General features: G+C 35.9%; 5 protein-coding genes across 7 annotated transcripts; 3 read left to right on the top strand and 2 right to left on the bottom strand.

The window, feature by feature from the left end:
- Positions 1 to 6510: 6510 nt before the first annotated feature.
- LOC132610142 (pantoate--beta-alanine ligase) lies at positions 6511 to 10390 on the top strand. The gene is made up of 4 exons (XM_060324424.1): positions 6511 to 7257; positions 9047 to 9160; positions 9384 to 9515; positions 9987 to 10390. The coding sequence occupies exons 1-4, from the start codon at positions 6688 to 6690 to the stop codon at positions 10104 to 10106; spliced, it is 936 nt and encodes a 311-aa protein (XP_060180407.1). The 5' UTR covers positions 6511 to 6687; the 3' UTR covers positions 10107 to 10390.
- A 1117-nt stretch (positions 10391 to 11507) lies between these two features.
- LOC132610143 (vesicle-associated membrane protein 722) lies at positions 11508 to 15936 on the bottom strand. Its single transcript, XM_060324425.1, has 5 exons — positions 15524 to 15936; positions 12883 to 13024; positions 12665 to 12785; positions 12482 to 12544; positions 11508 to 11859 (listed from the first exon to the last, which is right to left on the bottom strand). The coding sequence occupies exons 1-5, from the start codon at positions 15711 to 15713 to the stop codon at positions 11713 to 11715; spliced, it is 663 nt and encodes a 220-aa protein (XP_060180408.1). The 5' UTR covers positions 15714 to 15936; the 3' UTR covers positions 11508 to 11712.
- Positions 15937 to 22524: 6588 nt separating this feature from the next.
- Positions 22525 to 26608, top strand: LOC132610141 (uncharacterized protein At4g13200, chloroplastic). The gene is made up of 3 exons (XM_060324423.1): positions 22525 to 22815; positions 25614 to 25768; positions 26096 to 26608. Exons 1-3 carry the CDS (start codon positions 22641 to 22643, stop codon positions 26345 to 26347), a joined length of 582 nt encoding a protein of 193 aa, XP_060180406.1. The 5' UTR covers positions 22525 to 22640; the 3' UTR covers positions 26348 to 26608.
- A 145-nt stretch (positions 26609 to 26753) lies between these two features.
- On the bottom strand, positions 26754 to 31418 carry LOC132610140 (guanine nucleotide-binding protein-like NSN1). The gene is made up of 9 exons (XM_060324422.1): positions 31260 to 31418; positions 30430 to 30674; positions 29624 to 29753; positions 29330 to 29503; positions 28717 to 28946; positions 28287 to 28554; positions 28018 to 28197; positions 27679 to 27893; positions 26754 to 27279 (listed from the first exon to the last, which is right to left on the bottom strand). The coding sequence occupies exons 1-9, from the start codon at positions 31276 to 31278 to the stop codon at positions 26902 to 26904; spliced, it is 1839 nt and encodes a 612-aa protein (XP_060180405.1). The 5' UTR covers positions 31279 to 31418; the 3' UTR covers positions 26754 to 26901.
- Positions 31419 to 47621: 16203 nt separating this feature from the next.
- Positions 47622 to 65248, top strand: LOC132610137 (uncharacterized). Of its 3 annotated transcripts, none has more exons than XM_060324418.1 (9): positions 47622 to 47778; positions 48927 to 49122; positions 49359 to 49682; positions 49858 to 50077; positions 50757 to 50903; positions 50998 to 51119; positions 60067 to 60271; positions 63656 to 63909; positions 64858 to 65248. In XM_060324418.1, exons 2-9 carry the CDS (start codon positions 49016 to 49018, stop codon positions 65024 to 65026), a joined length of 1548 nt encoding a protein of 515 aa, XP_060180401.1. In that variant the 5' UTR covers positions 47622 to 47778; positions 48927 to 49015; the 3' UTR covers positions 65027 to 65248. The 3 variants fall into 3 exon arrangements, with proteins under 3 accessions (XP_060180401.1, XP_060180404.1, XP_060180402.1); XM_060324421.1 differs by having other exon boundaries at positions 64799 to 65248; XM_060324419.1 differs by lacking the exon at positions 47622 to 47778 and adding an exon at positions 47785 to 47994.
- Positions 65249 to 65800: the final 552 nt, after the last annotated feature.

Below are 65800 nucleotides of genomic sequence, written 5' to 3'. Positions count from 1 at the left end.
ACTCAATTATAAATCGACCCGTAATATATGGAGTAACATATGATAATGTGGAGCCCGGATCAATCAAAGCATATACATCATGAGAGAATACCGATAATATACTTGTGACCACGTCAGGAAAAGACTCAAGATCTTGGCGTCCATCCAAAGCATAAATACGGTGCTGAGAACCGCTAGTACTGGGAGCTCTCCCTCTGCCTCTACCATGGCCAGCTGGCGCATATGAACCTGGCCCCGTAGGGCGTACAGATGCCGAAGATCCGGCTACCGACCCTGATGGCTGGGTCCTACCTCTACCATGCACTCAGGGGCAATCACGCATAATATGGCCTGGCCGACCACATGAATAGCAATCATCTGAACCAAATTGGCATCGACCCCGATGCATCTTCCCACACTGGGAACACGGTGGTACAGGTGGCCTTGACTGGCCCAAATCACCTCTGATCTGAGGTCCTGTATAACTCGGACTCGGCCCTGAACGAGCAGATCTATCAAGGCCCTGGCCTGAAAACCGTGGAGGTGGACTGGTCATAGAATAGCCTGAATGGCTGGGAAGCTGCTGTCTGTGTCCACCCCTGGACTCGCTCCTCGAACCTAAAGGTCTAGCTCTCTTGCTATGTCCCCTATCTTGCTCACGTTCATTTCTCCGCTGCTGTAGGTGTTCCTCTAATTCCTGAGCATGTGCCTGAATGCATGCAATATCCATGCCATCTCGAAGGGACGCAGTTAAGCATTTATCCATCAAGTGTGGCCCTAGGCCTTTCACAAACCGGTGCACCCGATCGCCCATATCCGCTACCATGGCCGAAGCATACCTGGCCAAAGAGTAAAAGCGGAGACTATACTCTGTAGCACTCATGTTACCTTGCCTCAAATTCAAGAATTTATCGGCCCTAGCTCGCCGAACTTCTGGAGGCATGTAGTGACGGAGAAAAGCGTCGACAAACTCTTGCCATACCGGCGGAGGTGCATTGGCTCCCCGCGAAGCCATCCATACTGTATACCACTGGATTGAGACATCCCTCAATCTATATGACGCTAGCTCCACCGATTCGGTGTCTGAAGCATGTATCAACCGGAGCGTCCTTAGCATACCATCAATAAAGTCCTGGGGATCCTCCTCCAGTTTCGACCCAAAGAATTCCAGGGGTTTCAAAGCAATGAAGTCACGGGCCATTGCACTAACGGCCCTGTCGCCTTGCCCTGCGCTTGGCCTCTGAGTCTGGGCCGCGACCAACTGAGTCAACAAATTAATGGCCTCTCTCACGTCTTCGCCCGAAGCATTCGGTGGAGGAGCTGGAGCTGGGGCTGAGGCTCCCACGTGCTCCTCAGTAATAGGCACTGTCTGGGAGGACTTAGATTGAGCCGCACTCTGGGACTCATCTTCCTCTACTACCGGTGGCGGTGCTCTTTCAGCCCGCTTCTCTGCCACCGTCTTGCCCTTTTGGGCTGCTGTAGCCTTTTTCTTTTTAGGCATCTCTGAAATACACAACACACGATTTAGGAACAAGAATTTCTTACATCATAGCTCTATCGCACGATTCTTAAGAAGAAAAGAAGGTCATATATTCCTAAAATGTCCGCAGCTTCTTGTTTATAAGTGTGGCGCGCAACACACCCATAACCAAGACTATACTAGACACGGCTCGTAGACACATCCTAGGACTGAACTGCTCTGATACCACTTTTGTCACGACCCGGCTAGGGGCCGCGACGAGCACCCGGTGCTACACCACCCGAGCACCCCCTTATCGTACATAACATAACATCTAGGTGAACCATAAGTCAATTCGTGCTTTCCTTATTGTTAATCATGTTGATCCCATTAAACGACCGTCATCATTTAACATATCATAGGCATTTGTGCCACATCATAAGTACAAGGCCGACGTAGCTAACAAAAGATATACAAAACATGGGCCGACATGGCCGAACATCTCTACCCACATACACATGACTACGAGCCTCTAAGAGTATGACATATCGTATGAGCGGGACAGGACCCCGCTATGCCCATAATTATATACACAAAAGAATAAGTACCCAAAAGCTACGGCTCCGAAAGAAATGGAGCTTTGCTATGCAATCTCTGAATAAGCAGCTATGGATCAAGTCTGTCTTCCTGTGCACCTGCGGGCATGACGCAGCGTCCACAAACAAAAGGACGTCAGTACGAAGAATGTACTGAGTATGTAAAGCATGATCAACATCAATATAGAAGCATAATAGATATCATATGAAAATGGCATATGAGGGGAGACAGTAATATCATCATCATCATGTCGCTTACTTGCATACATCGTCGTTCGTATCCCATAATAATACTCGTACCATACTTGTGCTCATATTCGTATACATGTCCTTATTCGTATTTTTATACATAGTCTTATCACATTCATATTCATATTATATACATAGTCATTTCATATACATAGCATTTACATAGCATACCCGACCTTATAGGATCGGTGTTTTATATATATACTTGGCCAACCAAGGCTCAAGATCATGCATACCTGGCCCTACCAAGGCATCAGGGTTATCCGTACCATCTGTAGAGGTGTGCGCGCGTTTCGTAATCGTATACATACTCTATACATAGTCATATACATATAGTCTTGCCCGGCATCATAAGCTCAGAGTCTTATCATAGCCCTTCATAGGCATACATATACATATCTCATAGCTCGTAAGCATCTCTAATCTCATTTTACTCTCATCATCATTACTATCCTCATCATTATCGTTACATCTACATTATGGACTTACTCGTCATGCGAGGAACATAGTATAATCATAGTACATATCAAGGGTCGTGAGCTTATGAGGTCGGAATGCCAACCATGTGAAGACAACATACTCATATAGAGGAATTAGGAATTTGGCCAAGAACCATGCCTTATGAAAGAAGGGTTAGCCTTACATACCTTTCCGTCGAACTATTCTACACTTGCACGTTCCCTTCCAATGCTAGCGTTTATACCTTCATTAATATCATAACAATGGCCATTAGTCATTCACATTATCCGCATTATCTAGATTCCTCAATTTGCCTCTAATTCATCCACATTCATGGTCATAACACCCATCTTCGTCCATTCGTCTAAAGTGTTCAGTTCATGATCTTAATACCATTTATGACACATTCATATCACAACACAACAACATTCATAACTCAATTCAAATTATTTCTCAAAATGTCACTATTCATCTTTCATGACCTAGTTGACCACATTTTCTACAATCCATGTATTTTAATTCTCCAATACCTTAAACATCTTGTAAAAATCATGAATCTTACCTTAGAAGTTGTAGGAACAAGCTTTGGTTGATAATACTCTTCTTTGAGCAAAACCCTAGTTTTTCTCCATTTGGATTTCTTGACTTGGATGATCCTTGATGATTCCCTTACCCTTGATTCACTTGTCTTAATGTTATTGATGGCTTATAATCCTTGAAAACTCATATAATAAATGTAGAGAGAAGTTTTAGAGAGAAGTGGTGTAATGTTGTAATGAAATGAAATAAGTCTTGATCCTCATATTTAATGAATTGGAAAATCTGTGTTGGGTGAACAGTGGTCGTCCATGGAGGTTTACGGTCTGTATTCCACTTTACGGACCGTCCCTCGTGGTCGTCTTTAAGCTTAAGCAGGACCAGAGACTTTGGCCTGCATGCATGGTGATTTACAACCATGGTTTACGGGTCGTAAATCACTTTACGGTTCGTCCACCAGGTCGTATTATACCTTTTCCTCAGCTGGCAGAAAGTTGAAGTTTGGCATGCCAGTTTACGACCTGGCAGTTTACGGACCGTATACCAGTTTACGGTCCGTATTTGCACTTTACGACCACTGGCAGAAAGCTGAAGCCTTTGCATGGCAGTTTACGTCTGCCAGTTTACGGACCGTATTGCACTTTACAGTCCGTATTTTGCAATATACGACCACTGGGCAGTTTTGCCAACTTTCAATTTTTTCTCATTTCTCGACTTTTCATCCTAATCATCCGCATCCCTTTACATACATTTCCCATGAAACATTATACACTCGCACTCCTCGCACACATCATTAGTTCATTTACTTGCGTACCAACGGAAAATTTTCCGAGGTGTAACAATAACTTTTTTACTTGTCCGTAATAAATTTTATAGAAAGAAAAAATTGAAACAAATTTAATCATTTCCACATAAAAGAAAGACAATAAACTTTTGGATCAATTTTTAATTTGGTTGAATTAAGAATATTTTGTGTCGTCGCTATCACCCTTCCACATCATCCCTCCTAGAATTTAATTAGCCCACATAATTATTCAAATTTACCAAAATAGGTGAGAGCTTATAAGGTAATTAAACCTTCAATTAGGGGTAAAATGGATAAAAAAAATTATGTGAAGACTACAAAATTTTTAGATCCTCCCTTATATATAATAGTAATATTTGGACACAATTGTGTTGTGGTCCGTATGCCACAATTTTGAAAATATTAATCGATTTATTAGGAAAAGTAACATGGAAGGTACAATTATGTTACATGACAAGGTATTATAGTTCAAATAGGAAAGGAGTTATATATGTTAAAATCTTAATTGCTTTCGGACTCTCAAATATTTTGGACTTCTTATATAGTTGATGATTTTAAATTTTTAAATATTAGGAAAATAGTAAATGACAATTTTGTCTATTGCGAAGTCTTTTAATGAAGGGCAAAAAGTTCAATTAACATTTCTAAGGCTCTTCGTGCTTTTAATATAGTATTATTCTCTATAAACGTGCCTCGCACATTATTTCCTGCCAACCTCAATCACCGCAAAAAATATTAGATGATTATTTATAATTACATACATTGAATTATGAGCTACAAAAATGTTACTATGGTATAAGATTCGTATCCACTTAATATTTCGAAAAAGATGTTCCTGGTATTATTTTTTTTCTTTTTACATATTAGAAACGTGTTACGACTAAGATAATCCAATATTAGAAATTGAGTGATCATATATATATTTATCGTCATTTACAAATATAAAAGTGTTGAATATCATTACAGAACAAAATTAAAGTAAGAGAATATTATTCAATTTTAAGAATATTTAGTTATTTATTTCTACAAAAATTAAGTTGATCACAAAAGTAAGATACAATATTTAATAATAATTAAAAAAAAATCAAGTCCTCCCATCACCGACTTTTATGATGAACTGCTTATTCGTAGAAATAATTTCAAGTATTTTATTTTCTTTCAACATAAATTTTATATCTACTGACTTGCAAAAGATAATCAATCAATTTTAGGATAAACAATCTTTTTGTTTCTCCTTCTCTTATTTTATTTAAGCATACCCATATCAATTCCCACAATAATATCCTAACCAATTGTCTTTCACCTTCGAGTTTATCACACAAAAGTCTTTTATTTATTTTTGTTACATAAAAGTTGTCAAACTTAAAGTTTATACACAAAAAATGCTCTTTTTTATTTTTTGTTACATAAAAATTATCCAACTTGACTAAAGTTTATCACACATAAATTATTTTCTATTTATTGTCTCACGTAAAAGTCATTCAATTTTGGTCAAGTTAACTAAAATGTAATTCTCTTCCGAATTTTTAATACTTATACCAAGAATACGTCATGACACTCTAACATAGCTAGTTAGCTTGACAAAATATATTAAATATAATGGATCAATTACAGAGACCTTTATCCATTTTCTATTTTTAACACAAATCTCCTTTGTGATTTATGAAATTACGTTTATCTCCTTATTTTGATTTCTTTGTAAGAATTTGAAGCCATGAAACATATCAATTTTGTAGTTTTTGTGTTTGTCATAGAACTTGTTTGAAGCTCTAACAACAAATATTGTGCTAATTAATGAAAAATATTTATAAAGTTCACTATGTAAATGAATATATTAGTAAGGATATTTATAAAAGTCACTGGACTGAATTCAAAGAAAGTTATTTATAAAATTCACTAATCAAAGAATTTTATTTCTAATTCTCCTTTTTACCTAAATTTTACTTCTAATTATGTAACTAACTAATTTGATCCCTGCTTTGCATTAATTAGTACCATTATTATGATCAAGTAATTCTATATGTACCAAACTAAACAACGATTTTTCAATTCGCTTAGTTAATATAAAGAAGTTATTCCTGCTTGATTTGATAGTCCAAAAAAAGTCTCCTTCTGTTGTAGTGTTGTTATGGTTGAATTCAAAGTCCTAATAAGTCCTTAATATGGCAATTATATCCAATTATTTATTTAAGGAAATTATTTTAAAGAATATAAAAGTCGATCAATATTTAAAAAATATTTTGATCAATTGATATTTATATTCATGTTTTTAAAATAGTATAGATAGATAGACAGATAGTCCAAATAAAATAGAAAGTGTAAACGCTTTTCAAAGTCTACCTTCATCAATCATGACGTAACTTTCATATCTTAATTATGATATCACTAGTCTCTATCAAATTTTCTTGGTCCAATCCGCTGGCCCATTTTTTCCAACATCCTATTTAGGAAAGTTTAATCTTCTTAAAAACAACACATTCTTGGAAACCTCGCTCACCATAGAACTGGGACAACCTATTGGCTTGCTGTCCAAGAAGCCATTCAACTGATCATTTCAATAGTCCTATTTGTGATCAAGTCAAATCTTGATTAACTGATCAAGAATGGCATCAAAAGAACCAATTATCATCACAGAAAAAGATGAGATGAGAAAATGGACAAGAACAATGAGAGCACAAGGCCATACAATTGGCTTTGTACCAACCATGGGTTATCTTCATGAAGGTCATCTTTCTTTAATTCAAGAAGCATACAAACATACTGACATTATAGTTGTGTCCATTTATGTTAATCCAGGTCAATTCTCACCAAATGAAGATCTTTCAACATACCCTAGTGATTTTCAAGGTGATTTTCAGAAACTTAAGTCTGTTGGTAATGGTGTTGATGTTGTATTCTGCCCCAATAATCTTTATGATTATGGGAATTCTCAAACTGGTAATGGGTCTGAGAGAAATCAAGAAAAAGTTTTATCTTGTGTTGAAGATAAGGGAATGGGACATGAAACTTGGGTTAGAGTTGAAAATTTGGAAAAGGGGTTGTGTGGGAAGAGTAGACCTGTTTTCTTTAGAGGGGTTGCTACTGTTGTAACCAAGTTGTTTAATATAGTTGAACCTGATGTTGCTGTTTTTGGCAAGAAGGATTATCAGCAATGGAAGATTATTCAGAGAATGGTAAGATTTGCTAAAAAGTTGCTCTTGGTTTTTCTGTTTAAATGTTGGATGAATTTATTTGTATCATGTGTTTGGATCAAACTGGTATTAGCTTCGTCTCATTTTAAATGTCGTTTTAGCTCTTTTCACGCCCATTAAGGAAAACAATAATATAAGGTATTAGTCGAAACCAAGAATGCTTCATTCGGCGTGGTTATTATGGAGGACATGCCGATGTCTATAAGCCCTATGGTGAAAATTTTAAACTATTACGATGTGGACTCTTTATATCCATTTATAATGGAAACTTATCTGATGCCAGGCGAATGGGGCTCCTAGGCCGGGACGTCTGGCATAATAATTTAGAACAGACGGAATTGTATAACTTCTTTGGCTTTATTGAGGCTTTTGTAGTGTGTCCTCTCTTGAGCAGTGTTAAAGAGAACTACGTCTTTCCTTATTAAAAAAAAAAAAAAAAAAAGAGAGAGAGAACTACTTCTTTAATGTTAAGGGTATAGTTGGAAACAGTTGCCAACTTTAATCTTGAATTTGTAAAGTAACAATTATTTTGGGACAAATTGTTACCAAGTTGTTCAATATAGTTGAGCCTGATGTTGCTGTCTTCGGCAAGAAGAATTATCAGCAATGGAGGATTATTCAGAGAATGATAAGATTTGCCAAAATATCCTCTTGGTTTTTCTGTTTAAATGTTGGATGAATTTATTTGTACCAGGTGTTTGCGTCGAACTTATACTATTTTCTCTCAATGGGGACTTTAACTCCATGAGGGTCACCTTTCTCTAACCCAAGAAGCACACAAACACGTTGACTGTATAGTTGTGTCCATCTATGTGGATCAAGGTCCATTCTCACCCAATGAAGATCTTTCAACATAACCTTCTGATTTTCAAGGCGATATTCAGAAACTCAATTGTGTACCTAGTGGTATTGACATTGTATTCAACCCCAAGAATCTGTATGACTGGGAATTCTCAAATCGGAAACGGGTCTGAGAGGATCAAAAAGAGAAAAAAGAGTGTGAAGGAAAAGTGGTATCTTGTGTTGAAGATAAAGGGATGGGGCATGAAACTTGGGTTAAAGTGAAAATTTGGAAAAGGCTTGTGTGGGCAGAGTAGGCCTTTTTTCTTTAGAGGGTTGCTACTGTTGTCACCAAGTTGTTCAATATAGTTGAGCCTGATGTTTCTGTCTTTGGCCAAAAGGGTTATCAGCAATGGAGGATTATTCAGAGAATGGCAACATTAATATAATGTTACTCTTGGTTTTTCTGTTGAAATGTTGGATGACTTTATTTTAACTGAAGCTTTAGTTTTTTAACACCTATTAAGAAAAACAATAAATACAAGGTATAGAGTACTTTTCTTATAGTTTTAAAACATCTAAATTTTAATTTCCCTTATTTATTAGGTGCTTTTTGAGAATTGAGCAGTATTAAAGAGAATTGCTTCTTTAATGTTATGGGTATAGTTGGAAACAATTGCCAACTTTAGTCTTGAATTCCTAAAGTGACAATTATTTTGGGACAAATTTACGGACGGTTAAAATGGATTCGAGGGGAGTAAAATTTTAACTCTCAGAAAATCTCTAGTCACAAATGGAGGTATTATTTAACCATATTTAACTCGTAGATTTTTATGTTAAAAGACACATCTTATGCATATTAAGTGCTAATTGGGAGATGTTGAAATGTTTTTTAGATTTTGCTACTTTGCTAGTCTTATTGAAGCAGTATATTTTAGAGCTGAAGTCTGATGTGATACTAATTATCAGTCTCAACGTAATTCTGTTTCAGGTCCGAGATCTTGAGTTTGGGATAAAGGTGATTGGTTCTGAAATAGTACGAGAGGTTGATGGCCTCGCAATGAGTTCCCGTAATGTGAAACTTTCACCTGAGAACAGACAAAGGGTACTTCTTCTGCTACCGTTATCTCTCAGTATGATGATAAACCTGTGTTAAATGTTCTGGTTAACGCAAGGAACCCGAGTTGTGGAAAACATTAACTTTTTCAGAATAAGAATGTCCGGGACAATGCATATGCAAAAACTGATTTCCTGCTAAGGCTCTTTTGTTATTATTTTCTGTAACTTTTTGTAAGTCGAAACTTTTTGCTCTTCCTACTATTCTTCAGGCTTTGTCGATTAGTCGTGCGCTGTCTATATCCAAATTTCAAGCAGAAAAAGGACAGGTCAACTGCAGAGAGCTGATAAATCCAGCCATTCAACTCATAAGTGAAGCCGGTGGAAGGGTTGATTATGCTGAGGTGAGAACTTAAAGAAATATAATGTCCTTCATTTAAGATATAAACAAGGCAATACCAACTGGGAACTCAATTACTTGAGGAAGTATGGTATAATCTTGTCAATTCTGCTTTCAAGGTCCTCTCCTGTAAGTATATTTACCAATTGAAATTCACGAGTACTATTGCTTTGTCGCGATATATGACAAAAGTGGCTTTTTAAGGAGTAACATGATAAATCCACCACTTTAATTCTAACGACAGAAAAGCCGCACAACTGTTTTCCTTTACTATCCTCTTGAACTACTAGACATATACGCAGTATGGTTAGCATCTCAGAAGCTTTAACCGGACTTAAAAGTGTGCAATTTTCCACAATATTTTTCCTTTGCAACATAGAGGTCATAAATACAAATAAATTCTTTTCCAATGGTACTTCATTTCTTTGTCTTGTTATCTTGTTTTACCTTATTGGTGACACCTTCCTTGCACCAGATTGTGGAGCAAGAAAGTTTAGAGCCGGTGGAAACAATCGAGAGACCTGTTGTATTTTGTGTAGCGGCATGGTTTGGAGAGGTCAGGCTCGTTGACAACATGGAAATACGTATAAATTGAGAGGCATGGAGCCACTGAACATACAATCACCCTGGTTTGCAAGAAGCTTTGCAGTATGTAGAAGCCATGCGAAAATGACTTCTCTCAAAGAAAGTCAACTGAAGAAGAAATGGCTCTAAGAAGAATCATCTTTCCAACTGCATGTAGACTAGTCTATCCATGCTGCTCTAGTATAGTCTGTCTTTCTTTTTGATGATGAGAACTAGAATCATCTTTTACTGGCTCTTTGAGAAGTTTGATCGTTTGATCATCCTCCGCTATTAAATAACGTTTTAGTTCTGATATTTAATTGTTTCATTTTTTTTATTTTTTATTTTTATTTTTTTGGTTATAATTGTGGTGTCCAGGCCAACTTGGCACCTCAAGTACCACGTAATTCTATCCACCAAGGCTAGGACGCTAGGACAGATGGGAAGAAATCACCTAATGTTTCGTCTCCGTTGTGATTTTAACACGAGACCTCATGGTGCTAGACCCCACCACTAGGCCACACCTTTGGGTGCTTGTTCATTTGTTTCCTGCTCTCTTTTTTTTTTTGAAGGACATGGTTCGCATTTGTTACCAGAAGAAATGTCAGTTGAAAAACTCCTTATTAAAGAACTTGATTACCATCACATTTTAGAAAATGACACCCTAAACAAGCAAAAAGAAAAAGAGAGATGAGACTTCATGGTCGTTGCTTTCTACAGAGGCAGATGTTGCATTAAGTTTCACTGGTTGAAGTTACAAAAGGAAAAAGGTTACAAGTTACAGCTTCTTTTGGGAAAGAGACAGCAACCTACTTTTTCAAGTTAAAACATTTTGTGTTTTTTACTTCTTGTTCCTTAATTAGCAGTCAGAGCACGTAAATGAGTATAGATCTACCTGTCAGATTAAAAGATTCTTCAAAAAGCCAAAAAAAAAAAAAAAAAAAATAATAATAATAATAATATTACATCCAGCCTGAGCTCTGGAATTTCGTTCGGGCACCTTCCCAGAAAATAAGATAGTTCATAGTTAATAGATGAATACGCCCATTAAATATGCTATCTCAATCAAAACAAGCCAGTTATACAAATTAAAGGCATCTTATTATTTTTTTGGCGGCCACCATAAAAAACAACAAATTATAAGAAACGTGACAAAATCACATCCCTCTTACACTGTATCATTTAAGTGCTATTAACTTTCCCTGCAATGCAGCTTTGAGAACCCAATTATAGCACAGTGAATACAGCAGTTCACATACGAAGGAGCGGCAAGAATAAATGGTAGCAGAAAAATGAAGCTCTTCAAAAATAGAGGCAGAAAAGAAAGATACAGTACACACTTTCTCCACTGACTCTAAATTCAGGGTCTTTTCTATCCAATTAGGAACCAATCAACCAACAAAATCAAGAATCGCTATGTGGCCTGGTGATCTAGGAGGGGAACTCTTCCGATAGTATACTAAAGAATTCAGCATTACAAGCTATACAAGCAGTGTCTCATGATACAGAGCATGGAGCAAAAGACATTAAAACAAAAAGAAAAAAAGAATTATAATGAACTGACAAGCCAATGCTACAAAGATTTAAGTGTCACAATTTTCAATCAAAATCCAGTCTACTAAGGATGTGGAACTGCACTAGTGACATTTGAAACCACCACATACTGACAAAACTATGATCAGAATCAAGGCAATAATAATCCCCAAGACTATAAGCTTGATCTTCATGTTCTGCAACCACATCTTCCTCCTCATGGTTGTTCCTTGCGTCCTGAAATCTTGTGCCTGCAGCAATAAGACAACAATTTCACTCCCATATTTCATGTTCAGATGGAACAAAAGCGGAAAAAAATCACACGAGTACAAGTTTAGAAAGAAGGTAAGGGGAGAAGGAAACAAGTAGGCGTAATGCTGTAATAACAGTTCACCAGGTCCAGCCCACTGGAGCAAATAAACCTTTACCTAAAGTTGCCAATAAAGTTAAAGGGGAGGCCACTAACCTTTGGCCTTATGGATGGTACAGAAAGTGTAGTTATCTAAGCAATTGGAAAATATAAAATGTAACAGAACATAGCCAAATGATTGCTCAACAGTAGTTTCCAGGCTACTCTATTTGCTACTAATGTCCTGAGATTAACCTCTAGAAATATCTTGCAACAGAAATATGCAGCAAAATCATTAATCCTGCAAGTTCTCTAGAGAAGTAAATTAATTCAAACCACTTTGAATTTGCTGAAACTAGTAGTCCATAGCACTCTTGTCATGTGCTATCAACCAACAGAGGCGGGAAAAAATAACTTACTGACTGTAGCTCCTATTCATTACAGCGAATGGAGATTCATCCATCTAGAGATCAAGACTCAAAAATCTATGAAACAGGACATTGAATGGTCATTGCGTTACATACCTGTGACCGAAGATTCTCAGTCTTATCCACCAAAAGTTCAATCTTCTCCCCACGATCAAGAACCTACAAGGACACAGTTCCAATCAACAAACAAAATCCACTTCGGGATTCTCAATCTATTTCCAAGACCACAACATAAATTTGTCCCCTAGAACAGTATATTCCAATAAATATGTTTTCTACCTTTTCAATGTTTTCCATCATCACACCCTTAACTTCTGAAACCTGAGCCTTCACCTTCACAAGCTTACTGATTTCCTCTGGATGATCTACACAGTACTGCATCTGCTCCTTCAGTTTGGGCCTGTAAATTATTATTTTGAATGAAGGAGATCACTTTCAATATTACCAACAATAATAAAGGAGAAGGGAAAAGAGAATGAAAAGAAAATGAAATTTACCCGAACTCCCTGTTTAAGCTGTGAGCAACAGCTGTAGCAGCCTTGCCTCCTCCATATTTCTTGGTAAATTCTTCCTTGGTTCTCTCTAAAAATGCAATTGGGAGCTGTCTTCCAACAGATTCCACAGCAACAACACAATATGCTGTTTATACAGAGGGTATACAATGTCAGCATGAAAAAAGACGTGGAAGTGATGAAGCATTACATATTATTTGTCAGGTAATCAATCATCATTGGACATAAGAGCATAAAAATCAGAATCTGAAGAAAACCGGGGGAAAAAACTATCATAGAAAGAAGGAAGTGCAATCCCCCCCCCCCCCCCCCCCAACCGGGAGGAGAGTGCAAAAACTTCTTCTAGATACAGGAGAAATGATTCAAAACAGATTTGTTGTTCACTTCAATTGAATAAAAATAAGCCACTGCCTGAATTTGTTAAGCCGAAATGAACAGTACTTCATTTAAGTCGCTAAGTGGGCAATCCTAAGTGCTTATTAACGCATATTCTATAAGAGTTATGTACTTCTCTTCAACGTGTGGAAGACTTAAGAAAGCAGCTTGACAAGAGCTAAGCCTGGAAACCTAGTCAGCATACTACAATAACTATGACTAAATCCAAAACCAATGTTCAGCTGCTTCACAATAAAAAAGAATTCCCTAAATGAGCAAAACAGATATTGTACCTTATTAAATTACATTTTATGAAGGTACAACAACAACAACAACCCAGTGTGATCCCACAAGTGGGGTCTGGGAAGGGTAGAGCGTACGCATACCTTACCCCTACCTCGTGGAGGTAGAGAGGCTGTTTCCGGAAGACCCTCGGCTTGAGTGCAGAAAAACACCATAGTTATGAAAGAGGAAAACACAGCAACTAATAAGGAAAGCAGTGCAAAGCATTCAAAAAAAAAAAAAAGAATAGCAACGACAACGAAATAGTGCGATAACTGAAACACAATAAACAACCTACGGTAACAGATACCAAAAAGCAAAATACTCAAGAAACTATTGTGCCCTATTGAAGACACTAGCATGATACATCCACAAACGACAGATGTACAAGAATTTTGCTCAAAAACGAGATCTTCCAAAATAATTCATATCTTCCCCTCTGCTAATTACATGAAAATTACCATATCATAATTAGGTAGGGTTGTTTTTTTCATGACGGTGGTGTCTCGGCCAGTTTAAGGCACCTTGATGACTATTCCACTAGGTACATGCTACCTCGTACAGTTACATCAGGTAACTCTATTCCCCAAGGCCTAGGCAGATGGAAACAGCGCTTTTTCTATATGTAAATGAAATCAAACTGATCTAAAGCAAACTTAAGCACTGACTAAACTAATTACCAAGATAATATTACTGATCAGTATTCTACTAAGATCTAGACTGCACTACTTAGAAATCAAACACAAACAACATAACAAGGAGGGAAAAAAAAAAAAAAAAGATGGAAAAACTAGGCAACGAAATGAAAGAGATCCAAAGCAAAATAGCTAAACTAATTACCACGAAAACTAATAGTAGCTCATTAAGCACTACTCCCTCTGTCCAAATTTATGTGATACAGCTGGAATTTCGAGAGTCAAACTTCTTTATTTTGAACGTGAGCTAAGACATACAATTTTAAGTTTTTTTTGAAAAGTAATTTACATATTTAGAAACTACATAAAAAGTACTATAAGTCACAATAATTAACAATTTAAAATTAAAATACTAAAAGGGCATACTAGTAAATCGCGGTCAAATATTACTCGAAATCCAAACTGTATCACATATAAATTGGGACGGAGGGAGTAGCATTTAACAAAGAAATGAAAATCGAAACTTAAAATAAGCAACGAAATGAATGAGATCCAATCCAACCGGAAATTCCGCATTAACTAAACTAATTAGCACGAAGTTTATTACTATTACGCGGTACTCTACTAAGATCTAGGCACTATTCCGAAATCAAACAATCAAACAGAACAGTCGCACAACAAAACAATAAAATCATAGATGCATAAATGATAGGATCGGGAAAATCAATAAACAAAATATGAGAAGCGAAATGAGGAAAATGGCTGACTTAAAATAATCCAATCCAACGGAAAATTCTGCATTAACTAAACTAATTAGCACAAAACTTATTACTATTACAATTTATTCTACTAAGATCTAGACTGCACTATTCCCAAATCAAACAATCAACACAAAAATCGTACATCAAAACAATAAAATCACATATTCATGGTCGATACGATCAGGAAAAATCAAAAAACAAAACTATCAGAAGTGAAACGACGAAATTCTGCATTAACTAAACTAATTAGCACAAAATTTATTACTATTACACTTTAATGTACTAAGATCTAAACTGCACTATACCAAAATCAAACAATCAACACATAAAGCCGCGCAACAAAGCAATAAAATCACATATTCATGGATGATACGAGGAAATTCTGTATTAACAAAACTAATTAGCACGAAATTTATTATTATTACACTTAACTCCACTAAGATCTAAACTGCACTATTCCAAAATCAAGCAATCAACAAAAACAATAAAAATCATAAATGCAATGATAGGATCAGGAGAATCAATTAAATTAACAAAAAAAAAAAAAAAAAAAAAAAGAGAAAAGTGACTTACTGAAGCCTTGTTCAACGAGATAGTTAAAAGTATGTCCATCACAGTTATAAGTGAACTTGTTATTTGAAGCAGGAAGTTTCTGGAGACACTGTGAAGCAATACTTGTAAAATTACCGGTGAATTCAGTGTATTCAGCCAGAATTACAGTACCACGTGCAACAAAACTGTAGATCAACGACTGTTGCCCCATTAAAGAAAACAAAACCCTAGCTAAGTATATTATAGTAGTAGAGTTTTTTTTTTTTTTTTTTTTTGAGAGAGAGAGAGAAATAGAAATGTGTGTGATGTGAAAATTGAAATATATGGAGGTAATGGAAAAGATAAGAAGGGAATTGGGACGATGAATTTTGATTTTTGAAACGCGGGGTGCGTGTGAGTGTTGGGAAGTTTCCTATTCTTCCTTGTGAAGGTACGTACAACGGTACAAGCTTGTTGCTTTATTGGGGAGAAAAATGGCTAAAATAGGGGCTTATGTTTGAGTTTAGATTTTTTAAAAAAAAAGTCCCTTAAGTATGCATTAATTAGTTTTAGTCTTTTAACTTAGTCTAATATTTTTTATTTTTGTTGAATTATTTATCCAACTTTATCTGTTAGATTTTACTTCACTTGTGGGATTACACAACATATGTTGTTGTTTATCTGTTAGATTTGATGGGAACTATGAAAAATGGAAAATTAGCGGGAACTCAAGTTTAGAGATATAATTTTTGTAGTTTCTTCTATTTTTGATTTATTTCTAGAGTCTGATGGGACTTTTTGAGGTGTAATTTCTGCTCCAATCAAACCTCTTTATAATGGCAACGTTTGTCAAAAAATTTCATGGCTGCTATAGTGAGGTCCTGCTATGTATGTATACTGGCATTTGATGTTTAGATCTCATTTAGCTATTATAAACAAAAGTACGCAAATAAAATATTTTTGTACTTTCTATGTTACATATAAGCGAAAATAATATACTTGTTAATTTTAAAATCTCAATTGATTTTCATCTCTCATTCATTAAAAATTGAAAAGAATAATAAATTACTAATAAATTTGTAACTAGTTGTACTATATCGATAAAGAATTAAAATCTAAGTAATATATGCATTTAAAATTAATTGAGATTTAACTATTTCAAGTTTGACTTAAGAATTCTATAATTGTAGGTTGTTTCGTAAATTCTAGTCTCTTAGTGATAATATAATGCTCGAATTGGCGAAGAATTTGTCCAAACTTTCAGCAAAAGGAAATTCAATAGCTTTCATTTGAAGGTTGTCTGAGAGCTTTACAGTTGACTCTTCTATCTCACCCCAAGTAGCAATTGATTCTTAACAATAGCTTTTTATTTTTATTATACATAATATACTTATTACAAAATATTACTATATAATATTTGAGTATGGTTGTTATAGAAAGGTAATTTTACAAATTATGTATCGCTATAATGAATGTCACTCCTGTTATAGGTAGAATATTGTTATAGAGAAGCAAAATATAACATAAAAATAGGTTCAGGAGAAAGTCAGGTGGTTATAGTAAAATGTTGTTAAAACGAATGACAATTATAGAGAGGTTTAACTGTACTTTTATATCTTTTTAGTATCAAGTGCAGTTTTTGTGTTGCATATTTTAGAATTGTATTGAAACTTTTTTGGTGTTTATGATTAAATCTTTTTTCCTCATTGTTCAAATCTATCAAACATAAATTGTTTACTATTTGAAGGAGACTAAAATGTTTAACTTTTGACAAAAATAAACGATAGGGGCTACTTTAACTCTATCTTAATACACAAGGGACCATTATTGTCATAGTATCTTGATTTGGGGGCTGAAATTGAATTGTTGTTTTAAACAACCCATGTGTGGCATGGGAAATAACGGATGTGCCCCGGCTAAATCGATAGTAATAAATTTTGTTGCAAAAGTTTGAAACGGATTTCTTAGATATTGATTACACGCAAGCTGTAATTAAATTATTAAAACAAGGAAATTAAATGCACTACTTTTTCTTCACATTATCATTTCTCCCCTTTTTCCTCCAGTGGGAAAAAAAGAAAAATAGAGGAACTACTAGAAGATTGGTCAAATTGGGATTGCTTTGTCAATGTTTGAAAGAGAAAAGTATTAACTATACTTTTATGTATTTTCTAGAAGCCTTGTTATTTTCTTCATTTTATGGTTCTTGGGTGCAAGAGTCAATGCCAAATATATATTATCTAAATCTACTTATATGACCAGTTTGGTGTATTTGTGCATATCTTGATCATATGTAATACTATTGTAATGTACTACGCGGAATATTTGGATTTTACAATACTTATATACCAAACAGACTAAATGTCAAACCAGGCCTAATACCAAAGTACCAAACCAGAGTTAATATGAAAGTTAAATTTAAATTTTTAATTATATATATTGCAGTGTAAAATACAATTTAACTAGATATAGCATGTTAGTCTATTTTCTAGATTGTTATGTCAAATTTGCTATCAAAATTTATTTCATCGGATGACGTAAAAAATATTTATTGTAATGCATAGGTTTTAACTCGTGAAAATTTAGTCGTTAGTTACAAATTTTTGAGTCTGATACTTGCATATTTAAAATAAACATAAGACGATTCCTTAGCAACGATGGATGGAATACAATTTTGGACATAACATAATCAACATTCTTATATCTGACAACCCGATTACAACCTTCTTTTTGTCTGCTAAAATAGTCTTGGCATTCATCTTGACTTTAAATTTGTATGGTACTCTAACATAATATGATTCATTAATCACGAGCTATATATGGTGTTGAGTTTATTTTAGTTTATCAATTATTTTTGTCATCTATAAGATAACTTTAGTTACGTGTTGAGAAGGACGTAATAGGACCATTGTTGTTTTTCAAAAACAATTGTTCCATGGATATGCATATTTTAGGTACTTCATGACTTTGGCTAATTCAAATTTTGAATATCGTGGGCTCGAGTTGGGAATTTTATCACATTTCATTTGATTATTGGATCCTAGATCTTTTATTTGCTCATACTCAATAGATTTTTTAACACATTTACAAAGTCCAAGCATAACAAATCTATAACTCCTTTGCTAGATCTGCCCTGATTCATTACTGAAAATCTATGAAATTCATTATTCGTGTTTCTTTAAAGAAAAAATGTAATAGTGATGTTTGGATTAGTTTACACACACTTCAATTATTTCATAAAAAAAATGTATTTAATCATCATGTTCCGGTCCCACTTCCCCATATATCTTAAAGCTATTATATAATCATAAAATCAAAAAGCAATGGAATATTTACTCTCCTAAAATTGCAGTATAGGCAAGGGCGAATCCAGGTAGTGGCTAGGGGGTTCAGCCGAACCCCCTTCGGCGAAATATTATCTTGTATATACAAGGTTAAAATTATTTTTTATGTATATATAGTACATATTGAACCACCTTGACTTCTTTGTTTGTTTACAAATTTATATTTTTGAACCTCCTTAGTGTGGATTTTGGCTCCGCCACTGAGTATAGGACACCCCTGACCCAGTTTGCATCAGAGAAAGTGCGAAGTTTTATTTGATGAGAAGTATTATTTGGTGCAACCATAATGCATGTAACTGAAGTGACATCCTAATTTGAAACTCAAATAATTCCCCCACCCCAAGAAACTGACGTAATTTTTAAGCCAAGAGATATAGCAAATGAAATGTTTGATGAACGTTGATAATTATGAGTTAACTAACGAGTGCCCTGCCTGCAAAATTTGGTCCACAATGATCCTGTACTAATATTCTTGAAATCATGAACAAAAATATAGCCAAAGTCACATGTTGAATATAAAAGAATAAGTACGAAGAAAAGGGTATAAAATTGGCTGCTTCTAGTATTGCCATTACGATTGTTATTCGGTTGGAATTACTAGCCGACTTGCCTGACTAAACAATAATCAGCGATTTAATTATGGTCCCATTAATAAAATTTTAACAAATTTAGACTTTCGTCAGAAACCTCCTCCTTCCACTAAATTTAACTCGTTATTTATTTGTGGTTAGATTGATTTAACTGAAGCAAATTGCAGAATATCATTGTTGGGTTGAGTTGTGGGTACATTATTTTTTGAAGAATTGGGGCTTGCATCTGATCATAGAAAGTTATTGGGTTGAGCTTGACAGAATGGGTACATCAAATTTGGAGTTAATTTGAATGAATCAATTTTGATTATGGTTGTCGTCAAAATTTATCACAAATCGTGACATACCGCCAAGCCACATGTACTAAAAAGATCATGGTGATCCATCAAAATTAAGCCTGAAATTCTGACAATCACAATAACGAGGTGGAAATTTAAACTTTGGCACTGAAAGATCCTATTTGTACAAATCATCCAAGAATAATTAAGGGGGAAAATGGAGGTCTTCTCGTATGTGCCTACATACTTATACAAATTCTGGTAAAATTCACATATAGTTATTTTCAGCCCTGTGATTGAAAATTTAACACAGTCATGAAGTTTAAAATTTCACAAGTACTCCTCCTTCTTCTCAGTGAACGGGTGGGTATCAGTGGTTGTGCTTGGAATTAATTAGAAACACCTGAATGAGGTTGTATATAATTTTTTGGGAAGATTTGAAGTGAGTAAGACTTGTTTTAAGAAAACGCCACTAGTATGTATGTATATCACCTAGTGCATTGTGTGTATTGGTGAATATAATAAACAATTTTTATGGATATACACAGATAAACATGATATACTGAATATAAACTGTAAAGCCTCATAAAAAAATCCACCACAATGTCCTCACTCAGGTTCTAGACTGACAAGAGAGTCTTTGGAGAATTATAATGACGTGTAATAAAAATTTTATGTTACGATGATTGTTTGAATGTTTAAAGTAGGGGGAGTTAGTTTGGAACAAGCTGAAAATATGGAAGGTTATTTGGATGTGTTTAAAGTTGGAAAGAGGTAGTTTGGAACAGCTGAAAATATTTAAGAAAAGAAAATGATCATGGTCGTAAATAACCTAACTTCAAACGATCATATCTCCGTGTTTATTAAGTTGAGCTTTGGGCTATATATCAAATTAAAGTCCTTTGAGTTCACTTTACAATACTTCAAATCGTTCATCTTTCCAATAATCCTACAAAGAATTATATCCATTTTACTGAAGGGTGTCAAAGCAGGTGTTGAGCGCGCGAGGGAGCGTGAGGCACCAAAAGATAGCACTCGGGCAGAACATTTAGTAGAGTGCGCTAAGCTAACATCAAAAGCTGAGAGCTAGCCAAAATTATCACCCCCCACCACCAACTTCTACCATCAACTACCACTATTAACTACTATTTAATTTCATCCATCATCACTACTGGTTAATATGTATCACAACTACTTCTATTTGCCACCAATATATATCGTCAACCACTGTTATTAGTCATCACTGCCATCATTAGTTATCACAATCATCCACCACAATTATCACCCACCACCACCAACTGCTACTATCAACAACCATTGTTGACTACTATTGTCCTCCACCATCACTAGTAGTTAGTATGTATCCACAGCCAACGCCATCAGCCATAAACCATCATCCTAGTTAGCACCGGCAACTACCGTTAATCAACACTAGTACCAACCACCATATATTATTTAAAAATATATTTATTAATATAGTATTAGATTAATTAATATTTTATATTAATATCATAATTATTATTTTAAATAAAGACATTTTTATATATTCAAATATTGAGAAAACAAACAATAATTCAAATATTGAGAAAACAAACAATCTTACTTACACCATTTAGCATTCATATCTTAATATTCAAAATGTGTATTCACATCCATACGTCTTAATCTTAATTAAGAAGAAGATCCTAAGCTCATTTCTGAATACCTAAATTGTAGTCTAGAAACTAACTCGTTTGGCCATGAGGAAATTTAACTTTTTTTCACATTTTTTAAAAATTAGTGTTTGGCCATGAAAATTTCAAATACAACTTGAAGTTGTATTTAAAATTTGAAAAACAAAACCTTGTTTTCACTATTCTCACTTTTTGTTTTTGACCTTGCTTTTGTTTTTTCTTTTTCAAATTTTACTTGATTTTTTCTTTTATATATATATATATATATATATATATATATAAACTTGACCCCATTTATTTGTTCGAAAATTTTCCTAATATTGGTAGTGTTTACAGCTACTTATTTTAGTTCTTGTTGGGTTTTGTATGAAGTACAGTGTCACTCTTTTTGGCTTCACATATGCAACAATTGTACTTAAACCCTATGAATGACGATACATTAGTGGAAATTTATCGCATAAGCTGATTAAAGTTTGTTTTCTTCCCTCTTCCTCAAAGAGGTTCTAGTTCTTTTTTTTTTTTCGGAGGATGGGGGTAAGGGAGAGATTGTGGTATGTGAATTTAAAGTTTCATTATACTGAAAGTTGTTTTCATTGATGTATTAGTTGCTTATATGTAATTGTATAATCGTTGGTTCTGATTCAATCAATTGATTATGTTTATTAAATGTTTTGGATGGTTTGCTATTTTAAGAAACTAGGGGTATAAATCATACGGTATTTCATTTTTTTTTTTTAAAGTACATTCAAATCATCAAATTTATTTGCAAAATTATAACCAAACACAACTCCAACTCCAACCTCCAAAATTTCAAATAAAGTAATTTTTTTTTTTTTTTTTGGGTTTCTATGGCCAAACACCTACTAAAATAATCTCACCTAATCCTTCTTACCAAAAAATATCTTGTTTCCAGGATAGATAAAAAGAGTGGAAAGGAAGAAAAGAAATACTCCCTCTGTTTCAATTTATTTGAACCTATTTTCTTTTTAGTTCGTGCTAAAATGAATGATCTTTTTCCTAATTTGGAAATAAATTCACTTTATGAATGATTTATAACCACACAAATTTTTAAGGCTTATTTTGAATCACAAATTTAAAAAAACTTTTTTTTTTAAATATCATACCCAATTCATATAAATTGAAACGGATGGACTACCGTAAATTAGTACAAGTTATAAGAAATTTGAAGAATATCAGCAGAGCACCACAAGTAAGAGATCAATCAATTAGATCTAAAAGTGAAGCCAACTTGCAAGTACAAAGATAGGGAGAATATGAGTAGTGGGGTATTATTCACATCTTCCTCATCACTGTATAATTCTCCTCGTACTACTCAATCCAAACCTCGGATTCAACGTTGTTGCATCATTCCCACATCGAGTAGAAGTGTTCTACACCCACTTACTATCACTTGTAATTTCAGCTCTGGTCCAGGTGGCCCTCCTCCTGGTATGTCCCATCTCTGTTGAACAATTTTATGATTACAACATAATTTTACTCCCTCTGTTTCAATTTGCTTGTCTGATTTTGACTTGACAGCTGGCACGAAGTTTAAAAAAGTAAAAATAATTTTGATCTTTAGAATGTATCAAAATGTCCCTTAATTAAACATGTCATATGGAAAGTTGGAGTTAGAGTTGCTAAAAAGGATAGAGAATGGACTAAAGAGAAAAAGTAAGACAAATAAATTGAAATGGAGGGAGTATTTATAATCAAAAAGTTCAGATTTTGGTTAAACAAATATAGTACTCATGGCAATCTAAGATGGGGTTTCAGAAATTATCAAAAGTTATACATGTCAAAATTATCAAGTAATTTGTGCCTGGAAACCAAGTGACATTAAATTGGAATCTTTCAGTTTAGAATAACTACAAGCAGAACAAGATGTTAGGAAGATAAATTGTAAGTAGAAAACAGCTTACTAAAACATAATATTTGATAGACAGACACTTTAAGCAATCTTGTCAAATTACCTGAAGTGAGGAAAAAAATTGACAATGAGCAGTGCTTAGTAGAAGAGTTTTGAGTGCCAAATAGAAGTGTCAAAAGTAAAGGAAAAGAAATAAAGAAAGAGTTGCAATGCGCAGCACAGGAATTTAAGTTGTGATTGATGTGCAATTAAAGAACAAAGGACCAGCTTCTTGCCAGGTGCATACATGAGGATGGACCTTCCTTTCCAGTATCACCCTTTTTTTTCACAATTTTATATACATATTTAGGTGTTGAAAATACACACACACATATCTAGGTGTTCTTGAGCCACAGATCAGGGGTGCATGTGCACCCGGTAGTTGTAACATAGGTCCACTGCTGTCTTGTGGTATTGCACCTTTATTTACTTAAAACATTTTTGGTGATGTGGCATCAGTGACTCAAGACGTACCACTTAGATATTTGAACCGGTATTTCGTTTTTGTGGTGTCCGTGATAATAATTTATGGTTTCCCTTTTGTAAACTGTTTAACTGGTCAGTTGGGGCTTGAGTCACAACTCGCGAGGAGTAAGATACCAGGTATTCTTGGTAGTCAGGTATCTATTTCAGAGGAAACTTGTCTAAACTAGGAATCAGTATTGATCCCGGAGAGTTAAGCAAAACGAAAAAAGAGAAATCTTCATGTGTCCATATCGATAAGTTTAAGTTTATGGTTTTCGCAAGATGGTCAACCTTCTGCTTTGAGCCCGACCTAGAAGCTTCCCAATAGTGTCTTCCTTCCTGGAGATGGAACTCTAACTATCAAATGTGTCCTGTCTCCTTATTCGAGATATCTGTGATAGCTCAATAACTAATGCTCCCTCCATTGCATGTTTCATGAAGGTGTTTGACTGGCTATGATGTTTAAGAAATTAAAGAAGATTTTTGACATGTAAGCCAGATATATGCAGAGTACCCGACTTATTCTTTTAAATGAGTAGCGGTAAGAGTTTTACATGTCTTTCTTTTCCACAAGTTATGTCATTAAGGTTAAAATGGTAATGCTAAAATTAAACAATTTCGAAAAAAGAAAAAAAAAAAAGGTGTCATTCTTTTGGGATAGACTAAAAAGGAAAGTGTGTCGCATAATATAAGTCAGAGGAGTAACTTATAATAGACGAACCCATAACCCTTATGTGCTGGACTTGCTTCTTGGTATAAACGGAGGGGCAACGATTTATTTCAGCTCGGTTTCTTTGAAAAGTGTATTGGCTAACTTGAATTGGTTAGCCATGATTATTTTCTGATCATTTCTTCACTGCTATTTCAATATATTTTTTTGTTATTCAGTAGGGAATATCACCCATTACTCATGTTTGATTCTATTCTTCGTCCTTGTAACTAATATGGTGTGGTGTGTGCTACGTGTTTGCTGAAAACTATTGTTTAGCAAAGGTGATATGAAAGAGTTACAGTATTTTATGCCCAGTCGTAGGGCATATTTAAGCTACGGATATATTGGATAATAGTCGAAGCCTTTGGACTGTATTATCCACCATGCCCTATCTTGTGTTAAAAGCAGTACCTATTTGGTAGTCACGTGGTTGGTCAGACTGATATGTATAAATAGAACTTAGACGCTAGGAGCGTGACTATAGCTGGGTGACCTAATAGTGACCACAGGAAGTAACCAAGTACGACGAATCATCAAGATGTTCAACAGAAAAAGAGAAGCACCTTTGAAGCCTGCGTCCTCCCTAACATAGAATTTCTACATAATGACATTTAGAATCACTAGGTCATTCTTTCATTTCTGAGTCTAGAATGCAAACTTGTGCTGACTGTAACTGGGTACTAATCTTCTGCCTGGGAGTTCTTGGCTATTGTGCAGATCTTCCATTTTCCAAATTCCACGTTGCACTATTAATTATGTTCACATACTTCTGACCTGGCATATTTGCCTTCATTTGGAGTCAATTCATTTTTATTCTGAGGAGGAGAGGGGGGGGGGGAGTGTGAGGGACGGATTGCTTAAGTATAATTTCTTCATATTTCCTCTTGGCTTCATTTGAAGAGCCCCCATTTTTTATGATTTGTAGTAGCGGTTCAAAGAAACCTTGCCTGTAGCTTGGAATTGAGAAGACACCTTTCTTTAGTTCTTCCTATTTCTTTTTGGCACTCGACTTTCTTTTTGCTCTTGGTTTGGTTGGGTGTACGGAGGGTGCGATGGAGTTATTCTTTTGGGTATGAAATTTGTCACCAATTTGTTGTTTCCTCTAGGTTTCTGCATATCTTTCAATCTTGAATCATTGAGCTAAAATCATCTCTTTTGCAGGTGAAAATGAGAGTAAGAATATCCTTGATGCATTCTTCTTGGGGAAAGCTCTGGCGGAAGCAGTTACTGAGCGCATAGAATCTACAGTGGGGGAGGTCCTAAGTACAGTTGGCAGATTGCAAGCGGAGCAACAAAAGCAAGTTCAGGACTTTCAGGTATTTAGTTCAAGTAGGAAAACTAGAAGCTATAAGTTTATTTTACTTTGGGAGGTCCTCATTCAATGATACTTAATAGTTTCGTATTGGCATTTACCAACAATTACGAGAAAACTTGTAAAAATTTGAAAAAAGCTGAAATTTTGCATAACCAGAAAAATGAGCACAATTAGCCGGTGTATCTTAAACTATGTTACACACAGGCTAAGCATTGTAACTATGAAATTCTTGTTTATAATTCCTGGATGTCTAGAGTTGTTTCCACCCACAAAAAATATATACAACTTCGCCAGAAATGTTTAACCTCAAAGGTCTCTGCAAAAACAGGAGGAGGTTCTTGAAAGAGCCAAACAAGCCAAAGAGAAAGCAGCACGTGAAACGAAGGAAACACAGGGACTTATTCGCAGCTCGTATGCAGCAGATACATCGGCAGCTGGTGCTCGTAGTACTTCAGAAAATGTAGCCTCAGCTTCTGGTGGTGTAGCTAGTCCTCGAACAAACATAAATTCCCAGCCTTCTAACACTGATTCAGAAGATGGAAGCAAGGACTCTGAGCTAGGTGTATCAAATGGAGACTGATATTCCTGTAGGCTGTAATTGTACGTATATTCATCCTTGTGATGAAATCTTGTTATACCTAGTTTAGATCTGGTCAATGGAACAGTATGATACTTGTAGAAGAGGAAAGAAAATATTCTTGAGCGCGAATATCTTTTCGCCATTGATATTGTATCATTTCTCTTTGGATTGTTGATAAAGTACGAAGTTGTCAGCTGTGTAATGATTTACTACTGCAAAAAATTGTATTAGAGATAATAAAGCTATCACCATATCAACAAATTCTTTAACCTACAGATCAAAGAGACTAAACTTGTGATTTTCAAGTTAGTCATGCAAAATTATGTGTCCGTGGACTTGTTTACATATTCCATCGAAACTTATGTGATACCGTAGCTCGGGAAAAAAAAAAAAAAACAAGATGCAATAGACAAAGGCCTTCGTGATATATAATTGCCTCAATTTAGCATAGCAAGAAAGAAGATGGTCTCTGTAATCAAAATTTTACAGCGCAAATAAAACTTAGCAACCACAAAACTGATTTTTTAGGATAGTTCCTAGCTGGGAGTTTCTCTTCATTCATTATCCAACTCAACCCCAGATGGCAGATCAAATCTGTTGTTCTTACTTCCATCAGTTGCTACAGCTTCATCATCGGCATCATCCATGGCAGAATCCTTCTTGATATAATCTACCTTAAAGTCATAATCGTCGTCCATCATATCACTGGCAGATGAGGGCTTGTCTTTCTTCCTCCTTTTCTTCTCAGCTTTTCTCTGTTTAGTGTTCAACATGCCTTCCTCAGCGTATAACTTCTCATTTTGTCTACTACTGGCACTTTTTCCCTTCGTCTGGCCTGCATCACCGTCTACTGAATCCATTGGCTCGTCTCCGTTCTCACTAACAATGTTTCCTGCTGTACTATCATTTTCAGCCAATGGCTGCTGTTTGTCCTGAAATGCAAATAGGCAACATAAGTCTGTCTCTTCATGTTTTGAAAAAATAAAGTTGACTATAGATGTGACAAGCATGATCTTAAATGCAGTAAACAACATTGAAAAGAAAAAATGGCATCTGACAGGCTTTATATGTTAATTGCACTCAAAGCTCTTATCCTGCAATTTTGCGGGAAAAAAAATCAAAGATGAACTTGTAACCATGTTCTTGGGAAAAATATTGAAACAAAATCTCCACTTATAGTTAGTGCAGCCTTTAAATCACAAAACTAGATGCATTCATCTATAGATTTATAACATTTGAGGTTCAGAAATGATCAAGGGAACAGCAATTACAGAATACACAGGAATTAAATACAAATAGTATTCTTAGAAGTATAACGAGAAATCGCTTACCTCTAGCATATTCTCATCAAAGTTAACGGGCCGATTTGATGGAACTTCAACTGGGTTAAAATCGTTGACAGATTTCAAGCTTCCAATAATTGAGGATTCACTTCCATAAACTTCATCGATATTGAATTCTTTCCCAAGTTCTGAAACTATCTTGACCTCTGAATGCTCCTCCCCCTCGTTCCTGGTTGGGGGCAAGGTGTAGTATGGAATTTTCCCTGGAATGTGTAAACGGGACATCAGATTCTAATAATACGGTGCTATCATAAATGAGCATGAAATTCTCTCATATTAAGGAAGTTCAAAATTCTTCGAATGAAATTAAATGGTATTCACACATACCCTCATTCCAGTCATGCAGAACGATCCTTGCAGCAGCATCAACATCAACAATTCCTCCCTTTTTGAGCTTACCCCTAACCATAGCAACTTTCTGAAGAAAGTCATCTACTGAATCAAAGGTAGGAACCTTGTATATGGTAACCAACATTCTTTCTGGACAAAGTTTGAGAATCTCCTTCACTGTAAACCCACAGTACTAGCAGTCAGATACATCAATACTATTAAAAGAATAGAATGAGAAGCAAAAACGGGAGACGAAATCCAATTACCAGGACCAACTGGGTCTTCTAACTTCTCTATTCTCTTGCAATTTCGAAGAGCAATAGATGCATCATCCTCAGATGCAGACCTAAGCATCACAACACCAGGGCAATCCAGCAATTTAACATTCTTATCTAACTGGACTTCTTGCAAGGATCTCGTTAATCCTGGAGTAGCACCGACATTGACTACGTGAGATCTCTTCAAGCTATTAATCAGACTACTTTTACCAACATTTGGTAGACCAATGACTCCTACAGTGATTGATTTCTTGATCTGCAAGGAATTATCATTAGTGCGAAACCAACAATAATTCAAGCAAACTGCAAACTTAAATAACATGATTGACTAAACAAGAAACTAAAAGATGATCCCCCAGAGAGAACCCCAGGTTAATTTACTCCAGAGAGGACCCCGTAAAGATGATCGCGGATGTACCTCGTGGCTTCGTGAGTAATTCTTAAGCAATTTTATCAGTGTCTCGGCTCCAAGGCAATCACTGGTCTGCAGAAGATTGCTAGTCTTACTCTTACTCTTACCAGCCTTTGAGGAAGACTTCCAACCCAAGTTTGACTTCTGTTCTTGGGTGCTACACTTGAAAGCAACCGTTGGTAATTCCTCCCTTAGATACTTTAGCCACTTTTCTGCAGCTTCCCGAGGAATGAGATCTGGAGAAAGTAGTTAAAAAGTAAAAAATCTAATCCAAGTAAGCATGTAAAAGTACCCTTTCAAAGTTCCTCTACAGCACATTGCATGAACCATCATTAATATAGGACTCTGACGCAACATTTACAGGACCAAAAAAAAAAAAACCAGAGTGTAGGTTGGTGACCTATATCAAAAGGCTGAAGCCGAGACACATACATATTATATTTAGACATGGATTTATACAGATATCACCCATCATCACTAATATCCACTTCTTTGTTATGATTAAATTCAAACCGACAACCTTTTACTTTCTGAAACCTATCTGGGATCAGTATAACGAAAGAGAAATGAAAACCAAGCAGATAGAGGATAATGCTAACAATAATAGAACGAAAAATACCAATCTTATTGAGGAGTAACACAAGATGTTTCTCTGGCCCTGCTTTCATCACCATCTTTTCCATGTCAAGACAGCGGGTACCAAGAGGATCTCGAGCATCAAGTACTTCCAAAATGACATCTGATGCATCAATTACTTTGACCAACTCCTTGTAGAAAGCCCTTTCAGAGTTATCTACATCAAACAATCAACCATCAAGATCAAAGAAAGAAAAAGGAGCAAAACCTCTAATTTCACTCCCACTTCCTTTGCCAACCGACCAATAATGAATATACAGAGAAAGCTTCCGCATACCACGTTGTTTAACAAAAGAAGCTGAGCCATCATTTACCCTTCCTCCAATTTCATTTTCTCTCGTTGAAGTTAGATCTTCCCGTTTGGACTCATCGTCGTCCTCAAGCAGTCCAAGCTTTCTCTTCTTAGCCTGGAAAACAATGTTAGTGGTAAACATGCGGACTAAATATCGCCAGGAGAAAACATAGGAAACTGCAACCCCAATCGCAAGAAACCTATATCGAACATGACACACGAGTTTTTTCCACCATTGAGGTGTGAGTTGGTCTGCCCACTTCAAGGCTGAGATATCCAAGAAGCCACCTATACCTTTGTGAAGGCCCTTAACAGAGAGGCTTAAGTCACTCGATTCCAGTCTGTTAATGCTTTTCTTTTTGTCTGTGAGATATCTTCTTTTTCTTTCGTAGTTCTTTTTTCCTTTTTTGGGGGGGTGGGGATTCTCTTTTGATCCCATGAATTGAGATAACTCATATCATTAGATGTTTATCTCAATTTTTTTGAAATGTCTAAACAAGTCCTATTCCCTTCTATTTCTTTGTATCAAGTACAAAAATATTAGTAAAACCAAGATATTTCATACCACAATATCATTTTTCATAAATTCCACTGAACATCTCAGTACACAAGTAGATAGTAACAAGCATCAACAATCAAAAATTGTAACTTAGCAAAAATACATCCTTTTTTCATTAAATCAACCCGACACAGAGCCTTCAATGCCTCTAAGTCACAATATAAAGCTCAAGTAACACAAAAATCTAGCAAGGCATAGCATGGAAACAACTAAACAAAAGAAAAGTGATTACCCTCTCTTTACGGGCAGCTTTCTTCTGCTCCAATTCATCGATAGCGCGAGCACGACGAGCCTCAAGAGCTTTAAGTTCCTGCTCCTTAAAAGGCCAGTCATTGGGAATTCCTGGATCCTTCTCTACCTTAGGTTTCTTATTGAGACCCAACTTCTTCGCCTCTTTGGCCTTCTTCTTATGGTGCTCCTTTACTTTCCTTATAATCTTGTGCTTCTGCTTCAAACTCACCCTCTTGCTCTTACTCTCTGCAAACATTTACATATTATCAAAACTAACAGAAATTTGGCTGCCCGTTTGTCCATGAGAATTATTCACTTTTTTCCGGAAATTTGAAAATCAGCATTTGACCATGAAAATATCAAAATCAGTTGTACTTGGAATTTGGAAAACTCAAAATTTAAACTCAGGTTTTCCAAATTTTTTTTTTTTGGGGGGGGGGGGGGGGGGGGGGGGGGGGGAATCTATGGCCAAACGCTAGCTAAAACCTTGTTTTCGCTTTTGGTACATTCAAACAACCAAATATTCTTTGCAAAAACTACAACCAAACACAAGTCCAACTTCAAAAATTCCAACAAAGGTGGGGAAAAAAATGGTTTTTATGGCCAAATGACTACTGAATAAGCAACAACAATAACATACCCAGTGGGGCTGTTTCCAATAGACCCTAAGAAGTGTAATTAAAGCAGGATATAAAGAAAATAACGACAGCACAATAGCAAAATAGAAAAAGTAACAGGTAGTAGTAAAAATTGAAGAATAAGATACTATGTAGAATACTAAGACAGAAAATTGAATAAGCAATTAAAAGAATAAAGCTTGCAATTACTTACTCTTGCTTTTCTTCACCATTTTTGTTTTCTTGTGTGAAAAGCTGTGTCTCTGTTCTATCAGAGGTTTAGCGGAGAAGGTTTAGGGTTTTCGAGGGAGCTGCGCAAATACAAGTAAGGACGGGTCAAATATATCGGGTCGGATTTCGGGTTGGTCTGGTGAACCCGAATCGCTCTCTTTCAAAATAAGGGCTAGTTTTGCGCCCTCCATGTGGGATAAAAAAACACTATAATTTCAGGATTAATTATCCCCAGTTTTTATTCCAACCAAACGTGGGATAAGGCGGCACTAAATTTTTATCCCAGAACTATTTTTGCTTATCCATCATATCAAACGAGCCCTAAGTGTTGTTTTAGATGCGGGTAAGACTGAGACGTGAGATGTACACTTAGCTATTTACATATCTCTTAAGAAAATATTAACTCTTAGGCAAAAGTAGGTAATTTGACTAAAATAACCCTAATTAAATAAGTATGAATTTGGTCACTTAACACTTAATAAGGACAAATCTGGAAAAGTAAGGGTAATTATTTATCGATTTGGTAAGTGAACACTTAATTTGAACAAAAAATTAAAGGCTAAGTAGACACTCTTTTTTTAATTGGAGGGAGTATCATTTACTAAGTTTGGGTTATTTATTACTCCCTCTTATGCAAAATAAATTGAGGTTTTAGACTTTGGCACATGGATTAAGGATTTCACTTACTCCTAAAATTATGAGGTGTATTGACAAAAATACTCTTAACTAAGAGGGGCTTTGAAACTAAAACGAGCTTTAAATTTGTTCATTATATTAAAATGTGTCAAAGCTAAATTTGGAAAAGGAATAAAGTACTCCCTCCATTCACTTTTACTTGTCTATTATACTAAAAATAAATTTTCACTTTTACTTATCCACTTTACCATATCAAGAAAAGACAAAGAGCCCGTTTGGATTGGCTTATAAGTTGCTTATAAGCTGTTTTCAGCTTTTTTGAGTGTTTGACTGGCCAGCTTAAAGTCATTTTGTGCTTAAAATAAACTCAAAAAAATAATTAGGCCCATTTGACTTAGCTTATCTAAAGCAGCTTATAAGCTAAAAACAGCTTATAAGCCAAAAAAAATAAGTTAGACTATCCCAACTTATTATTTTTAGCTTATAAGTTGTTTGCAGCTTATAGGCAGGCATAAGCCCATCCAAACAGCAACTCTTTTTTCTTATTTTACCCTTAACACTAATTACTCATTTCCTAATCATTTTCCAGGTTCAATAAGGCTATACACCAATTAATATGGGCATTAAAGTAAAATAAATACTTTATTTATTAATTCTTAAAGGGCGTGCAAAGTCAAAAATGGACAAGTAAAAGTGAACGGAGGGACTACCTTCTTGATTGACTAAAACCTCAATTATTTTGGACTAATTTTTAGAGGTTAGATCCTCAATTATTTTGAACCGGAGAGAGTAGATGTTTGTTGAGAATTGAGAACAGTTAAGATGAAGTAATTCTTTAATATAAGAGTATAGTTGGAAACAATTACTAATAATTATTGTCTTGAATTCCTTATACGGAAATTATTTGGTCAATTTTTTTTTTTTTTTTTTGCTAATTGAGATGGAAAGAGTATCAAAAAAGCACTGGTTTGCTAAAACGTCACTTATTTTGAGATGGAAAGAGTATCAAAAAGGCCCTGGTTTGCTAAAACGACACTTATTTTGAGATGGAAAGAGTATCAAAAGAGCCCTGTCACACCCCATTTTAACCGGGTTTGATTTAGGGAGTATGACGTATTGGTGATTCCTATTTTTGTTTGTTTTAAAGGAGTCGCCACCTAATTAATTTAACGGTGAATTAGGACACCTAGATGTTAATTAAGGCAAAGTTAAAACTAAACCTCAATTAATAGTCTGCTTAACCAGTGTGATTCTAGGTAAGGGCTCTATATTATCCTAAAGGGAAGAGGTTAGGCATCCTTTAGAATCCGTTAACTTACGGTTATCCGACTAAACTTAGGTTAATTAATCAATGTTAGATATAATATTTAAATTCTATAAGAAAAGCTTGTGCAAATAAGACTTGTAAAAAATGTGACAATTTACGCAAAAGAAGATTTTAAAAATGTCATTTTTATATAAAGAAGAAAAGATTTCAAATGATGTCGTAAAAAATGGGATTAATAATTCGCATAAGAGGGGATTTTAGAATACTATTTGAAATAGAAGTTTATGAATGTTGCTAAAATTTTAAATAAGATACTAATAAAATTTTAAAAAGAAGATAATAATTTGTATAAAAGGAGACTTCAAATGCCATAAAATTTGTAAATATTATTAAGGTTGGAATATAGGAAAAAGTGTTGTTTAAAATGAAATTTGTAGAAAATGTAATAATTTGCGTAAAAGAAATCATACGAAAATAACTTATAAATGTCGCAAAGATTTTAATTAATGACGCTAATAGAACTTGCATGAAATGTATAAGTAAAAAGAAAACGCGAGTTTGCGTAATGCTTTAACAAATATTTGAAACAAACTAAACGATGATGTACTGATTGACTTTTGCATTTTTGGAAGTTCAAAATGTTCTTTAATTTCTATTTACGTGTTAGTGATGTTTCGAAATTCTCAAGATAATAATATGTGAATCCTTTAATTTAGAACATATATATGGCCATGTCATTTATTTTGCAAATTGATCATTTTAAATAAAAAGCGTGAAGAGAAGGAAATAGTTTGTGAAATTAATTGTTAGTTCTTTCCTAAGTTGACTACCCATAACTAAGACTAGTCCACTACTTCATCTAAATTAAGAAAATAACACACAAAAAAAAGAGTTAGTCATACAATACAAATTAAATACACAAATATAAACAGATGAATATGTAATTTAAATGGGCTCGGCCCATTTTGAGATTACTATTTGCTGTTGGGCTTCAGCACAGCAGTCCCTTTGAATTTGGGCCACTGCTGGGCTTCGGCCCAGCAAATTTTGTGATTGGATGGCTGCTGCTGCTGTTTGGAATTGGGCTTGGCCCAGGATTTATTCCTTTTAAAACTAGGTTGCGGACAGAGCTGGACAGGGGAAATTTCATTGGGCTTCTAGCCCAACAACGAACGTGAAAAAAAAACGAGTCCCTCGGACTCATCCGCGATGGCCATGCATAAAACGAAAAAAAAATAGAAATTAGTACATGATTCACAGCAAAGCCAAAATATATAATGCGAGTTCAACATACCAGTGGGTTATGCATATATCATGAATATTCGAATATATTTCATATATATATAGTCATAAGGATGCTTAGAAGATTAATATCGAAGGATTCAGTATTGAAATCAATGTAGTAAATAGGATAGTCTAGTCAAGTGTGCACAGAATTGAACAAATCAGGACACTTTATAGGCACAAATCAGTTTAAACAAAGAGAAGAAAGAAGAGAAAGAGGCATACATCCACAGGAACAGTTACGGAGAATAACAAACACCCTATGTTTAATTCTGAATGAAGTATCAAGTTCCTACAGATTCAGTATTTCATGGAAAAAAACCGCACTAGTTCATGAAAAAAAACTAAATCCCTACTTCCCTGGATCAACCCATGAGAACCAAACAAGCACAACTGATAAAATATTAGATGTTATTCTAAAAAAAATGTGTTGACCAGTTCCTGTTAACAAATTTTGGTCAATAAAGACAATCAGACACTTAGCAAACCCCAAAACCTTTTTTTTTTTTTATAAGTAAAGTGATAACAGGCAAACAAGTAAGACATCCAGGCAATCAACTTGTGTCAAATAGTATGCAAATCAGAAGAGAATCTAGAATTTAGCTTTTACCCTTTCTCCTAATCTCATTCTTATTTTTTGAAGTTCATTCTTTCCAGAGAACAATTGGATGTAATGCAAATAAGTTGACTGAATATAAGGCAACCCAGACAGTTTCAAAGAACCAATGTTGACCCTTTCGAAAGGAAGAGAATTCATTATTTTCGAAAAGACGAAAATTCATTACTTAACCATCTGCTAGTGATGAGATGCAAACAGTTTTTAAGTCATGCAAAGCAGTAGACAGGTAGACATGACCAAATTCAGACACCAAGGACATACAAGGCCAAACTCTGGCTCTAACCATTATCTATGAAGACACAAGGCATATCAGGATAAACCAGAATCAAATCAAGCTAACAGACTACAGAGGCACAAAAGATGTATGTGTTCATGCTAAGCTGTCATGAAAAGAACATTGAACTGAAACAACATTCATTTTTTGTATTAAACTGCTGGCATCAAAATAAACATATGCAATTGCATCAATGATTTCTGCTAAACTAACACATGAAATAAGGACAAACCTAAAGTATTATATGGCATCATGTACAGGCAACAGCCAAGCAAAGCCACAAGGAGCAATCTGATGCCCCATTAGCCAAGGCTAGACAACTATGACACAACTAAGCAGTTGAACTAATCTATAACCAATCATTATGGAGCAAATACACCATACTTAATCTGCCATAAGTTAAATAGCCTACATCTAACCCAAACAAAAACATAAATGAATCACTGCAGAACAATTAGAGAGCAAACATTATGCACACAATTAGCAAACTACCAACTAAAATATAGAACTAGTTAAATGAAGGATAAATAACAATTCAGACTTGACTTGCACATTTATATGAATAGGGATAAACAGACATGCCACACTCAACTTATCAATCAGCAGGCCCTAAGTCCAATATTAGTTAAATAAAGATCTCCCCTCAATCAATACTATAACTATTCAGACCAAACAATTCATAGACAGATTTTATTAGTAGTCACAGATAAACTGCAAAACTCCATACTAAGCTGCTAATCTTACTTACATGAATATGTCAACATAGGATGCACTAATAGGTTTGAACACAGGCATGTAACAGAGGCCAAACCATTGCTTAAGAGTGTAAGCAGAGCTTAAGCAAGACAAGTAAAAGTTAAACATGGCCTAGATATTAACTGATACTTTAATCTTACTTAGCAGCATAATAGAGGCTTGATTCATTAGAAACATGGCAGAAATGTAGATGAACAGGATCTAAGGTTAGCAACAGACCAAAGCAGGCATTACACAACAATAGACTTGAATTATTTATAGTATTTTCTTCATCATTTGATCACAACTGTATTTCTATATTTAGCCCAAAATAAGCTAACAAGGTTCGAAACAGGATTATGTCATATGCTTATAGAATTACCCCCCAGGATACCCTTAATATATTTTAAACATGGACAATTACTCTCACCAGAGGTCAAACCACCAACAATGACATACAGGATCTCATGACAATCGGACCATAAATGTAATCAGACAAAAGGTATGATAACAACAAACAATGATGGAGACTCCAACATAGCCCATGTGACCTTCCAGCAGATATGAATATTTAACATTCAAAGGTCTATACCAAGTACTAATAAAATCGAAATTAAGCTAATCTGAATTAAGGCGTAAACATGTAGATACTATTAACTATTAAACTAAAAGAAAAATCTAAAACTAACTAAAACAGGAAGATACATAATGCTACATAAACTACTAAAATGAAATTAATCCAACTGGAACGACAAACATATTGAACACATAAACACTTATTAAACTACTAAAAAAAAAAACTAAAATTAAACCGAATAAGGAAGAGTAGTTTACCTCTTCGAGTGCAACGAACCAGGGTGCGGGATCTTGGGTCTACACTCGAAGGGTTTAAGCACATTCGAGCTTGAAATTACTCAGACCCGAGATGGTAGCACATGCGGCTAAAAAATGTTTTCAAGGAGTTCGATGATTTGTCTCTTGTAAGGGGTTCTTGCGTTTCAAAAGGGTCTTAGTACTTGAGGAATTTAAAAAAAAATGCAACTGATTTCTTCGATCCAAAGGAAAAACCTCCCTTTTTTTCGGGATTTTGGAGATGGTTAAACTTTTGTTTTGTGGGAGCTTTTTCTGTTTTCCGATCCTCTTTGATATCCTCCGTCTTTTTCGATATTCTGATCTGATTTTCTCTTCTCAGAAGGTTTCGAACGACAAAAAATAAAACTTATGTTGTAAGGGGGTTCCGATTTCCTTTTTTTTGCTCCGATCCTCCCTCCCCTTTCTCATTGTTTTTTGTTCTCTTTATAGATTTGTTTGTTTTGTTGTTTTGTACTGAAAAGGGGAAGAAGGATCGGGAGAGAGAGAGTGGGGGGAGACAAGACGAGTGGGGAACAGAGAAAAATGGGAGTGGGGTAGGCGGCGGTGGTGGCGGGGAACAGGGAATAGTGGGAGCGGCGGCGAGGTATGAGAGGAGGAAAGAGATGGAGAGAAAGGAAGAAGAAGAGGCGGAAGCGGAAAAAATGAGGGGAACCCTTTTTAGGTTTCCCTTATTTTGATGAAAATATATCGGACCCGGTCCATTTGTGGACCGGGTCAATTTTAGACTGGGTTTTAAAAGGATGGACTAGTGAATTAAAACATGTACTGGTCTAAAAATTGAGATAAGAAACATGGTCTAGTCCAAAAAATATTAGGAGTTAATCGGACTTTGATTTGGGGTCCGGTAAGTCAAAAATACGGACTAAGTGCACAAAAAATAGTTTGGTTTCTAAATTTAAATAAAGACCTGTTTAAATAACTTGTGTTAAAATATTGCTCGATATGAGATATACAATCATTAATGCTCAGATATAAAAAATGGCGTTGTAATAGCCGTGCAATAATATTTTGAAAATCCACAGTAAAATAAATATTATTATTTAATTACACAAAAAAGATAAATGCGATGCGTGTGCGTAAGCTGGTAAAAAATGCTAAAAAAAATGATAAAATTGTGAATTATAATAATAGTAATAAATAATAATAATAATAATAATAATAATAATAATAATAATAATAATAATAACAACAACAATAGTAACTGCAATAGAATAATGAAGTGCCGGTATTGATGAGAAGCTGATAATTTAGTAAAAAATGACTATATATATATATTTTAATTTTTTCTAAAAATATTAGAGGCGTAAATAGGTATTTTGGAAGAGAGGCGGGACAAAATTGGGTGTCAACAAGCCCTGGTTTGCTAAAACGTCACTTATTTTGGGCAATTCGCGCGAATGCCCTTCAAATGCGTTGGTCTTTAATTTTTGCCCCCGTAATGCGTGGTCTTTAATATTTGCCCTTCTAAGCTAAAAAAATAATAAGAAAAGACGTTACCACCCCTACCCATCACATATAAAAACCTGAAAGTCTGTAACGAATCCCAAACATCCAATTAAACCTATCCATCATTCCAACAACAAACCTTTCAATCGTTCCATCGTTCCAACATTTCACCGGAGAAATCTCCATTGATTTTGCTGCTACAACATCGGAAAAGATAAATACATAATATATAGCGTTTTAATTGAACGTAATTCAACTCAATTTGATGCTTTATTAAGTTTAGATTTGTTAATATTTGAAAATAACAACAAATCATCTTCTATGAACTAAACAACTGATATTTAGTTGAGATTCAACATTGCGAATCATAATTTTACTCAACAACATAGAATTGATCAAATTTATTGCTTTGTTCTGATTTTGATTAGTTTATACGTTCCATTTGATTAGTATACAATGCTCAATGACTTAGACTTGAAATTATAGTAACTTCAGTTGATAAAAAATAATCAGGCAAAGTTCTGAACGTATGCCGGAGGAGGCAGAAGTTCACCTTGCAAAAGAACAAAGTATGCCGCTAGAGTCAAACTTTCATTTTCATAAGCAAAACATCAAGTATACAAGTGTTAAGAACTAGAAAAGTATGCCGGAGGAGGCAGAAGTTTACTTTACAAAAGAACAAAGTATGCCGTTAGAGGCAACTTTTATTTTCATGAGCAAAACAAAAATTTACGCAAGTGTTAAGAACTAGAAAAATATGCCGGAGGAGGCAGAAGTTTACTTTACAAAAGAACAAAGTATGCTGTTAGAGGCAACTTTCATTTTCATAAGCAAAATAAAAAAGTACACAAGTGTTAAGAATTAGACAAGTCTGCCGGAGGAGGCAGAAGTTCACTTTACAAAAGAACAAATTATGTTGTTAGATGCAAACTTTCATTTTCATAAGCAAAACATCAAGTATACAAGTGTTAAGAACTAGAAAAGTATGCCGGATGAGGCAGAAATTTACTTTACAAAAGAACAAAGTATGCTGTTAGAGACAACTTTCATTTTCATAAGCAAAATAAAAAAGTACACAAGTGTTAAGAATTAGACAAGTCTGCCGGAGGGGGCAGAAGTTCACGTTACAAAAGAACAAAGTATGCTGTTAGTGGCAAACTTTTATTTTCATGAGCAAAACAAAAATTTACGCAAGTGTTAAGAACTAGAAAAGTATGCCGGAGGAGGCAGAAGTTCACTTTACAAAAAAATAAAGTATACTGTTAGAGGAAACTTTCATTTTCATAAGCAAAACAAAAACATTATTAACAAAATAACCCCAAAAACACATAAGATTGCATAAAAACCAAAATTATTAACAAGACAACACCAAAAAACCAAGCACACATAAATTAGCTTAATTCATGAAGTTATGCCGGAACAAGCATAACTTTATGCCGGAACCGGCATAACTTCAGTTTACAAAATTACAAAGTATGCCGTGAGAGGCAAACTTTCATTTTTCATAACCAAAACAAAACATTATAAACAAAACACCAAAAACACATAAGATTGCATAAAAACCAAAATTATTAACAAGACAACACAAAAAAACCAAGCACACATAAATTAACTTAATTCATGAAGTTATGCCGGAACAAGCATAACTTTATGCCGGAACCGGCATAACTTCAGTTTCAAAAACCAAGAACTCTGCCGGACCCGACATATGTTGCCTCAGACAAACACATTCTTCACAAAAACCAGATTATTAAATAAAAACAGCAGCAACAACATAAAACAGCTGTTCACATGCAAAACTTCAACGATTCAACAAAGAGAAAACCAAAACGCATATCAAAATCAACTAAAACATATTACGACATTCAAAAAACCAAAATATATACATGGGGAATGAAACTAAAGTTCAAAAAATCATACAGACACTATAACAAAACACTATAATTTTAAATAAAAAATGATCAATTAAATATAAAAAACGATGAAGACAAGGATATCAATTCAACAAATACCAATTTAACATAAAAACAAATATTGAAACGAGCAAAAGATCCAAATTCGTACCTAAGTTTTAGAACAGATGAGACAAACACAAAACAGAGGAGGAAAGAAGAAGCAAAAAAAGAAAAGAAAAGGGCAAATGACGAAATAAAAAGAATTTTAATGGGGTAAGGGTAATTTTGTCAAAAAACTTTCATTAAACAAGCGGCAAGGGCAAAATTTAAAGAAGACATAAATGAGGGGCAAAATATAAAGACCAGCCCAAAAGAAGGGCACTCCGTGCAAAAAATTGACTTATTTTGAGATGGAAAGAGTATCAAAAAAGCCCTGGTCGAAAAACAGCTGTATAATTGAGCAAAAAGTGAAAATAAAAAGTATGGGGTGAGGAGGCTCGAACTCTCGACCTCAGGATTACTCGCAAAGCTATGAGACCTACGCGCTAGCCAACTGCGCCACCACCCCAAGGTGCTAGGTACTTTTCCTTAATCATATTTGACCTTAAAAGCGATAAACTCATATAATCTTGAACTATTGAACTATTTGATTAACTTCAGTCGAGTACTTATTTTTTCGTCAACACACACGTGACAAACATGACTAATTCAACTTCTCCTATTAGTGTAAATTCAATATGCTTACACAATACATAATAAAATTACGATAAATGTCTTTTAAAAAAAAACTTCGGTTTAAATATCAACTTATTAGTGTATCAACATCTCCTCCTCTACAATTGTTTTAATGCAATAGACATTGTTGAGAGTTTGAGACCTAAACAATACAAGTTGATAATATTGGAAAGAGTTGATTGGTAAAATAATTTGAATAGTCAATTTACTCAAGATTTCAAGTAATAATCAATATACTTGTAGTGATGAACATTTATCTTGGTCTATTGAAAAATGCTGAAGATCTTCTAAATCTTGATATGTTGTTGAAAGTTTTTTTAAGCCTTCATATGCCTTTTCCCCTCTAATATGGGGTAGAGAGAAAATTAGTATATTACTATTATATATAAGAGCAAATGTGGGGACTTTTGTAGTCCTCACAATAATTTTCCAATTTTTTTAAAACTTTTTAATTAATTACTTTTAGGTCCTAATCTTATTTATTTAAATCAATTTTTTTGTTTTTTGTTTTTAAGGTCTACTTTTTAAAAGCTATCGAACCTGTGGACTTTTGTAGTCCTCACAATAATTTTCATTTTTTAAAAACCTTTTAATTAATTACTTTTAGGTCCTAATCTTATTTATTTAAGTCAATTTTTTATTTTTTGTTTTTAAGGTCTACTTTTGAAAAGCTATTGAACCTCCTACCTCATTTTTCATGTTCTTTGGTTTTCTGGTTGATGCTCGATATCCGCATTTGAGCCCAATTAATCCAGATAATCTTATTTATTTAAGTCAATTTTTTTGTTTTTTGTTTTTAAGGTCTACTTTTCAAAAGCTATTGAACCTGGAGACTTTTGTAATCCTCACAATAATTTCCATTTTTTTTAAAACCTTTTAATTAATTACTTTTAGGTCCTAATCTTATTTATTTAAGTCAATTTTTTTGTTTTTTGTTTTTAAGGTCTACTTTTGAAAAGCTATCGAACCTCCTACCTCATTTTTCATGTTTTTTTGGTTTTCTGGTTGGTGCTCGATATCCGCATTTGAGCCCAATTAATCCAGATAATTCGCACTGTATCGCGCCTATTCGGGGGGAGCGCTTCCTCCAAAGATTTTTTCCATATCCATGTTCGAACCCCTAATCCCTAATTAAGAGAGGAGCAACTCCATCCGCTGCACAAGTTAAATTATGTATTTGTCTTAAAACAGTTAAAAGTTCATTAACTATGTATAGATTATTATATTTCTTTAGTTAAAATATTTACTTTTATATCTTGAGTTTGGGCCCGGGCTTAGCACGGGCCTCACATAACTAGTCTAACTTAGGTAGGAGTATAAAACAATTTTAATAATCGATTGAATCGGACGTAGGATCATTAGGTTATTTAAAAAATAAAATAGCATGTTTTAATGTATATTTATAACTGTACTGAAAATTAGGGTAAGCTTTTTATTTATTGAGAATACCAAAAAATACCGAACTGAATGAATTTATATGTATAAAATACATTTTATATATATGTTCAAGTTTAAAAGTAGAAAACATTAGAATTTTGACATTGAATCTTAGGTGAATTCAAATGGAAACAACTACAACATATCCAAGACAAAGAGTTATACTTGCTCCTGAACTATGCGAAATGAACAACGTTGCCGTTAATAGTCGAGGTCAATATGTCCTAGCCATTATTAAAATACGCTAAATTTACCTTTTTTTTCAAATGGGTGAAAGCTTAGCACCCGATGATATCACATGTCCTACAATTAAGAATTAATTATTATTTTTTAAGAAAAAAAAGGGGGAAGTGGGGGAGAAATTTGACCCTCCACCCTAACTTGATTTTTTAATATTTTTCTTTTGTTCATCCTTTATCGCTCCCCGCGCTACCTTCATCGCTTATTTGTGTTTCAGTTTTTATTTAAGAGTTCAAAAAGTATTTTCCCCCTCTATTAATCAAAGGCGTGAATGAGTATTTTCAATAAAACAATTATCCTTTTTTTAATTTCATAAAAAACAAATACACAAAAACTTTTAATTTATAATTTTAATTTGTCTATTTTAATTTACTTATCCGGATGTAAGTATAAAAAATCTATATTGCAGGGGTGTAAGCATTAAATTTTAAAATATAGAGGGATATATCCAATATCATTAAGACGTCGATTCAAAGGTTTCTACAAAGATGAGATGCAACTTATCACTACTCCATTTATTTTCACCGGTTATTATTGTCACCACCATTATCAACTACCACCACCCACAACTTAAAAGCACCACCATCAACCACCACCAATCAACACATTTAGCCATTAGCCCCACTTACAATCATCATTACTAACCACCATTACAACTATCAATCACTAACTATAATCACCACAATCAGCTGTCACTATACTTCACCAACTAATGTCATAATTCACGACTATAACTAGTTATTACTACCGGCCACCTCAATTATTAGTTGCCACCACCAACTATCACAATCAACAATTTATATTTATTACAATCACGACTAGCTACTACCTAAAATCACCACACCATTACCAAACACAATTTGAAGCCCCAATCAGTACCCACAACCACTCTCGCTAGCCATCATCACACACACACACACATACAGATATATATATATATATATATATATATATATATATTACTCCCTCTGTCCCAAAAAAGATGTTTTTGATTCGGATTATGAGAATCAAACTAACTAATATCCGTTGTGAATTCGGACATAATATCTTTAATTTTTTTGAAATAAAAATTAATATTTCGAAACTACATAAATAGTACACCCTATAAGTCACAATAATTAACAATAAAAAAATTAGAAAATATTTGAAAAAATTATGGTCAAAGAAAATGTTTTTTGAGTGCCCAAATAGCAACTAATGTAATCTTTTTGAGACGGAAGGAGTAGATTAATTAAATTATTATTTAAAATTTATATCTATTACAATTTTAAGACAAGTTTTAATATTCAGATGTTGAAAAACATAAAGAGTCATAATTTTGTATTATGACCAACCAAAAAGAACCAACCAAAGTAAATAAACACCAAAAAGGAAAAATGGAAACACAAACAAATAAAAGGCTTAATGCATATGCGGCCTCTAAACTTGCCCCCCCCCCCCCCCCCCCCTTCATTTTTGCACCTAAACTAAGTGTTGTTACTATTTAACCCCTAAACTTGGCCTAAAGTGTGTATATTAAACTGTAACACCCCGTAAACTTGAACTAGGTGAATTTGTAAAAATCTAGTGTTAAGATGATATTATATCTATATGAAACCATTCTTGATGAATTCGGGTGGAAGATGGTCGTTTTGAAGTCAAACCAACTAGTGAAGTTCTTAAGGGTTCTTAAATTCGCCTAAGTTTTGGTAGGTCTGTCTTCTGAGCAATTTTCATAAAAATGTGTTGCGAATTTGGAAAAACTTCCTTCATGAAAGTTGTAGATCTTTGAAATAGATTTCCAGCGGTAGGTCGCCCAGCCCAAGCAAAGTTACGTACAAAAGGTTTATGTCCATTTTACCGAACATTGTGCAGAACCGACACATGCCGCTTGTGAGGGCGCGTGCGATGGCCCCGCGTCGCACAAAAACCCCTTCTATGACTAATGACCTGCAGATGGTCGTGCGCTGCATGTGCGTCGCGCGCCCATCGCATAACAGGGCCGGTTTCGGGTCAAAAATCGAGATTTCACGTTTTAAGTTATATTTAAGCTTGGGGTTTATTTCCCTAACACCCCTAGTCACGAAAAATCACCCTAAAGTTAGGAAGAACAATTCCCAAGCCTCAAGAACCCTACAAGGTAAGTTTTATCATGATTCTAGGTTGAATTCAAGTTCCTAATCCCTTTCTAATATCAAACCCATGATTCTTAACATGATTTTTGTGACCAAAACCTAGGGTTTGCAACATAATTCTTTCCAAAGTGATTCAAGCTAGGGTTTGGGTGTTCTTCACTAGAAAAGTGATTTGTTAAACCTTGTTTAACAAATTAAGGTATGTCTCTCTTTTAACAACTTATTTTGAATGAAAATCACTTTTTGAAACTATTGTTGGAAATATAAATTTTATTCAAGATTCTCTAATGAATGAAAGGAAAAGCAATCTTTTCATGTTTTCTTGAACTCTAATTCATGTCTAAATGGTGGTTAATGTGTGTGAGGGGACAAACCCACACTAAACCTAGATTGTAACAAACCCTATATATGTATAAGTTGTTATGAATGTTTTCCTCTATGAGAGATGCTTAGTAATGCTAGTTAAGAGTTGGTAATGACATTCTCATTGGCGAATTGGGACATGAAAATCTTTGTAAAGAAGTTGTACGTTTTCACAACATTGATTGGAATGACTTATTCTTTCGATATGCATAATGAACGTTAATGTTATTGATGGTGTGACAACTTTGAGACAATTTGTGAATCGGCTTCTATGCTATGAACTTTGTTGTGATGTTTGGCCTAGCTACTCGGGAGGAAGGGTAGCCACTATGGATCCTAGTGTGTCATTGCCTAGCCATTCGGGGGGAAGAGTGGCCACCGCTGGGTTCGCTACCCGGGGTGTGGTTTATGCCTAGCCATTCGGGAGGATGAGTGGTCACCGAGGATTTCATATTCCGGTGTGTTTATGCCTAGCCATTCGGGAGGATGAGTGGTCACCGAAGGTTTCATATTCCAGTGTGTTTATGCCTAGCCATTCGTGAGGATGAGTGGTCACCGAGGATTTCATATTCCGGTGTGTTTGTGCTTAGCCATCCGGTGTGGTGCGCTGTGACAAGGGAACCCTACGGTCATCCCTTCGATGTGATTGGTTCTTGGGCCTGTATTGGCATGTGTGACAATCTTATTCTCTTATGGAGTTGGTGATGACTATCTTAATTGATTAAAAGGGCATATTTGAAATTGTATCTTGACAAGAGGCTTTATAAATGGGTTTTGATATTTATTATTGAGATACATAAACTGGATAACTGTTTTTACATCACTCTCACCTGACTGGCAAGACTAATTTCTTTATGTATTACGTATCCTATTTTCATATTACTTGTTGTCCCCAAGGCACTCATTGAGTACGAAGTACTCAGGCATACCATTGTTGTTTTTGATGGTATGTTAAGTAACAGAGAAGAGCAGGTTCTTCATACTCCGGACACTTAGGACGGACTTGCTGTTGCTGCTGAGTTGGTGAGCCCACATGTTCATTCGTGGGATACCCTATTATCTTGTTCATTTGTTATTAGTTTTTGGGCTGCGTCGCGATGAGTCAAAGCTATTACCTATTTATCCTAGAAGCTCCATAATATACATTCTTGTGGGTAGTTGTTGAGTCTTGGTTTAACTCTTGGGCGTTTGTCACGTTTTGATTAACTCATATGATATTAAAGACTTCCGCTGATTTAATTCATGAAATCACGATTTGTTACGTTTAATTTATAAACTGTTGGAGGCGAATGTTGAACCTGGCGGGTTCAAGTATTATTATCGTGTTGTTTAGGTACTTCCGATGTTGTTCATGACGTCGGATGCTGGTCGCGTCTAGGGGGGGGGGGGGATTTGGGGCGTGACATAAACACAATCCGACTTACATAATATGCATGGTTAGTTTCAATTTTGTTTAGCCTTGCGCGTGAATGTCAATTGCAACCTACGTGAAAAATTCAACCAATTAAAAGACCCCACCTATTTTAATTATACACAAAAAACTGCACATACATATGGAGGAATTAAATATGCAAGATTTAGCATGCTGAAGATCAGATGTTAGAATCTTCACTTAATATATTAGAGCTTCAGATCACATAAGAAAATTGAACGTGCTCACATGAATAGGCTTCCGATGTACACATAAGATGTGATTTCTTGCATCAGATGTATAATTAAAATGGGTGGGGTGCTTTAATTGGTTGAAATTTCCACGTAGGATGCGAGTGACGTTCACACGCAAGGTTAGAAAAAATTGAAACTCAACATATATATTGATTGTGTTTGATAGACACACTTGAGGCCAAGTTAGAGGTTCAATAAAAACAATACTTAATTTAGGTGTCAAAATAGAAAAAAGGGGCAAGTTTAGGGGCGGATATGCGTTAAGCCCAAATAAAATGAGTGCGGTTATGAGCCCGTTTGGATTGGCTTATAAGTTGCTTATAAGCTGTTTTTAGCTTTTTTGAATGTTTGGCTGACCAGCTTAAAGTCATTTTGTGCTTAAAATAAGCTCAAAAAAATAATTGGGCCCATTTGACTTAGCGTATCTAAAGCAAAGCTGAAAACAACTTATAAGCCAAAAAAAATAAGTTAGAGCCTGTTTGGATGGGCTTATGTTTATAAGTTGTAAACAACTTATAAGCTAAAAAAATAAGTTGGGTAGTCTAACTTTTTTTTTTTTTTTTGGTCTTATAAGATGTTTTCAGCTTATAAGCTGCTTTAGATAAGCTAAGTCAAATGGGCCCAATTATTTTTTTGAGCTTATTTTAAGCACAAAATGACTTTAACCTGGCCAGCCAAACACTCAAAAAAACTAAAAATAGCTTATTTGCTTATAAGCCAATCCAAACGGGCTCTTACACTACCCAACTTTTTTTTTTTTTTTTTTTGCATAAGCCTATCCAAACAGGCTCTATGTTAGATTAGGCCCTTTGGTTTTTGGTCTATTCGTCTGATCATTGTGGTAGTTATCTCCTGCTGGTTCTGTTGTGTAGAAAAGGAGTGCGCTATTTTGGACTATTTGGTCCCTCCATCACTTGAGGTACGCACATTTCCAATCCCCACTAATCTTCATTCCCACCACTACTTTCTCCGATTTGCTCCTCTATCTAGGGTTTTCTTCTCATCGCTTTTAATCATCTAAATAATGAGTTTTTTAGACTTTTAAGCAATCTGCATTCCGCTATCAAATCCTTGGTACGCGCCTTTTGGCTATTGTATTCAAACAACTGGTCTAATCAAACACGTGATAATTCAGGTAGGAAACTCGCAAAAAAAGTGATACTTGAGGTGTGTTTTTGACCATTACTTTTCTTCAATGCTCTGCCGGATTGTGCATTCTGTTTGTTGAACACGATACTGAAGGAGTCTTATTAGTATGGTGAAGGAAAATAATTATGTTGATATGGTAGATGCTACAGTACAGTGTAACACACTTTGTGATCAGTACAATTAAAACATGCGGGGAATTAAATTCCTAGTAGTTCTTTTTATTCATACATTTGCAATGTCGTATGATAGTTTATTTGTTTTAAGGATGCCAGTGCTCGTTTGATACAAGTTTCATGTGTCTAGTGCTTCGGGATTTTACGGAAGTTTGATTAACTCTATTGTATAAAAGAAAGCAAAAGTTCTTTTTTGTACTTGCTGGGACTTAGATGTATGGTGAGAACATGTTTCATAAAGATGCACAATCATGTTGTTGCTGTCTGCAACTTAGGAGCGACAATGCACTTAAAAAGGGTCGTTTGGTTGCTGGTTAGAAAGGGAATTGTTCGTGTATTAAAACTAGCATAGTTAATAGTTAATACCATGTTTGGTGGCTTTTTAATTGCTTTGTATAAAATTCAGCACACCAAGTACGGTGTTTGGTTATCATTTTCCAATCCTACATAACTAAAACATGTATAAAGTTATGAGTCAATTTATGTGTTATATTATGTACGGTAGAAGATACTAATACATGAATGACTTAGCCCTGCATCACAAATACCTGCATAACTCTAACCGGTAACCAAACAAAACTCTCATATGTTAAGCAGCCTTTTCACTTACTCCAAATACAAAAGAAAAAAGGTAAAACATGTAACACAGCACACCATGTGGAAAGGTAATGAAAACATTAGAGGACTTTTTTGTAGTGGCTGGATGCTCATGAGAGGAATTGATTATCATTTGTTGTTTATGCAGTTGTTGCTTTGGAAGCCAAGGTCGTGTGAGCAGCTTGCAGCATGTGGAAAATCAATTGAATCTTTTTTACTAGGAAAACACAATTACAGATGGCAGCACAGGTGGCTTTCACTTCAAGTTTTAAGCTGCTTGACAATGGACAGCTCTCGAAACAACAACTCTTCATGCCTAAAAGCTCACTTATGTTGATGCACAGGTCTCGTTTCCTGATCTAGCCACTTAGATTTCTCTGGATATGGTTGCAAAAGATAATAATGTTAAAGATAGCCTGAAGACTTTGTCACTCTGAAGCTTCTTTAATCCCTTAGAGTTGCTGGTTATAGAGTTTAAATTTGCTGTTGCATAGCCGTCAATATAATGAGGTCATCCCATTTAAAAATTATAGAAAAAACTTTACCTTAGTGATGCTGATACTCACCATCCGTGGCTCAGGGGATTTTGCTTTGAGAGTTGTAAAATATCTCGCTTTCCATCATCGAGCATTTGGAAGGTCATTGCTCCGTACTTAATAAAGCTGGAGAGAAGATCAAACATGCAAAGGTGCAAGAGACGCTTTTGCCTCGCTTCTCTGGTTGATGCTGATGCTGCAGTAATTTCTGAATGGGTTCCAACCATTGACCAAATGCTCCTCATGACCAGTATATTCCTTACATATATAGCTGGAGTAATACCTTCTGAAAAAAGTTCTCCTTTAGATGCTGGAGGCAATGCCCAAAGTGGAAATGTGGACACTGACGGGACATCCTTTTTGGGTAGGTAAGAATGGTTGTTAGGCGAGAGCTTATTTGAATTGGTATTGTTAGTTGACTGAAAAAAAAAAAAAAAAGTGCTTTGCAGTCTCTTGACTCTGTTTGGTCTATGTATCACTTTTCATTGTTAGATCTATGTATCAATTTTTACATTGTTAGATCTCTTCCATGTTTAAATGCAGTGTGAGGACAAGCAATGATCACATCGGCATAGAATCTGCATGGGATGTAGTAAATGGAAAACTGATGAATTCTTTGTCTTCCATAAAACGAGTAGATCTTGGTGCTATGAGCGTTGAATCTGAACAGAACCTTGGAAAACAACCTTCAAATTTGGCCGTGCTTGCTCAAGGTCCAAGATTAAGGCTGCTGTGGACATCTTTTCAGTTACTCAAGCAAGAGGCAGGCACTGTCTCTATCATGGCCTTATGCATTTAGATAAAACATCTTGGTGATACTATAAACTGGAAGAGTCCTGTTGGATACAAAAAAATAAATTAGGAGCTATAGTCTCTTTTCCCAAGGAGTGGTTACATATACTATAAACTTGACATTTGGAGCATGGATAACATAACATGGCCGAACATTGGGTAATACAACATGGATGGTTTGGCTTTGATACCTTCTTGAGAAAAAAGCCCATACAGTTGACTGATGAGTGCTACATTGGTTGGGGTATGAACTATAGTCTCTTTTCTTGGTCTTGGACAATTATCATCTTATGAGCTAGTGTTTGGGATTGAATAAGGTCTAATGTCCATTCTTTTTAACATTCATGGTAGCAAAGTCTGACCCATCCCTGTTGTTGGGTTTTCAGTATTGTGCTCCCACGTTATATTATCCACTCTCCAGATGTGGTGTTAGAATCTCACAATGATTGAGGGTATGAGTTGTAGCCTTTACAAGGTCTTGGACAATCTTCACCTCATGAGCTAGCTCTTAGAATTGAGTTAGGTGTAAGGTCCTTTTCTTTTATGTTAAGCCTAAGTCCATTTCTTAATAGGTGTCATTGATGTATAGTTTTGTACTTTTATTTTTCCTTTCCTTTTCTGTCTTTAATAATGGGTTTGCACCTTAACAGGTTGATAGTATTTCTACAAATGCTGTTACCTTCGGCAATGATAACTCTTTGGCCATATTTAATGGTGTCATTCAGAAGTTGTGCCAGCATTTATGTGTTACTTGGCTGGAAGAGGAACTCTTTCTGAGAAATGGCAAAACTAACACGGTATGACTTGAAATATGTATTTATATTTTAGGAAAGAACATGAGGCTGCAAGTCTGTATTATTTAGATCTGTCTTCTTCCTATTACATTGTCAGGAATGTCTTTCTTCAGCAGTTAATAACTTAGATGAATATGGAGTTTTAACGAACATCAGAAAGTCAGGGAAGGAGCATCTATTTGCTGAATTGATCTGTGTTCTTAGCTTTGGTTCTCTCCGGTAAGACAATCAACCCTTGCTTCTCTTAGTCATGAATGTACAATGAACAATGTATTTTTTTTTTTTTTTGTTTCTTTACTTTTCTTTGGGCTAAGCCATCACTAAACCTGCTGTCGACAATATTCCTGCTACATTCATGTATACGTACTTTTAGCAGAACAGGTTGCCTTTATGATTCTTTCATTTTGAACCGACTGTTGGAGCTTTTGATGTTTTTTTTTATGTTGTGCTCCTGAGTCCAGTCTATCTGTCTGAACAAATCTCTTGTTGAACTTTGCTTGAAAATCTTCTTTTCGGCTTTTACTTTTTGAGAAAATATATCGTTTCCACATTGGTTGAGTAAGAGTTTCCTAAAGGATTTATGAGGTTTTGAGCTATTCCTCCCATTACCTTATGGGTTTGGGATCCTAAGATTCTTTCACATTAATATTAGAACATGTCAACACTCGCGCCCATGGCTCGAAGAGGTGGCTTGTGCTCGAGGGTCGGAGTGCCAACTGCCAAGAGTGATGGCCTAGACCTAAGGAATGTGTGCCAGTTGTGATAAGCGGGTCAATTTAAATTTGTAACAAACCAACTTGAACTAGGACCGATCCCATATCAATTTCATAGATTGAATTAGCATTTCCATTTAGCAAGCTAGTCTTTTAGGTTGTGCTTTCAGGTTCAGTTTATAACAGCTGGGATTAGAGTTAGTAGAGGTTCTTGAAAGTGGAAGAGGGGGGGTGGGTGAATTGCACTGATTCAACTCAAAGTAAAAAAATGCGTTATACAATTTCAGTCGAGTAACTTTTTCAATCTTACACTTGGAAATTTCTAAGAAAGTTTTTCTGGAGACCCTTTTTTTTTTTTCAAGATCAGATGTTCTGGAGACCTTTCAATTGTATATGAGGAATTATTCTTGTCTGGAGAAATTAACTTATTGCTGGCAAGTTCAAAGAACTATAACAATAGATAATCAAAATCAAGATATTAAATGATAGAATTGATACAAAATATTTGGCCCAGGGCTTTGGTTTAACGAAGGATTTGCGTAATGTAGATTAAATGTTCCTCTACACCTTTTTCTTTTTTTGGGAGGTTTCTTTAAATAAATCTAGTTTCTGAATTTTATGCTCTACTAAACCCTGAATGCGAAGTTTCTATTGGGCATATATCCATTTCGAAAATTTAAACCATGTGAACAGTAGAAAAGGAATTAGAACAAGTATGACTGTAGGGGCATACAGGCCATAGAAGAATTATGATAGTAAATTTTACATGAGTTACCCAACTTGTTTTGTAGGTTAATTTTTCGAAAGCTGCCTACCTTGTCAATTGGACAAATTTTATGGCATTGAAGAATTTGAATATGTTGATCATATTTGGTTGCTCTTGGTTGCATGTTTATATCAATATCTGATGGCTTTATCAATCAATACATAGAGATTTATCCATATGGGCAAGTTATTCACACTATTTTAGAAACCACCTCAGACTGCACTTTTTGGTGTTCCTCCCCGTTTATGTAAAGATAAATCAAAATTTTCTATTTTCCTTGTCAAATAGAAAAAATTGATTTATCTTTACATAAACGGGGAGGAACACCAAAAAGTGCAGTCTGTCAAAAAGAAAAAGACTATAGTAGTATGAATAACTTTTAGGTGGAATAGTCTAGGAGACCCTTGTTTTTTTTTTTTTTTTTGATGAAGTAAGAAGTTTCCATTAAGAAAGGCAACTGGAAGGTGCCATTTACAAAAGCAAAAGCTTGGGAGCTTTTGGAGCAAAAACAAAAGCTAGTAAGCTTTTGGAGAGGAAACTAAGTTAGACTATGCAAGAACCATGGAGCTAACAAAGTCCAGGTAATTGTCAATGCTATTAACAGGGGAGTGAAAGCTCCAACTGAACAAAACTACTAAACATCTAGCTTTTAGAGTATGAAGAGGAGTTGAAATCCCATCAAAACACCTGCGGTTTCTCTCATTCCAAGTAACCCAAAAAATGACGGCAGGAACCATCTTCCTGACCTTTTTGATGGCTTTGTCAACTCTCCAGTGATTCCAACCGATATATGCTTCCTTTATGGACTGCAGCATGGTCCATACTAACCCAAAAATAGCAAAAAAGAAGCTCCAGATCTCAGCAGTGACTGGACAATGTAGCAGCAGGTGGTTGACAGTCTGCAAGCTTTTGTGGCAAAAAAAGCATCTATTAACTAGAGTTATTTTCCTTCTGCTGAGGTTATCCTGTGTAAGAATAGCTTCCCTGAGGGCACACCATGTGAAGCATGAGACTTTGAGAGGCATCTTTGTCTTCCAAACATGTTTCCATGGCCATTCCTCTAACAGATCGTTCTGAGAGCACAAAAGATTATAGCTTTCTTTGACGGTGAATCTCCTTTGTTTAGAAACTCCCCATAAAATCCTGTCAGGTGTTTGATCATCCATAGTAAATTCCCCAAGTGATGCTAGAAGAGCAATCGCGCCGTTTATCTCCCAGTCATTGAGATTCCTTCTAAGTGTAGGCCTCCAGTTATTATTCTCTCTGTACTCTGCAATAGTAGCCTTCCGATTGATAGCAATCCTTCAAAGCTTCATTTCCAATCCACCTGTCCTCCCAGAACTTCACATGAAGCCCATTACTAACGTTGTAGGATATATTCTGGAAGAGAACCTGATGGAAGCTGCTGATGTGTTTCCATGGCCCAACACCGTGTGGACATGTGCTCTTCTTTGGACTCCAATGATTTAGGGCTCCATATTTGGCAATGATGATCTTTTTCCAGTAACCCGCTTCAGGTTGTCCATATCTCCACAACCATTTCATCAATAGACTCTGGTTATGCAGCATGAGGTTCCTGATTCCTAGACCTCCAGCAGATTTTGGCTGAGTTACTATTGGCCACTTGACTAGTGAGAACTTGTGGGTTTCACTGCTACCCTCCCAAAGAAATTTCCTTCTAATCCTGTCAAACTGCTTTAGGATAGAGCTTGGCATAGGAAATAAAGACATGATGTAGGTCAGGATGCTGTCTAGAACACTGTTAATCAAAGTCAATCTGCCTCCCATTGAAAGGTATTGCATCTGCCAGGTAGCAAGCCTTTTTTCCGCTCTTTCTAACACCCCATTCCAGATTTCAATGGATTTGAATTTGGCTCCCAGAGGTAAACCTAGGTAGGTAGTCGGGAGTGAGCCAGTTTTGCAGTAAAGAACATCTGCTAACTCTTCCAAGTTTTGAACCTCGTTAACAGGATAGATGATGCTTTTTATCATGTTGATATGCAGACCTGACAATGCCTCGAACAACAGAAGTAAGAGGTTGAGGTTGATAACTTGAGATTTTTCCGCACCACAAAAGATCAAAGTATCATCTGCATAAAGCAGATGTGAAACATTGATTGAGCTAGTTGGATTTCTGCCCACCTGAAAACCTTGAATCCATTGTAGCTCCTTGGCCCTACCCAGCATCTGTGTAATGCCTTCCATAGCCAAAATGAAGAGGAAAGGAGAGAGGGGGTCTCCTTGTCTTAGGCCTTTCTCCGGGGAAAAGAAGCCTACAGGACTCCTGTTAACTAGCACCGAATATTTCACAGTTGAGATACAAAATTTTATCCACCTAAGCCACCTGTTACCAAAGTTCATTTTTTTGAGGATGTCAATGAGTTATTTCCAGCTCAGTTGATCAAAAGCTTTTTCAATATCTAATTTGCACAATAGTCCTGCTTCACCACTTTTAAGCCTCCAGTCTAGATCCTCATTAGCAATTAAAGAAGCATCTGTTATCTGTCTGTCCTTGAGGAATGCACTTTGCTGCTCTGAAATCAGCTTCCCTGTGACTTTCTTCAATCTTTCGGCCATGGTCTTAGCAATAATCTTGTACACGCTACCAATTAGGCTAATGGGTCTGTAGTCCCTTAGCTCTATTGCCCCTTTCTTTTTAGGGATGAGGGCTATGAAAGATGCATTACAAGACAAGATCTCTCCATGTGGCAATTGAGATGAAAATGATTGAGCGCCTCCATTAGATCTGCCTTGATGAAGCTCCATGCCTTTTGAAAAAATGCGATAGTGAAACCATCCGAGCCTGGTGCTTTGTCTGGGGCACATGAATTTAAAGCAGCCAGAACTTCTACTTCCTCAAAATGTGCTTCCAAACTCTCACTTTCAATTGCTGATAAAGAGGCCACACATTCAAAATCTGCAGTGGGTCTCCAATGTTCCCTTTCTTTGTAAAGCTTCTGGTAGTATTCCAGAATTTCCAGCTTGATTTGGACCTTGTCTTCCACGATGTTTTGCCCCACTAAGAGTCTATCAATGCAATTGTATCTTCTTTGAGAGTTGGCAATTTTCTGGAAAAACTTTGTGTTTTTATCACCCTCCTTAAGCCATGTGCATCTGGATTTTTGCCTCCATGAAATCTCTTCAGCTAAGGCAATCTGATGCAATTCCATTTTTAAGGTAAAAGCTTTTTCCTTTTCATCTGCTGACTGTGGTCTTTGATCAGCAGCTTGATCAAGGTGCTGCAAATCATCTAATGCGTTCCTCCTTCTGGTTTCTAGCTTGCCATACACTTCTCTGTTCCAGACAGATATGTCCTTCTTTAGGGACCTGAGCTTCTGTAAAAGAATAAAATCAGGGGAACCAGTGATAGAGTAAGATTGCCACCATTCTTTTATCATGTCCATGAAACCATCTGCTTTTAGCCACATATTTTCAAATTTGAAATAGGAGGGTGAAGATTCCCAATCTCCACACTCCAGGATGATAGGTTTGTGATCTGAAATCACCCTTGGCAACGCTAGCTGCTTCACATCTTTAAATGCGTCACTCCATTCGTTAGAAAATAAAAATCGATATATTCTTGATGCTTGAGAATGATTTTCTCCTCTTGACCAAGTGTATTGTGCTCCTTCTAAGACGGGGGGGGGGGGGGGGGGGGGGGGTCAATTAATCCCAAGTCCAAAATTAAGTTGGAAAATTTACACATTGCCCTGGACCTTGTGGAGCAGTGAAGTCTTTCACTTTCGTACCTACATACATTGAAATCTCCTCCAGTTACCCACTGATCCGACCATAGTCCTGTAACTCTTGCCAAAACTCTTTCCTTTCTGGATTAGAATGAGGACCATATACCCCTGTGAAGGCCCATTTGAAGTCTTCAGTTAGACTCTCAAATCTGCAGGTCAGTGAGTATTCCCCCGATTGAGTATCAACACATTGCCACTGCCTTTTGTCCCATAAAATTAACATTCCCCTTTTGCTCCCAATAGCCTTATGTTCAACCCAAGATATCCATCTGCAGCCCCAAATCTCTCTAATTAGAGAGCTGGTTCAATTTTCGATTTTAATCTCCTGAAGGCAGACAATATCAACTCTCCATTTATGAATCAATGACTCCAAGGTCCTCCTTTATTTCTGTCGTTTAGCCCCTGCATATTCCAACTCAAGATTTTTATTCTCATCTAGGTTGAGAATTGTGGAACCTGCCCCGGCCTTTCTTCTCACAATTGTCTTGAAGACCCCATTCCAGTTTTTTTAGCTCTGCTTTCCCTTTATTTCTCCCTTTTTTAGGACTGGCAGCTCCCTGTGCCTCCTGTTGTTGTTGAGCCAATAATTGTGCCTTGCGCCTCTCCTCCATCCTTAGAATAATATCAAAGAGGTCATGTTCAAAACCTGTGGCGTTTACTCCGAATAATTTGCAAGCTTTAACCATCGTAATTTTAGTCCACCTTGATGTTTCCACCACTGTTGGCTTGTCCACCACTTGCATGCAAATATCTTCTCGATCATGCCAGGGAAGAGGGAGAAATTCACTAAAGGAATGTAGTGAAAAATCTGAATCCAAGTCATTCTCAGAGGGGCGAGAAGGTGGTTCCGATTCGTCATCTGCATCAAGTTGGGAATAGGATGGTTCCCCCCTTTCTTCCTTGCCCTGAATAGATGATGCTAGAATTTCTTCTGAGAGAAGATCGAAAGAATTATGATGCTCTATGGGATAATCCCTTAGCAGACAGGGATCGTTTTTATTAATAACAGACTTTGCCTTCCAGGTTGGATAATAGTTGGCCCTTTTCCTTTGCTTTCGTTGTTTTGGGCCTTTTGAGTAGTAACCACTTTGATGGCCCAATAAACCTTTTCCTTTAAAACCTTGGTATTTAGGCTGCTGCTTAAGAATAGGTTTTGTAGGGCCAGATGAATTTAAATTTGGTCCCCTTACCTGCTTCTTCACTGGAATTGGGTCCCACAAAGTCCTGTCCCTATCAGCTTTCACGCTACCCAATATTCTTGAGTTTACCTCTGCTGCATCTGTTGACAAGTGATGCTGGCATGGACCAGTGGGTAATGGAGTTGCCCGGATCTCCGTAATTACCACAATTTCAAATTCCTTCCCCCCTTGGATTAATCTGACCTTCGCCGGAACTTGGTTGCCGGTATTTTTAACACATAAACGAGCCCAAATAAGGTGATTTCTCTTTCTCGTGTCTTCATCTTCCCCGACGTAGCCACCACACTGGTCCCCAATACTTCTGAAGGTTTCCGTTGTCCATGCACTAAGGGGAATGCCAAAAACGTTGACCCAAAGAAACTCCGGACGGCTGGATTCTGATTTAGTACCAAACTTTGGTGACCACCATTGCAAATCCAAATGTCTCCCATTCCAGAACCAGTTCCCAGCCTTAATTCTCATCGCCTCTTGTCTCGAAGGGAATTCGAAAAGAAAGGTATTGTGATCCATTGGGGTAACTTTCAGGCCAACTGTAATTTTCCATCGACCCAGGAACCACTTTTGAATGGTTTCTGTGTTAGGGCTAATGTTGAAAGGGTCATTGAAGATGCCTATCAAACATCTGGAGAGTGGGTGTTCTGGGTCTTTGAAATTAGAAGTAGATGATGAAGACAGATCTGGCCAGCTCTCAATTTTAGTCGCTTCAAAAAATGTCTTCAAAAGTGGGGATGCTGGACGAAAAGGACTAGTGATGTTGGAGTGCCCTAGAAAACGAAGAATTTTTCCTGCAAAATCCACCCAACCGCTGTTGTAATTCACCTCTGGAATGATCACTGCCGACTTCCTTTCACCGCACCATACTTCAATTCTAACAAATCTGCCGTAGATATTGAAATTCTGATACACCCTGTAGAGATATTGCTGCTGTTTTCTACCCCATCTTCTGTAGAGATCCCCTGCCCCCCGTGATGCTTGCCTCATAGCATCACATATCCACCGAAGATTGTTCTCATCGATGTTGATTCTGCTGGTGAATCGTTTGCTCCTTTCGATGAGGGAGAACCATCTATTCTTTGTGTCCCCGATGTTGACGAGTTCAAAAGATTTTTCCCTTGAAATGAAAAATGCTTGCTTGCCCATGGTAAGAACCAGAAGAAGGTCTTCCCAAAAAAGTTTTTGAAGGAGAGAGAAAAGGTGGGCACATTTCCCAAGTCAGAGAGAAAAGTTAGAGAGAACATTTTTTAGACAAGAGTTATTAACGCCCCCTAGGAGACCCTTGTACTTGTCCTGATTTGTCATCCCGGTGTTTGTACTTCTCGAAGTTTCGTCCAGGCACCTGAACATGTATTTTAAACCCTCTGATGCTGTGTGTTGCTCACTTGCGCTGACATGGAAAACAAATCAGATCCACCTAGATAAATTAAAGCCATGTCATCATTTATATTTTTTAAAAATAGCTTTTATGAAGAAAATCAATTTTATTCTTTTTTCTTAAAAAAGGGGAAAATCTCAAATCTATCTTCTCCATAGTAGCCTTGTGATTTTTTTCTCCAAAACCTCTAATCAAATCCAAGATTTTCAGTTTTACTCCTTTTCAAACCACCAACAATCACCTTCTAAAGTCACTTCATTCCAAAAATTTCGATTTTCTTGATAAAATCCATTCCAGGTGATCGAATTTCGAATTTTACATCTGGGTCTGCTGTTTTTATGCTCTAAATTTGACTTCTTTTTGGTGAAAAAGCTTTCTTATTTTTATAAATGGTGGAAGTTGCTGGGTAGATTCGTCGGTCCATTGAAGTGATTGTCTAGTAATGACTTTCTATTTGCCCCTTAAGGGTGGTGGTAGTGGTTGGGGTGGGGGGGGGGGGTGGGGGATGGGGGGGCATGAAGAAGAAGAACATGGCAGGGTGGCTGCGTGGGGTGGGGGGGGGGCGATGATGAAGAAGAACACGGGGACTGTGGCTGTGCGGGGGGTGGGGGTGGGGGTGGGGTTGGTGGTTGGGGACGATGAAGAAGATGAACGGGAGATTGTGAAATATGTTTTCTTACTTATTTTTGTTTTCTTTTTTTTTTTTCTTCTTCTTAGAATCTTTATTTTTTTATTTTTAATGTTAACATTGTCAAAAAAAAAAATCTTTATTTTTTAATCAAAATTTTTGCCTTACACTCGCTTTATACGCGTGTATCTTATGCACTTTTGCCAACACAGCTAACTTAGTGCCACATGTGCTTGGTCAACGGTCAGAGGAGTTTAAAATACATGTTTTGGACATGTTCAGGTTCCTAGATGAAATTTCGAGAAGTACAAACACCGGGATGACAAATCAGGACAAGTACAAGGGTTTCCCAGACTATTCCGCCTAACTTTTATTTTTGACAGAACATGATTGCAGATGGATTTCAAGCCAGACAGTAGGATCTAGGCAGAATTGCATGCCAGTTGCCAAGTGGTTAACTGAAAATATGTGATCTTCATTAATTGATGAGATTCTTTAACTAATTCGAATATTCATGAAGGTAATTGAAGTATTGGAAGACCTTAATTGTCATTTCAAATTGTCACTTTAGCAGCAATAAAGTGTAGCTTCACCGAAACAGAACAAAGTCCTGACCCGTTACTGTTTCTTATGTTCTCATCGCAGTTGGTATGGTTTAATGTCCTCTTTGGAGTTTGATTCCCAACCAAAAGATAAATTACCCAAGAATGGCCTTAATGTTCTCTAATGTCTATCATGGCAGGAAAGCTGGCTTTTATAATGATAGCTTGTTTATGGAGCACGGAGTCCTTATTCTGGAGGATTTGGTGATAACGTTGGCAGATGGGATTGCAAGCATGTATTTGGAGCTTATATCTGTTGATAGTAGTGTGTCAAATGAAATGAACAGCCTTGGGTTGAGTTTATGTACATTGTCAACCCGAGCACTTCAGAAATTACGCAATGAGGTATTATATTTCTCTGTGGCTACAATCACATTTTTTATTTGTTTATCATGGACCCTCTTTGTATATATACGCAACTTATCTTCACTCGGAATAGTATTTTGTATTTCTTATGTATTTTTCTTCACCTGCACTCCGGTCAATGATATTGGCTCAAATCTTTGAGATCGGATCGCTAGAGACAAAAACACTAGGTGATTTCGTCCTATTTGCCTAAGCCTTGGTAAGAAAAGTTACCCAGTACCTATGTTGGTCGGAGGTAGCAGGTGTTATGGAATAGTTAAGGTGCACGCAAGTTGGTCCAGACACTACTAAATGGCAAAAAAGGGCAGCCCCGTGCGCAAAGGATCCTGCGTTAGCATTTCCCCCTCCCCCCTCTTTCTTAGAATTCAGGGTTCGGGGTAGGGCGGTACCCCAAGGGTGTGATGTGGACAGCCTATCCTAATGCAAGCATTAGTGGCTGCTTCCATGACTCTAACCCCTGACCTATAGGTCACACGGAGACCAAAAAAGAAAGATATTCATCTCCACCTCACTTCAATGGAGACTGCAAGTTCTGCTATATTTTCTTTTCTATGCTTATGTCAACGGTTGGTGGTCACATTTCAGTTTTTTCCTTATCTTTCATAGTAAAATTTTAGACTAAAGTAATCAATGATGGTGTAATGATCTTTTTTTAGCAAGTTGGTATGCTGGACTGGTCTTCTAATGAATCTGAAAGAAAAGTTGAAGCCTTCCGAAGAAACTAAAGTTTGAGATAGCATGAATAATTTTTTTTTGAAACTGGTAACTGTAATCTATAAGTTTGAGATACCTTGTATAATTGACACGGTTATGCATAAACATGTAAATTTCATAGTGTAAATGTCAAAATGCACGTCCACTTCTTGCATTTTCCAGAATGCTGCTCTAAGTGGACCTAGCTTTTAGGGATGGAAACAGGGATTAAATAAAGTTTCACATGTCAACTACAGTTACTTTCACTGCTGCAGTTTCTGGGATTGTTGACTGACGAAGTGGTAGAAAAGCCGTCGGAAATAAGTAAGTTTTGACGGTTTTCGACGCCTTTGGAAAGATCGGAAGTCAACTCACCAAAATGAATTTTCAATGGAAATGAGATAGCTGTCGATAGTGGATACTTTCTGAAGACGAACTTTTGACGACCTGTCCATTTGTATATTAAAATATTGTTTTCCATTCGACAACAACAACATACCCAGTATAAGAGGTAGGGAGGCTGTTTCTGATAGACCCTCGGCTCAAGAGAAGGTGCCAAGACAACAATAATAATAGGCAGTAATAGCAACATATAATAAGATAAATGAAGTTAAACAAAGAAAGAAAGAAAGAAAGAAACAAGCAAGCTATATTAGAGATCTAAAAAAAATAAGCGAGTGAACAAAGATAATAATACTCCTAATACGGAAAAGAAATCCTCGCGGCCCCCTACTAGCCCTCTATCCTGATACTCTACCTCCACACCCTCCTATCACGGTTTATGTCCTTGGTAAGCTAAAGTAGCGCCATATCCTGCTGCATCACCTCTCCCTAGGCCTTCTTTGGCCTACCCCTCCCTCTCTTCAGGCCCAGCACTACCAACCTCTCACACCTCCTCACTGGGGCATCAACGCATCTTCGCTGCACATGGCCGAACCATCTCAACCTTCCTTGGCGCTTCTTGTCCACCGCTGGGGCCACAACTACCTAGTCCCAAATCACTTCATTCCGAATCATTTCTCTCCTGGTATGCATGCACATCTATCTTAGCATCCGCATCTCTGCTACCTTCATCTTCTGGACATGAGCTTTCTTAACTAGCCAGCACTGTTGGAAGTGTTTTGGTTCTGTTCTACTATCATTTTGTTTGTTGAAATTGACAGGTTGCACGGTAGCTTCAAAACAACATTGTAATACAATTCAATTTTCGGATTTTCGACTTAAGGCTGTCAAAAAAGTTAAAACAATTAAAAAAATGATTTTCTTGATGGTGTAGCCATCAATGTTGCAACGCTTTTCGGCGCACTGCCGTCTGACAAGCAAAATATTACTCCTTCCTTTTCTATTTAAGTATGCTACTTCCCTTTTAGTCCGTTCAAAAAAGAATGTCTCTTTGTATATGTGGTACTCCATTCACGTTTAGTTGTCCACTCTAGCATATCAAGAGAAAAACAATTTCGTTTTCCTGTTTTACTTTTAGCATTAATTACTCATTTCAAATCAATTTTCAAGACCATTAAGACTATATACCAATTAATATGGGCATCATGCTAAAGTATGCACTTCATTTGTCATTTCTCAAGAGATGTGCAAAGTCCACTGTGGACAAGTAAAAGTGAAAGGAGGGGGTAACTCTTTAATTCCAACATCCTACATGGTATATTTAAGACCACAAGATTCGAAGGGCATTTTGGAAGATTATATATCTTTAGTTTAAGATCACAAGATTCAAAATTCTTTCTTATTTTCTTAAACTCCGTGTCAGACTGTCAGTCAAACTAAAACACTTAAACTAAAACGGAGGGAGTATCAAAGTTTTCAATGGCCTATCCGTTGAAAAGGTGAAATATATATTTTTAAAATTTAGTTTTTCGGCCCCTCACCATGAAAAATGGATAACAAGTATTTTAATATACTGACAACCTGGTTGTCAAAAACCAGTTGTTAATATTTCCCCATAGAAGTCTGTCGAAAAGTATCAAACCATAACTAGCCCTTTTGCATGCCAAGGGTAGTCAAAAAGTATCGATTACATATCATTTCCATCGAAAATTCATTTCGACGAGCTTGTTTTTGACCTCTCCAAAGCCGTCGAGAAACTGTTTCAGAAGTTATTACATTTGACGGCTTCCTCCCTCGGAAATCCGGAAAACACTAGCTGTGAATTGTCTTGTTAGCTGATATGCTGAGGTGGCTACTTTCTTTCTGATTAACTGAAACTCTCCTTGTCTGTCAAAGCGTTTCATGGACTTCAACTTTGTTTAGCTGAATATTTGGGTTCATGTGAAGTTTTATTTAATTGCTACTTATATATTGGAAGTCCGGACTCTGGGCTGCTACTGCACTATCCTGCTTTGCTGAAACTATGGAGATCTAGTGATTTGTATTGAATTACGAGGATAGTTGCATTCTGCAGATGAGATTATCTCAAAATGGGGAACGACCGATAATTTCTAATGCTACATGAAAAAGACATATTTTCGTATTAACTGATGTTGGATGAACTTAGTGGAAGAAATGCATTTAATATCAAAAGATACTCTTGTAATATCACAAATGTGTTGAAATCTAAAGCTATAAGCCACTTGCTGTGTCTGAGAGGACATGCATTTTGCGATTTATAATATATTATCTAGTAATGAATGTTTGCATTTTAAAATGTTTTAACAGGCTGCTTTGAATCAATGGTTGCATCAGAACATGGAAACAGTTGTTTCCATGTACGAAGATCGGTTTGACTTGTACACATTTCAACTCCAGCTTATCGAGGAATCTAGCAAGAGGAAAGTTCAAAATGTTAATTGGTGGAAGAAGCTTAGGATGATGAGTTCTCAGCCTGTTTTATCTCAATTGAATACTGTTGTGATCAACCAAATCTCCATACCTGTTAAACGGACCAAGGAACTTAGGGCCTTGACTGGGTGGTAAGTAGAGCCCTTCATTTCTGATGCTTTATTTCGTATCATGTATTTAAATTTTGGTTTTCTTCTTGTGATGCCCTGGGACCTGGGATCTTCTTTGGTAATGTCAAGGTTCTTAGTTATGGATGTTTTATGTTATTCTTGGACTTTAGTACTGTGATACTTGAGTCAGGATGTTAGAGCTGTAATTCTACCATAACCTTTACAGATTTTGATTAATAGAAAAACTAAGCTTTGTTTTCACCTTTTGAACTGATATGTCTTTAATTATCTAATACAGATATATAAGATAATGTACTGACAATAGATAGAGGAAATGCATGATTGCTTACCCAGAGAGTGACATGTATAATTGGGACACTAAGGTGACAGAATTGCAATTATAATCTAAGGACATGATAGTAAAGGTTCAAGATCTACTACTGACCCAATTAGGGAATTTTTGGTAAAAATGCTGGCTGTTTTTTGTTTTCATTTTCTTAAGTGATCTGATGTCATGATTTATATTGTTGAACTCCAAGAAATAATGAGAATTTCGTTAGGTAAATATATTTATTGATGCTTTTAAGTTTTAAATATCATATGCAGTGCAGAACTCCCAAAAAGATTGGAAGTTCTAATGCTGTTCAAACTGAGATATGTTCTTCGATAGCAAGAGTTGTTCTAAAATATTCTGGTTGGCATTGGTCTAATTTAGTTGGTATATTACAGCAGTGGTTATATTGGCATCTCAAGCCATTGAAGCCTTAACGGGCTTTAGGTCTTATTCCTTGGATAAAAATTTGTGGGAGAACTGTTTTCATATGATTCTTGTTACTGATGATCATGTCCCGTTCATACATCATATTTATTTTGAATCATCTGTTAGTGACTTATGTCTTTGCATGTGCAGGCATTATCAAGCCCAAAATGTGATGTACTTACTGTCATTATCTTTCTTTACCCTTTCAGGAGATATTACTACAGTCTTCTCCTTGAATTGGCTGATATTGCAATGCCGTTGATAAGAACTGTTATTTCTAAGCTGAGCGATGCCATCTCATTTTTTCTGGTTAGCTTGATAGGGCGGTCTTTGGGGCTTATCTATACGGGGATAAGGCAATCCCTGCGGTGGAAGTAAGAACTAGCAGTAGCCAATTCCCTTTTTGTATCCACTACAAAATTTCTTCATTGTTTATAGATGTACTGAGAGAATATCAGCTTCTATTCTTTTAGGCCCACTTGAGTATTCTCTGGTTAGATTTTTACTTAACAACTTAAGTCTGTTTCCTAGTACTAGTTAAGATTCAAACTGTTGAAAGAATGTCCTGAAAGTTGCTGTTCCTTTTTTCGTTGGCAAGTATTTGTGATTGTTGAAGAATTTTACTTGGGTCATTCATTTGTCTTAGAATCTGATTTTCTGACTTGAGCCCCTCATACTTGCGTTTTTTCTTGTTGAAAGAATTGAGAGATGCGCACACTAATATGTTGCATCAATTGAATTATCGAAGAGGAAATTTCTTACATCCCGTGGAGAACTTGATCCTTTTTTAAAAAAATTAGTGGAAGATGAACTAGTTTTCCTGTTACTATTTATCTCACTTCCGGTGTTTCAAAGTCATCATATTTGATCTACAATCCAAGTAGCGGAGAACAGAATTGGCAAAATAGGAAACAAAAGCAGCAGCTTTGGAATGTGCTGGTCCATATTGAAAGCTCTGCATCCTTTTTTAAACGTGTTCTTTATCAAATAAAAGCTGCTGGGCAAATATATTTCTGGACCACGTACTCTAGTTTGACAGCTTTCGGTTACACATGATAAAAGTCAGTTTTGATTTACGTTGCATAGGTGTTGGCATGTTGCTACTCTTTTGACCCTTTGAAATAACCATATGTATTATACTGAGAGTTGTCT

Source organism: Lycium barbarum, chromosome 9 (assembly GCF_019175385.1).
Source record: "Lycium barbarum isolate Lr01 chromosome 9, ASM1917538v2, whole genome shotgun sequence".
NCBI classification, from domain to species: Eukaryota; Viridiplantae; Streptophyta; class Magnoliopsida; order Solanales; family Solanaceae; genus Lycium; species Lycium barbarum.
Note: the sequence above shows the minus strand (reverse complement) of the source record. Positions and strands in the feature narration are given on the sequence as shown.

What these genes read in the sequence shown, in the direction of transcription:
- LOC132610142 (XM_060324424.1), top strand. Translation starts at nt 6,688, where the DNA reads ATGGCATCAAAAGAACCAATTATCATCACAGAAAAAGATGAGATGAGA. An exon ending in GGAAGATTATTCAGAGAATG is followed by an intron (nt 7,258 to 9,046) that starts GTAAGATTTGCT and finishes ATTCTGTTTCAG; the next exon opens with GTCCGAGATCTTGAGTTTGG. An exon ending in CACCTGAGAACAGACAAAGG is followed by an intron (nt 9,161 to 9,383) that starts GTACTTCTTCTG and finishes ACTATTCTTCAG; the next exon opens with GCTTTGTCGATTAGTCGTGC.
- LOC132610143 (XM_060324425.1), bottom strand. Translation starts at nt 15,713, where the DNA reads ATGGGGCAACAGTCGTTGATCTACAGTTTTGTTGCACGTGGTACTGTA. An exon ending in AGCTTAAACAGGGAGTTCGG is followed by an intron (nt 12,786 to 12,882) that starts GTAAATTTCATT and finishes AATAATTTACAG; the next exon opens with GCCCAAACTGAAGGAGCAGA. An exon ending in CTGAGAATCTTCGGTCACAG is followed by an intron (nt 11,860 to 12,481) that starts GTATGTAACGCA and finishes TTATTGCTGCAG; the next exon opens with GCACAAGATTTCAGGACGCA.
- LOC132610141 (XM_060324423.1), top strand. Translation starts at nt 22,641, where the DNA reads ATGAGTAGTGGGGTATTATTCACATCTTCCTCATCACTGTATAATTCT. An exon ending in TCCAGGTGGCCCTCCTCCTG is followed by an intron (nt 22,816 to 25,613) that starts GTATGTCCCATC and finishes TCTCTTTTGCAG; the next exon opens with GTGAAAATGAGAGTAAGAAT. An exon ending in AGCAAGTTCAGGACTTTCAG is followed by an intron (nt 25,769 to 26,095) that starts GTATTTAGTTCA and finishes CTGCAAAAACAG; the next exon opens with GAGGAGGTTCTTGAAAGAGC.
- LOC132610140 (XM_060324422.1), bottom strand. An exon ending in ATTACTCACGAAGCCACGAG is followed by an intron (nt 28,555 to 28,716) that starts GTACATCCGCGA and finishes AATTCCTTGCAG; the next exon opens with ATCAAGAAATCAATCACTGT. An exon ending in TTGATGAGAATATGCTAGAG is followed by an intron (nt 27,280 to 27,678) that starts GTAAGCGATTTC and finishes TTTGCATTTCAG; the next exon opens with GACAAACAGCAGCCATTGGC.
- LOC132610137 (XM_060324418.1), top strand. Translation starts at nt 49,016, where the DNA reads ATGGCAGCACAGGTGGCTTTCACTTCAAGTTTTAAGCTGCTTGACAAT. An exon ending in TCACTTATGTTGATGCACAG is followed by an intron (nt 49,123 to 49,358) that starts GTCTCGTTTCCT and finishes TCCGTGGCTCAG; the next exon opens with GGGATTTTGCTTTGAGAGTT. An exon ending in CTTAGGGCCTTGACTGGGTG is followed by an intron (nt 63,910 to 64,857) that starts GTAAGTAGAGCC and finishes TTACCCTTTCAG; the next exon opens with GAGATATTACTACAGTCTTC.